This window comes from Manacus vitellinus, unplaced genomic scaffold (assembly GCF_001715985.3).
Source record: "Manacus vitellinus isolate BGI_N305 unplaced genomic scaffold, ASM171598v3 scaffold_48_pilon, whole genome shotgun sequence".
Lineage (NCBI taxonomy): Eukaryota > Metazoa > Chordata > Aves > Passeriformes > Pipridae > Manacus > Manacus vitellinus.
In genome coordinates, this window is record NW_021940593.1 from 112,764 (window position 1) to 184,852 (window position 72,089).

At 43.7% G+C, this 72,089-nt stretch overlaps 1 long non-coding RNA gene across 1 annotated transcript; it reads right to left on the reverse strand.

Moving 5' to 3' along the window:
- Window positions 1-10,584: 10,584 nt before the first annotated feature.
- LOC108640942 lies at window positions 10,585-51,797 on the reverse strand. The gene is made up of 5 exons (XR_003916079.1): window positions 51,630-51,797; window positions 51,458-51,544; window positions 50,661-50,731; window positions 14,214-14,362; window positions 10,585-11,761 (listed from the first exon to the last, which is right to left on the reverse strand). It is a non-coding gene; the product is annotated as an uncharacterized LOC108640942 (long non-coding RNA).
- Window positions 51,798-72,089: the final 20,292 nt, after the last annotated feature.

The window sequence follows — 72,089 nt, forward strand, 5'->3', positions numbered from 1 at the left end:
GCGGTGCATCACCATAACACCTAACATGGCTGGACCTCAAAATGTTCCTGTCAGAGATCACTGGCCAAAAAAAGAGAAAAATCTATTCCCTTTTTGTCTGGGCTTACAGGTACTGATAAACCTGATGACATAATGATGATTTCCAGAAGGGGAGCAATATTTGTCTCAGTTTCCACACCAAAAGCAGCCATGGAAAATGGCAAAGAATATAATGACTCAGTATCACAGGGCGGAGACTAATTAGCAGCAGATCAGGAGTAGGCAGTAGCCTCTGGAAGAAGGTGCTTTCATGAGCAGAGCACGATCTTACTCATCACCTGTCTTGATCAGGTTTCCATGACACAAATGCTAAGGCTGCCTTACTGACACAGACTGAACAGAAAACTCCTGTAGTTGTTTGTTTGTTTGTTTGTTTTAAAAGTAGGGCCTCTGTTTGGGACCTTCCCTATTCTCTTCTTCCAGCATCCAGTTTATCCTGGAAGGGAGGAAACCCGCCCAAACTAACCAAAATCTCACTGTACAGCAGGAGCGCTTATCAGTCAGTGCCTGTCCATCAGCATTCTCAGTCCACTGAGGACAGATAACAAAAATATTAAGAACATGAAGACAGCCTCATCCTTTCACTCAATCAATGCAAATGTGCTACAGGGTCGTTTCAGCAATAGCTTCTTTTAAGACATACTATTATCCTCCGTGATTTCACAGCAGCTACCTTTTCACTGGGTCAAAACCACTACAAAAGCATTTTATTTAGTTAGTTATCACATTACCCCACCAGCAAGGTGAATTTTATTCCTGTTTTAACAAACCTGTCATTATTCTGGGTTTATCAGAAAAGTACATTGTGAATACACTGAAAGATAATTCTTGTCTTACAAGATTTAGCTGTTTTTTCTAGGAATGTATTCTGAAATGCTGGTAAAACTAAGATTTAAAACTAGGTCTCCCAGTGCTGCTGCTATTTCTATTGAGACTCACTGAATTACCTCCTAGTAAATTTTTTTTCTTCTGAAAAATTTATTGCTTACTTAAAGAAGCTTAAAAACTCAGAAGTTCAAGAATTTATTTGTTTCTTTTTAACTAAATCAGCAAGTGCATTTTTCAGGAGTAGATGTATGCCCATTCACATTGAGAAAGCCTAGAAGAGCTGATGGAAGGAACTGACTTTATGAATTTTAAAGTTTCCATTCCTCAGGATAAAACCAAAGGTGGGGAAGTAGAGTGGGACTCCTCTTGCCATTCTCAGTTTGGCTGGGAGAGCGGGAAAGTCAGTCAGGATGTCCTGTGAACCAAGAGTTAGGGCTGTCTGTCGAGCACTGACCTCCCTGCTGGTGCAGGTGCATCCAAGCAGCTCCCTGATCTCACATGGGCTGGGAGGAACAGAGATTGCCTGAGCACTCCTGCTTTAAACAATTACAATGAACGTGGGCAAATGCATGCCCTGTAGAATATTTTGAAGGGTTTTAACAATCACTTTGTTGTTTGGTGACCAGGAGTTTGACAAGCAAAGGCAATAGACACCACCCACTCACCCCAGCTGAGGTCTGAACCAAGCCATCAGTGACACAGTGACAAGGCCCTCTGGCTCTCATTTGCTTTGCAGGCCTGTCATTGCATTTCCTTAATGCAGAAGGAACTCTGGCATCCCCCAAATCCTCCTCTCCTAGGCAACAAGCTGATTGACTGTCTCTTACATTTCTTTGTTTCTTTTTCATTCATTCTTTACTCCATAACAGGTAGATGCACCCACTAGGTTCTCTATTTCTGCAGTTTATGATTTTTTGAAGCAGACAAAGGGATTTAGGAACTTAAACCTCTCTGCAGCAGTGGATGGGCAGGATTTTGCCAAAATCACGCAGGCTAGGAAAGGCACAGTAAGCACTCGTTCTGACACAGCACAGTCAGGATAATCCCTGTGAGTGCTCACACAAACTGAGAAGGTGTGCAGCAATCTGTGTTAGGATGAGAATAGAGATGGGTGGGGACAGACCCCTTAATTTGTTTTGAAAACACCACCCATGGTCAGTTAAACTCGTGACCTGGACAGCCTGGCCATGCAAGGGAACAGGGCTGCAGTTTTGCACCCTTCTGCAGCCTGGAAGTGTGTGCAGCAGTAGCACCTGTGAGCAGTAGCACAAGTGGGAAGCAGGAGACCCATACCTAGGACATGCCACACTCAGGTAGCCCTTGTCCCTCTTCTGAGAAGACATGACTGGTGAGAAGTACCCAAGATGAGATGCCTGTGCTGCATTGCCAGACCCATGTCCTTCAGACTGGCCTGATAGAATTTCACACCATGTCCAGTGCCGTGTGATGACTGCACAAATGTCCCCACTGGTGGCCTCAGTCTCTTGTTTGGGGCATGAAATCGTCCAGCTAACTCCTGAACATCACCTCAGATAGAGGAGGACACATCCCCACAGTCTCAATGCTCATTCCACTCTTGTGACAGCTGCAGAAGCTACTATGGAGAAAACCAGTTCAGTGCTGAGAAAGTACTGCAATAAATGGGAGAGACATTTTCTCTCTCTACAATTTGTCATCACAAACAAGGAGGGACATAAGGGGTCAAACTGCTTTCTTGGGTCTCGCAGCAACCTCCCACAGCCCCCCACTGCTGGCCAAGCTGCAGCCCACACAACTCCGAACTGCTCACTGATCTGCAGGAGAGCTCCAGGAGCCTCCAACCAATGGATACAATTGACTTACATGTATACATTTCTGTTATGTATAAAGAGCCAAATTCATTACACACTAAAGCATGGTAGTTTTAACTTAACACTTTCAGGCTCTTCCTTACTTCTGCTGGCAAGACCACTGTATTTTCTCATGCATGTGAGGAAGCTTTCCCAAATAGTATCACAAGGGAAAAAAAAACTATGTACATCTTTCTCTGCAGGATGCCCAAATCGCCAAGTTTGCAGTGAGTGACGCAGTAGCTGGGGAGTAGCTGAGAGGACTGAGCCTGTGCCTGCTCCGTGGGAGGCGTGAGGATCTCCTCACAAGGTGTCAGCAGATGGCTGGGTGCTGAAGGTATCTCCCTGGTGACACCCACGGGAAACAGCTGGCAAAAAGCTAGGATGAGGGACAGTTGCCTGCACAATTTGTCCAACACAGTTTAGCCGCCTCGAGTGCCTTTGTTGGGCTGAAACCATGGCACAGAATGCTTGGGAGGCTGCTGCTTCTCTGCAGCAATAGATGGAGCTGAGGCACCACACGCATGAGCACCTCAAATGGCACGAGTCCTCTACATTTACACACCTGAATCATTCCTCTGCAAAGCAAACTAAAAGCAACTGAAAGAGCTGGTCGTCACAGGAATTCAAGCTACAGCTCTCCTATCTGCACTGTTACAATTAGTGTGTAGGGTTAGACCTGTGAGTATCACGATCTGATAACAATTACCAGCAAAATACCAAGGTAAAGGCCAGTGACACACCCTCCCTCTTCTGTTTACAAATGTCATGGTCATATGAGACAGTAGTCAAAGACATCAGTAGACTAAAAATAAACCACAATAGGATATGTTGATAAATATTTATTTCAAAATACAGCTTTTTACATGACTAATGTTAATGTGATTTCAGAGTGAGAAGAAAACAACCAATGTTGATTGCATGCTAACTGCATGCAGAGGAGTGACACAGGTAACTACCATCAACCCTAGCATTTTATTCTCCTAATAGAAAACATTAGTAGGCACATCAGTCAATGCCATTTTTGCTTTTAACCTGTGACTACTAGCACAGGTTGCAATTTTAAGGCCACAGAAGGGGAAGGGGAACAGTCATATGCACACAAAAGGGTTCATCCTTTCATAACTGTTTGGGCTGGTTTCATGCACCAGCTAACAGAGTCCGGATCACAGAGAGGTTAGAAAATGTCTGCCTAGACCTTTAAGATGATTTTATTCCCAGTTAAATCACCATCAAACCCTTTTCATAATAGCATCTGCCACTGAACCATTGCTAATTAGTCAGTCCCCCTTCAGCGAGGGAGGAAGACGTGACAGTAAAGATGGAATTATTTTTAAAAATGGCCCAAAAAGCCCCGATAAGGATTGCAGCACTTTATGACCTACACCATGCTTGTCACAGGGCAGGGAGGGGGAATTTGCACATCACAGCATGTTGCAATCATTGTGGAAACATCTTTCTCTTCTTGCTTCCTTCTCCACCCTTGTTAAGAGAGTTAAAGTAAGATGGGAAAGCAGCTGCAGATTCTAGGACATCCCATCTGGGGAGCCAGGACAGCAGTGGAATGCTCCTTCAGTGTGTTCTATAGCCTCAGTGGCTCTTTGGTTGCTTTAATGTTTTCTCAGTAAGCATCACTTCTCTAACTGTTATGAGAAGCATAAACAAAATTCATGGAAGATCTTGAACAGTTTGGATGTTGGTGCAACAAGGGCCACACCCTTGTGGTCAAGGGATTTACTGAAGCAAATAGTTCTACTGTGCTGGGGGAGAGAGAGAATTGAGAGAAGCCCCTTGACTTGGAGATAGATATGAAAGTCTACGGAATGACAAGTCTAACACTTAAATAAAATTTTACATTCTGCACACCACAGTCTCCAAGGGGAAAAGCAGGGCTCTTCCAGAGGTGAGTTTAATAGGCTGAAAGGTCCACAGGGAGGAATGCAGGAGCCCCAGGAGTGCTGAAGCCTTCACTTGGCTTGTTAGTCTCACAGATATGTCTGAACAGATAGAGCTTGAATCCTAAGCACAAGAGCGGCTTTAATGGAATTGATTGTCCATCATTTTCCCTAGAATATGGAGAGGGAAAGGCGATTGTATAGTTGGGTATCTGCAGTTCCTTGGTGAGGACAGAAACATATGGTCCCTGAGGCTTGGAGAGTGTTCTTTGAAAAGAGAAAGTGGTGTGTTTCAAATGAGACACCCACCTTCTCTAGGGCAATGCACTGGCAATGCCAGAGAGCAATGGGCTGCTCTGCTGGTTTCCTAAAGACAGGAAAACCTGGTGTCAGGGGCAGATTCTCCATCTTGTCTTTTCTACCTCTTTCCAAACAAAGCGGAACCCACAGCACTGGAGGAGCTGCTGCTCACGGCAATAACCCCCCCGCTATGGTAGTCTCATCCATGTGAGCATCCACAGAACATGATTTAGGCTACACGCCCAAAACAGCATCTGCCCACTCCTGATTCTACAAGGACCTCCCTAGAAACACCGAAATACTGGTGCAAAAGCTATTTTCATTCTATCACAGGCTGCAATGACACCAGCACAGGGTCCACCCTCCCAAATGCACTCAGCTCAGCAGTTTACCAAGCACACTCAGAAGGGCCAACAACAAAACGGGGTACCAACACTGACAGCCTGAATTTTAGCAAAGATAAAAAAGAGGGGGGTATAGAGAGAAAGTGAAACACTCCAAAGCACGTTTTTATTTTACTGTTCTGTTAAGCATCTGCCCAAGCTGCATTAGCAGTCAATAAGTTTTCTCCACAATTCTCCACTTTCATGAAATAGAACTTACTTCTGGTGAAAAATAATCTAAACAGACCAAGAACATGTGCATCATCCATGCAGAATGGGAAAGCATTCAGGGCAGTGGGAAAGGGTCATCTTGCAAATGCTGCAAAACCCATCAACAGACAAAAGTTACATTCAGTTCCTAGGAACTAATACACATAAAAGGAGACCTTCTACCAAGATAGCAGAAAGCTCAAAGTAAAGGAAGAAGAAAAGGTTGGGGATTCTCAGGCCCATACTGATTGAGACCTCTTCCAAGAAAGACATAATTCCAAACATACCTTCCTTAACAGGGATTTTTCCTAGGTCCACAAATAAATTTCTCTCTCTTGGACAGTGCCATTCACTTTGGAGAGACTGTCTGGTGGGCAGCTGTGTCCTGCTAGTTTTTTACTATTAGGGAGTATTCTCCTTGCATAGAGTATGTGATAAGAACATACCTGCACGGTAAGGTAGATTCAACCAAAACCAGCAGCAGAAAACTTCCTGGAAAAGATATTCTTTCCAAGTGCTTTTTACTGTCTTAGTAATTATACTAGTTGAGGAATTAACATAACATTGGTGAAGTGTTATCTCAAGAAACACATGTACTTTGGCACTTGTGCTGTGTTTGTCGAGGGCATTGCTGAAAGCCCTCAAAACCTGCCATAGTGTCAATCTCTGCTTCAGTCATGCTCCACTTCTCTGGAGTGGAAACTCCATCAAAGGCTTAAATCAAAGAGCTGAGTATATGATAATCACCAGGTGAAAACTAATCATGTTTGGGAGTCTAAAACATCTCCTTTCTTTTCCAAGACATCTTTTGCTTAATTCTGACCAGCCATCAGAGAACAGAAAAATATATATGGTCTGACTTGTCAACCAGTCAATCCTCCATGAAAAAAGTCTCTTCTATAATCTTTTCCTTTCCATACACCCCAAATACTAGAAAACACAGGCTTCCCCATGATATTTGATTGGTTGGGTTCCGTAACAGCTGGTGGTGTGGAAATAATGTTTCATAATATTCTAACACAAATTAATAGTTTTAGCCAATCCCCTTTATTAAATATGCTTGTTTTCTTCATGTCAATGACATTAATTTATATAGAAAATGTAATAAGACAGGAAAAGGTATTTCCTAGTAAGATGTTAAAAAGCTGATAGAAAAGTAGAATAATGTAGTATGTTCATTTTTAATTACATTCTGTATGTGGTCATTTCAGGCATTCTGGAAATAGAGGAATTATTCAATATATAACTTTGGCAAATATACTTACAAATATACTCCAGAGACACTATCAGAAATTTATACTACAGAATAAAAGCCATCAGTTAAAAGGAAGGCACTAGATATTAATCCTTGTGGTGAAAGAGCTATTTCAAAAAGTGAATTCAGCCCCATCCTCTTCAGTATGTACCTACTAAAATTCAATATAGTCATCTTGAACCTGTACAATGTCTGAAACAACAGTTCAGAAAAGGGTAAAAATATACATTTCGTATTGAAAGAAAGGTTCACTCTGAAAATCAGGTATAATAATTAGACATTAATACTCAACAACTATGTCCATGTTCAACCCTGGAACAAGTCTGTGCTCTCTCAGAGAAGTCAGACTCATTGCAGAGGCTGCAGGAGGTGATAGGTCTTCATCGCCAGCACAGCAGGACATAATAAAGCTCCACAATTAAGCATTTTCCTGCTTTTCTTTATTTTAGTAGTTTCTTTATGGTGGCATAAGCACTGAAATTGGTGTTCTCAACATTTTTTATACATAGGTTGTTTTAAGCTTAGGATTTCCCTGTGCTAAAAGCAACAAGCTCTGTTCACCAAGGCTCCTGCTTAGCTGCCACAGGCTGCAGAAGTGAGAGACCACGGTTTTGCAAAGCCCAGCACCTCACTCTGAGGTTGGAGTTTGCTTCTCAGGAATCCCTCCAGAGACTTCTATGGTGTTTCCAGGGGAGAATTACCCCCTATTTTACTTATATGCAAGTTTGAAGGCCCTTTTACCACCCTTCTGCAAGTGAACTTGTATCCAAAAACCTAGTTTGTGCTATCTTATCTCTGTTGAACCCCACAGCTCCTCAGAGAGGCCCCTGTAAACAGAAGCATCAGGAAGGGGGACTGCAAGCTCAGCCTCATCTCATAGCCTGGCTGAGGCAACTGCAGGGGCCAGTGCCTCCCCAGGGCCTGGGGGCAGAAAGAGTCAAAAGCATGTTAAGGAAATTGAACTTAGGTCTTGTTGAGACTTTGAAGGAAACACTTCCAGAAAGGAGGGCAAGGGAGAAGTCACAAATCTACGTACACTGGCTGGCCTGTGCAGCCATGCCCACAAGGTAAAAGCTGCCTGATTTCATCCATGCCATGATGGCAGCCGAGAGACACCCACAGCCCTCCCACCATTGCATCAGCCCAGTGACACCCACAGCCCTCCTGCCATCCCCCCAGCCCAATGACACCCACAGACTGCCAGCCTCTCAGTCCAGTGACACCCACAGCCTGCCAGCCTCTCAGTCCAGTGACACCCTCAGCCCACCCGCCATCACCTCAGTCCAGTGACACTCACAGCCCACCCTCCATCCCCTCAGCCCAATGACATTGACAGCCCACCCGCCATCCCCTCAGCCCAATGACACCCTCAGCCCACCTTCCATCGCCTCAGCCCAGTGACACCCTCAGCCCACCCTCCATCCCCTCAGACAAGAGGCACCCACAGCCTGCCCGCCATCACCTCCATTGCCTCAGCCCAGTGACACCCACAGCCTGCCTGCCATCTCCGCAGCCCCTCAGGAATGCCCTCCCCATAGCCCTTCATACCAACAGCCTCGCCTGCTGGGGGCATCCAGACCGTCGTGTCAGAGAGCGGGAAAGTGCAGCCCTATGGCTGCGGGGCAGGAGCCCCAGAGCCTGCCCCCTTGCCCAGGCCACTGGAACCTGCAAAGCCAGAGAATTCCCGCCACTCTTCGAGTGCCCGAGGGTACAAACAGCCCGTGAGGTTACTGTAAAAGAGGTGCTCTGCTCAAATACACAGGAGATCCTGTTAGAAACATCTCAACTTCAAATGAACACAAATGGAGGGGGAAAAAAGAGTGTGTAAAAATGGGAACCGAAAAAGTGAGGAGTGCTTCTCTCCAGCCAGTGGGCTCCTTCTGTCTGTGGAAGCAGTAAGGAGACATCAGGAGGAAAATAGCTCTATCTAAGATGAACAGCTGCACTTACACTGTGGTGTTGTTGCTGGTAAAGCCTGTGTGGTGCTGCAGGAAACAGTGGCAAGAAAGGGGAATTGAAAGCCTTGGAGGAGCTCTGGGAAGCTTTCTCCACAGGCTGGCAGCCGGCCAGCTGTTGGCTCAGCCTTGCACAACCACTTCCTGTGGTCAAAAACACCCAGAAAGGGAAACAGGTGGTGGACAGAGGTTGTGTGGACATGGAGGTGTGAGGGCATTGGATGAGGCAGGGACCTGGGACACCTCCCCTTCTCCATGGACCCGTGGGATGCCTCAGTCCATGCCTACACTCAGTCTTCCCTGCTGGCACTGAGCCATCCCTCAGAGCATCCTCCCTTGTGGGCTATCAGAGCCCAAGGCAATGGCCAGTCTTTCTTACTGACATTCCCATCTCCCTAAATATGTTTTTGCCACAGAGACCGTCTCCTTCATTCATCTCTTATCCCAGGAGACACAACTTTGTGGGGCTCCAGCTCCTGCTTGTTAACTCAAGCCAAAAGGAATAACTATAAACTAAGAATAAATACTAATTAACCTGAATCTTTCATCGTATCGTGATCTGAACCAGATGCTATATCTATCTTTAACTTTAGGCTGCATTGAGATGCAACCTCTATCCACAGCAGACAAAAATAAGATTCCTTCTTTTGATAAAGTTAATTGTGGGCCTCAACAAGACACATTTCTTGGCAATACCGTGATCTTATCTTTAAATGCTGTGAACTCACAAGGGTTTGAAAGGTCTTACATTTTGAGCACCTCCCATACAAGTTTTCTGATAGAGGAGAATTTAATCCAGGAACTTTCCCACGTTGTGCTGGAAAAAGAGGTGCAACGAGGACAGCTTTCACAGTGCATGCAAAGGTTGAAGAGAGGCTTTCCCATAAAACCCAGCCAAAGTTGTACGAGTTCACAGCTGAGATTTAGTCCCCCAACCCAGGGAACAGTGGGGTGGAAGCTATACAGTATCCCCTGTTGAGCTGATTGAAATCAGTAGTGCTTTATATTGGTTTTAGTATCAGAGAGAGAATAACAGAGCAGGGCTAAACCCAAAGATTTATTTCCCTAAGTGTATCAACATTTTCAAAGCTGCTTCGATTTTTTTTCATTTGTTGGAAGTAGCTCCAATATTTTCTAAATTACTAAAAACCACTGTTGAAAGCTCCTGTAACAAAACTGTGTTTTTCATTATGACTGTTGGTAATTCTGCAGACAACATACATATAGAGAGGAAACTATACAAACCAGACTTACTGTAAAAGCCAAGACCTTTCATAGATGCAGCTGTGTTCTCTTGCAGAAAAAAATAGGTTATTATTTGGGGGAAAATATTTTTGGACTTCAAAAAACAGTGACAGGGATACCAAGCAACTCTTTGGCAACAGCTATGCAAAGCTAAACTCTGCCCAGTTCCACCTCTCAGGCACCTTCTGTGCAACAGTCTCACATCAGCTAGGTTGGTAGCCAGGATTAGCAATTTAATCTTTTCACACCATTTCAGTGTGGACACGTAAGTTTTAATAAGCCTGCGGATGAAGTAAAAAATTAAGCCTCTACCATTTTAAAGTTGCATAAACATGTTTAAGTGGTTTAACAGTGTGGTTTGTTTATACAGCATGAATGTCATAGTATATAGCAGCACAGCAAGCTCAAAGATGTGTCCAGCAGAGCCAGCTATCCAGGTGCTGGCACGCCTTTCCATCCCCAGATGATGCTCCCTCAGTCTGTAGGACAGGCACCTCACTTGTGAGGCCAGGACATTACCCACCCCCTCGTTACATAGGCATGTGAAGAACTGCTTATGTGTCAGTGCAACCGGTTAGCAACTGGGTCCTCTGAAACAGAGACACCTTGCTTTCCTAGAAGACAGACAAGAAGACAGCCCTCAAATTTATGCTGGAGGAACGAATGGCATCTCCATCCTCCAGGAGGGCTGAAATAGTCAAAAACATTGAGGATGAAATACTGTTCTACCTTCTTGGTGAGCCCAACCACCACCGACCTCCTCTCTGTGTCTTGCAAGTGGCTGTGTTTCCTAAGGTAGTAAGGCACTAGTGAGCAGTGAGAACAATACAAGATAATCAGAAGTTACCTCTTTCTTACCAAAATTGATGGGAATTACATAACCAATGTGTTTTTGAGAACCTTGGTAAATTTAATGCCCAAATTGCTCTTCAGTCCTTCCATTTAGGGTAGAGGCTGGCTGTAAATCAGCAAAGGTACCTAGTCGAGTTGAAACACTGGCCAGAGTTTAAGCTACCTGAAAAGAGTCCCAGGTGCTCGTGTGTATTTAGGCACGTAAAACAACCTTTAAAAGTCCAGTCAAAATTTCTGTCCTTGAACTGAACGTTCATATTCTTAGATGAGTCCCATAACCAAAACTGCCATCATAACAAATGCACAGGCATCTCCTTTCCTGGACGTGGGTGGTTTTGATGCCTGCACTGGTTATAAGAAGCAATGGACTAAGGGAGTACAAAAAGATGAAATTTAGGAAGATGAGTAATGTATGCAGTGTGGAGGCAGTGAGAGATGATCCACTTATTATGTGCTTTTATTTAATAATTTATAAATAAGTATCAGCCTTCCCCAAACTGCCCCTCAACCCAGCAATTACATGCTGGCTGTTTTCTTGTTAGTACTATTCTTTTATAATAACAAACTGTTCCCAAAGCCTCACATACAGAGAGTTAGACAATCAAAGTACTGTGTGCAATTTTCCACTTAATTCATTCAGTTAGCTGCAATTAAAACAATACAGTTCAAAGCCTTGTGTGTTTCTCTTAAAAAATACAAAACTTTACTTGTTTCTATTAATATATACAACCTACAAGAAAGAGTTAACAAAGCCCCTTTGTCTCCACTGTTGTAGTAATTTTCTTGTCCTTTTCTGTAGATGCTCTGGCAGTCATCAATATTTCTTCAAAAGACACACACTTTTCATTCAACTGCAGAGAAAGGAAAGGAATCCAGTGGGTCAAATTCCCTTGGTGTTCAGATCCACTGCAGCTGCCCAGGAAGGAATCTAGGTGAAGGTGTGGGGCTTGCATTAAGGAGAGGATCAAAACTATTTAGAAGGGAAGAAGCACCATTTTATCAGGCAGTAATCAAATTTCCATCCAGATTTTACCTAGATATTTTACCTAAATATTTCATATTTCCAGAAAAGCAGTGTCTTCATGGCTACTGATCCCTGCTTACTCACTTCATATAAATGACACACCAAGTTTCAGCATCACTATAGAGCCTTTCCTTTTTCGTTTTATGAGGCTTCACTAGTGCAACCTGATGAGAGTCTAATTAATATTATACCAGTTTTGCAGGTTCAAAAGAGAACAGCTCTACCTTGCTCCACAAGAAAGCAATAAGCCATCCTATTAGAGCATCTGTGACTGTCTCCCATACCACCAAGTTCCCTCAAAACAGGGCATATTTCCATCAGCCATGAACACAGAGCATAGAGTGCTCAGGGAGCAGCAACATCCCTGCTGTCTGAGGATGCCCTGTGTTTGTCCGAGCCTCACAAGGTTTCCAGAGCTTCTGTGAGCAGTAGCTCAACACTATTCCAAGTAGAAGACTATGTTCCTGGTGTGCTACTGTTTGGTATGTTAATTCAGTATTTCAGCCCTAGTTGTTGACAGAGGCTTTGATTCAGCCTACTCCTGCAACAGAAAAACAAATCACTGATTTGGATCTGTAGTCTTAACTATTATCTCACCAACATAAATGAGCATTTTATTTAAGCTCTATTTCTCAAGAAAGAACTATTGTCTGCTTTGATAAGATGGTATGAAATTTATCCAAACATTTATCAAACTATGTGAAATCTCATTCAAAGAATATATTCTGAGATCTTGAGAATAAAGCCCCTCAGGAAAAAGTAACACCAAAACATGTGTAAGAGCAGAGACTCCCAAAGTCTAGTCCAAAGGGAATTCACAGCTCATCTGGTGCTTACCTTTACTGTTTTCTTCCAGTACACAACAGCACAAAAAGGACAGGGCAAAGTAAGGAACAAAAACCGGCTTTTATTTTTTTTACATAAAGGCCAAACCCAGCTCCAAGAAACACTTTCCAGTATTTTCCTTCCTTATAGTTACTGCAGTTCTACAGAGATGTTACACAGTGATGAATGACAAGGGAAGCACTTCACCAAATAAGGTACCTATTCCAAAATTATTTTTATTAAAAGAAATGCTAATACCATACTTCTGGCATATGACTTATGCTTGAAGAATCCTGCAATTTGCATATAATCTAGGTGAAAGAAATTTAGTTGAAACACCAACTCCAACTATTCATGAATGTTTAAAAAAAAAAGACAAAAAAAATTCCACCACCACTGCTTGGCACGTTTTTTCCAAATGTGTTTTCTTAGCTTAGGTTGTTATAATTGAGATAGTACTTGGCAGACAGCAACTCTGTGTTCTGTAATAAACATACTTTGGATATGGCATTTCAGGGCAATTGGATTACTAAAAAACTTTTTATAAAGGTAAATGTATCATCAATTTATATCAAGGATCATGTTATTACAATAAAGTAAGGCACTGTCCAGGAAATCTAAGACATATTTCATATCACTTTAGTATGTCAGCATTATCAACCTATCCACAAAGACCAGTAACATTTTCATTATCATCTACATTTAAACTTCTTTAAGGTTTCAAGTGCCCTTATGTTCAGTACCTGAAAACATGCAATTTAGTCCCACAGAGTAACTCCAAAAATCACATCAAGGAAGTTCTTCAATGGTTTATCTCAATGACTTCCAGATTAAATCTGCTCTTCTATAAACACAGAAAAGGCCTTTCTGTAAGTGCCTATTTAGATCTTTTCAATGCAGGAACACAGGACCATGCAACTTTTAAAACAGTTATTAACTCTGCTGATGACACATATACTGAAATCCATGCTGAGACCCTTAATATCAGAAGAATAAACCATATTTAAGAACTAAAATAAGATTATGGAGCACACAAAAGGAATAGTTTTGTTTCTGAAAGTATCTACCTTTTACCCCCTCACCTTTCATTTGGGCTTCATTAAATTCCCAATTACCAGTGCAAGAACGTGCAGTATCAGTGCAATAAGTGCACAAATGCCAGAATGCCAAGGTAAGGAAGAGGCAGACATTATAAATCTGTTCACTGTAGTGTTCCAGACTGGTGCTAAAATAAGAGTTATGAGCTACATTCATTTCCAGTAAATATAAGATTATCTATAGTCAGCTCAGGCCTTCTTTAGTCATCATCTACTTGGGAAGAAATTATAGGTTCTGTAGAACAGCATTCACTTTTCTCAATGTTAGAAAGCAAAAGTGAACAAACTCTGGCCCTTCTCCAGTTCAGGTCAAGGAGAGTTACGTGTGTGAATTCCTGAGGGTGACATCTATCCAGCCCAATACAGCTGCACTTACCCACCCTGTAAGCTCCCAGATCAAAGGCTCAAGCCTTTGGATAAAGAAAGGTTCCACAATAAAATATTCTTCCAAAAAGAAGTTGAGTGCACAAACTTACCATCTCTCCTTGTAACAAAAGCTGTTGTCCATAAAGTTTGCTAGAAGACAGGATCCACATCAGAGAGCAACAGAAACTTAAGGTGACATTTCAGGCCTGTGCATCTTGAATAGTTTCAGTTATGACTGGACAAGTGTTCTCCACGCCTTCTAGTACAGGGAAACAAAGAAGAGCAAAAGAAACCCTGAAGTCCTCCAGAACCTCTGCATTTCCACTTAGCTTTCCATTCAAGTATTTCTACCCTTGGTTATTGGTACTAAACAAACCCACAGACGCACTGCCTATTAACAAAACAGCAGCAGTCAAGAAAATTAAACTGATCTAGACATCATTGCTATATTGAACAAATGGATTCTTCCCTCAAACGACAAGAGCAGACAGAAGAGCAACAGCTGTGTGATGACACAGACCTTCAGCTGGGAAGGCAAATGGGCAGGCCTTGGTAGTTGTGTAAATTCTGTGGTTTGGTCTTGGAGGTTGTGGCTTTAGCCCCAAGTCCCAATTCCTTACCACAAACCACCAGAGACCTCTCTGAGTAAATGCAAGGTCAGCTCTTTCTCAGCGAGGCTCCGTCAGATTTAAGTATCACCCATGCAGAAGGCCTGCAGCTGGAGCATCCTGACATGGCATGGCTGTTCAGCACAGCAGTACATGGGCATGAATCAGCTGGAGTGGGGGATAGCTGAGACCTGTTCAGCTTGACAACAGGAGACAATCCTTGAGCACCTTCCATCCCTTCAGGCTGCCTGCTTTGTTGGACAGCTCTCAGGAACACAACTCTGCTGCCTCCTCTGAATCAGACACAGAAGACTGCAGATTACTTAATGCTGCCTGTATCCCAGGAGCATCCTGGGGAACTTAATCACAGTCCTTAACCATGCTCCACTAGGCACTTTGCAGGCACTAGGTAAAAAACAGCCTCTGCATGTCAGGGCTCCTCCAGGGAAGGTCTGTCCACCTGCAGCAGTACCTGCAGAGCAGCAGCTTTTGAACCACTCCACGGTCTAGGATGTCATTCCCAACATCCAAACCTAGCTAACTCAGCCTGTTACAGCCACTCTGTTTCTGAACTCCAGGAATGAGGCAAACCTGCAGGAGCATCAGTGGTCAGAGCCACCCAGGCTCTCCAGCTGACACTGCATATAGATGAAAGCCACGCATGGGGCAGCCCCTGCTTTTTTGGTGCAGATGTACACAGAGAAAGGAGTGAGGGCAGAGCTGAGACAGTGGGAAGCTTGAAGAGAAGGAGGGCGTCTGTTACTTGAAATCATTCTAAAGCACATTACAAATCTGTTAAATCATTGTGGCTTACCCTGTATTTCAGAGTAAATTAGTAACTTTTCAGAGGGAGTGAAGAAACTACCACTCCACTTTTAAATAATGAAAATGCTAAAAAACCTACACTTAACAGCTCTAAAACTGCAGCAAGTCACCCACCAACACCCACTCCTCTTGTCAGCAGGCTTTTTTCAGCTTTGCCTATTATTTGTGTCAAGTCAGAGATGTCTAATGCTTGCTGTGCTTATCTCCTCAACTTTTAGAAGCCCCACATGTACCTGTGCCACTGACCTCTTTCTCCACAGTATTTTGATCTAAATAAGTAACAAACACAGAGTTTCCAAAATCATTTGGATTCACTGGCTCTGAGTGCATAGCTGTAAAAAATCTGCTTTAAGATTAACATCCAATTTTATTCATGCCTGAGGCTTCACCACAGCATCTATTTTTGTAAGATTAACAGCAAGATCCCAGTTCTCCAGAAATGTAGAGTAACAGACAATTGTAAAAGGAAGATGATGTTTCCTAACCTGCCCTGCTCACATCCAAGAAAGTACATTTCTCCAGCCCTTTCCATGGTGGGTGCAATTTCTATTTGCATTTTTGCACCCACAACATGCAGCATGTGCATTAGTCTTTCTGCCTCCCATTAGCTGAAATGCAAACTGTGGGTGCCAAAAAATACTAGCACAAATCTCACATGTGCAAAGTGTCCCCTGAAAGACAGCTTTTACTCTGGAGGAGTTAAGAAGCAGACGTCTTCCTGTACCTTGCACAACAGCATTTTGAATCATCTAACTTGAAAATACAAGTGTAGAAAATGAGCACTTGGTATTTTGGTTAATCCATTAGACATGAATATACACGAAAACACTTCTTTTTGAACATGGCAACTTGAGGACAAATTGAGGGTCATTTCTAACCTAAACACCAGAAGAAATGTCGCTTTAAGTAGTGCCTTTGGTATCTGTCAATTAGAGCTATTGCATTGCTGTCAACTTGCACTCCTGCTTTAGTTCCAGCTTTGCTCCATCCTACACAGATCCGTACAAATCGTCTCTTGCAAACATGCACTAACCACTGGAAGGGGAAATTAATAAAGTGCGAGAAAAGCTGATTCATAAAGCTGACACTCCTGTGCCCAACAACTCTGGTTTCTCCCCTCCAGCAAGCAGTTCGAGATAGGCAGGCAAAGTGGTAAAAGATTATCAAATTGCAACTGTCATTCCTGACAAAATGCATCTCAATGCTGGAAGGAATTTTAGGTTTTAAGCTAAACCACCACCTCAAAGGGTTCCTCAGAGCCTGTCAATATCTGTACCTTGGATGGAAAGCTACCACCGAGCACAGTGTGTCCAACATATCGGACCTGCCACAAAATGAAGTTCTTCATAAGAAAGCTCATCTCAGTCTTGGTTGGTAACAATAACAAGGAGACAAGATGAGACCATCAGTCTCAATTGTGAAGACAATGTTTTCCTCCCATATTATTCTGTCTGTCATGTTCCCTTCAGGTTCCAAAGGAATCCCTGTCTCATACATCATTATTTCCCACAAAGCTTGAAAGCCTTCAGGGGGGGTTTCTTCCTGCCCACTGTACCAGCCTTGATGTCTGAGTACCTTCAGAATAGTGACAGAGGCCTCTGCTAGCAATAAAGGGGAACATCTGCATACCAATTAAACTGCTGAGCGCTGAAGAGTAAAAAAAAAAAAAAAAAAAAGAGGGGGGAAAGCCTTGAAAGTAAATCTGAGCCAAGTTCTAATTAATGCCCTAGGCCCCGATTCACCACAGCACTTAGGCATGTAGTTAACTTTAAGCATGTATTTAGTTCCATTGAAGTCAAAAGACAGCATCGAAGAGGCAAACTACATTAGCACAATTTAATACTCTTTGGGCTAATTAATCAGCCATAAAAATTAACTATGAGAACTGTATTCCTTATTTCCCTCACTGTGACATTTCCAGATAAAAATACTTAGATGTGGCTGGAATAAGCAAAACAGCACTACCTCGCTTGGCTGTCATGGGCTGCTCGGTCCTACAGCAGGGAAGGCCAGTCCCTAGGAGCAGCTAAAGGAACTGAGCTCTCTGCATACCACAACCTAGTGTCTGTACCTTCTATGTGGTGGCAGCAAATAGGTGAATTGTCCCAGACACATCAAACCCTCTTCTCCACTTGGTAAGCCCAGCATGGTGAATGGCTGTCAACACTGCACCAAAAACATGCAGGCTAGATTTGGCCTGAACACAGTCTCCAAGGCCCAAATAGGACCAGTTTTTGAGCTCCTGTTGACTTCAAAAAGGCATATGTCCAACCAACCATTCTGTAAATCAGAATGCAAGGAGACAAGCTGGCTGATAAGGGTGTTCTTGCTAGGATTGCTGCAAAAACAAAGCTGTGGAAAGTTTGGCGAGTATCATTAATGCTGTACAGGGACCTATAAAAGCTAGAAAAATGAAAGCAGGGGATATAAACTCCTCTCTGAAAATACTCCTTTATCTCATCTGTCATGAAAACAAAAAAGAACAAAAACAATCCCCCCAAAAATTAGAACACCATGAGCATAAAAGAAAGTACCAGCACAGCTTTTCAGATTAACTTTGAATTTCCTTGCTTTCATTGATTTGAGAGCTCTGTTGTTACTCCCTTGTTTTTTTAATTGCAGATATTAAAATTCTTTTATCTTTCAAAGACTTTAAAGTATGTTATATAAATACGTAATTAAAGCCTCTTCCAACTGGGTATAATTTACTCTATAGTTTACAACAGCTGCACTACAGCTATTACAGTTTATCATTTAAAAGCCTAATTAGGGACTTCTTAATTAGTGGATCCTTCAGTCACTAGACTGTGACTGTGTAAAATACACAGCCATCGCATGTTACAAATCCGCATGGAATATTTGCGTGAAAACAGGGTGTGTACAAGTCCAAAAAGACACTGCTGGTCCCTGCAGGTCAGCCCACGTGAGCGTGCAAAGCTCCACACTGCACCTACACTCCCCTCTCCCAGCTGCTCTGCACACAGCCTTTACCTCCTGCACGTGTTGCTGGGAACCACCAGCACCTCCTAAACCAAGCCCCCAGCCTGGCTGAGCTGACCTGCTATGATGGAGCACTCTGAGGTGACCATTCCCAGATTCTGACACAACCCAAGGAGAGGATGGGGCCGTGCCCACCACCTGCTCAGGCTGGCTCTCCTGCGGCTCACCAAACGTTTTCTCCAGCAAACATAGCTCCTCGCTGCTGCCCTCTCTCTCTCAGGAGCTCTGCTCCATGCTGGATTCTGCGGGCACTTCCTCTGTGCTGCCCAAAGTACTTGTATCACTAGAAGGAAGAGGAGGGGAGCCAGTTACTGCCTCTCATTTATAGACACCAGCACACATTTCTTGTCAATCACCACCAAATTAGCAGTCAGTCACAGAGACTTTAAGTGCAGTATTTCCCTGAGTAAGGACTGTAACTCCTCCATCCTTCCTCTGGGTGGCACGGTGCCGGAGGAGCTGGTGGAGCCATAGGGAGTCTGAACAGGAATCACTCCCCAGAACGAGCCTCATAACAACTGGGGGCTCAGAGGACCCACTGCTCAGCAAGCAAAGAGCTTGTCCAGACCATACTCTGGAGGACTGGTGGGGGGTTGTTAAGTTTTCACCCCCTCGTAACACAGCAGCAGTGTTACAGAGGGTCAGATTTGGGGCCTGCCAGCATTTGGGAGTGTTGCTTTAAACAGTACAGTGACAAAATCATGAGTTCTTGTTGACTGCAGGATAATATAAATCAGCTATTGAAAACCTGTATCATTAGTGCTATTGCTTTCCAGTGGTAGATGGCTGCAGTAATGGATTGGCCTCTCCATCTCATCCTCCCACTGGAAAGCAACATATATAGGACCGATCAATAACCTGATCTAAGTTACTTGTAGACATGTCAGGTGAGAATATCTCCCTTTCTCAAAGGTTGTAAAGACCAAGTATTTTTGCAAAACTTAGGCCAGACAACAACTTCGGATAAATTGTCATTATGGCACAGAACAGCATAACCAGATCCACCCACATTGTTACACAAAAGCTTTTAATAGACAGGAAGTAATTGTATTATATGCATGTTGTGCTGGTTTAAAAGTTAACCAGCAGGGGGAATCAACTCAACTCAAAGGAGAGATTATAAGTCAGAATAACAATTTATTAAAATAATACAGTAAGTACAATAATACAAACAAACAATTGGTCTCAACCCACAAAAACCCAAATGTATAACCCAGTGCCCTGGGGCATGAACAAAGTGGTATTCCTTGGGCCCTGTTTGAGTCCAAAGTAAAGGGAGAGGGGAAGAACCTGCTGGTGGGAGAGCTGCTGCAGTCTGGCCAAAGCGGTGATCGCAGTCCAGTGGTGGTCTAAGTCTGGTTGAGAGCGATGAGATGCAGCCGTCCTTTGGATCCCAGGAGTGGGTTGAAAAATGTTCCAAAACTCCAAGATTATATATCCTCCAGTTCAGGCAGGAATGTTCAGTGCTCCCCTCAGGGCAGGGAGTTCCACAAAGGGTGTGAGGACAGAAACATCCTCCTATCTCACAGGCCTCTTAACACCTAGTTTATAGCCTGAGGAGTCAGGCTCTATGGGCAGAGGGTGCGAATAGTCTATTGACAACAATAGTCTAGTTTCTGGGAAATGACATGGAAGGCTATAGAATACAGTTTTGGGTTACACCCACCATGATGAACTGATCTCAGCTGTCCTAACTAGTACACATGTATTACTTTGTGGGGTCATTAGCTCAAGATATTCATTTGCAACAGGATAAATTTCCATCTAAAAAGCATTTTCTGGAATAGCCACGTGTCTGAAGAGCCTGTTTGATAGGAAATAACTAGATTATTTCATAGTGGGGTTTGCCACTAATTTCTGCAGCTGAAATCCTAAAATACTTCCAAAATCAATACCAAAATCCACTGCCATTACTAGGGCCTGGATTTCATCCTATTGTATCACAACATATTACCCACCTAATTTAGTGCTGTCAAATTCAAAGTCAATGGTAACCCTACAGGTCACAGCCTTGTTTCCCCATGGATCAATGGAGAGGCTAGAGAGGTGTTAAGAGACCTTCCCTACAAAAAGATGGCATCACTTTCATGCCATCACTATGACTAAAGCACGTGCACGTTTCTACCCCTTACCTCACCTCTGTCACTGGTACACACACAGAGGGGATTGCAATCAAGTAGATTCTAAAGCAGGTCAGAGGTACAGTTATTTCACAGTTATCATGTTACAGCCCCCAAGGATGCCCATGCACACACAAGGAAGCAGAGGTATGCTGAGTTCTGGCTGTACACGGAGTCCTGGCTGTACACTAAGTCCTGCTGTGGCACTGACAGCAAGGCAGTCTTTGCAGGGGAGAACAGACAAACACAAGCCAGGGCTTTCCAAAAGGTGAGCTGTCACCTTCTGAAAACCCCTGTGGCAAGCCTCCTATGGACTCTGCCAAGGACTTCACAGGGACATCATACTTCTTTGACCTGACGTTCCTAGAAAACTTTGCACTCCAAATTCCTGGAAATCCTTGCACCTTAAATCAAACATCCTTTTAAACAGGTCCTTGTTGTACAACACTTACATTGCATGGCCTGCATGCTACTAATGCCGACTTTCTTCATTAAGTTAACTGGCATCCAAAGCAATGCCATGGAAGTGATTTTATCTGATTTTGTTTTGCCTTGACTAATGTGACAGAAGAGCAGGAAAGGCCTTTCAGAAGAGGAAGAGTAAGGGAGTGGCTGGGTTCAGGTATCCATAACCATAAAGCGGAGGAGTAGGTTAAAGACACATGAGGAAATAACATCTTGCCAATATGCTTTATACTCAATTTGCCTGGTGGTCCCAAGCAAATACCATGAACCTCCTTGTCTTCTCAACAGGGCAGACATGCTGTACCCCACTGTGGACAATGCTGGGAGAGCAGAGCAGCAGAGCAGCCAGTGGCTTGGGAAGGCCAAGGACCCTCTGGAGCATGGTGCCTGCAGCCACCACAGCTCCCACCAGGACAGCTCACCATCCCAGCCCCCTCAGCTCCAGGGTACTAAGGTGCGGAATCCAAACACCTGCACTCAGCCCACAGTCCCAGCTGCACGGACAGGGCTGCTGCCTGAACCCTTGGGTTCAGAAGAAAGAAAGGGATCTCTGGCAACCAAGAGATCCCTTTTTATGGGGGCAGGATTATGGATTATCATTTTGTGTAGATCTCTGCTCTTCTCCATGTCCATGCCTTTTTTATTTTGGAATAAATGAAAACACTCCAGAAATACTCAGTCTTCTTTTAAGATTTCTCTATTTCAATAACTTGTTCCAACCTCCATCACAGCTCTTTCCTTGTCAGCAACTGTACCACTGTGCTATACCTCTGCCCACGCACAAATGCACTGGTTGAAGGTATGAACTGGAATCTCTCCGTTAAAGGAACAAGCAGGCATCCCAGAGACTGACACAGCCGCTATTTGCATGTAAAAGAGGAAAAGAAGGTGCATGACTGAGCCCAAATTAGCATGAGCAAAGCCTACCACGGCATTCACAAACTACAGCTTGCATGGCAGTGCTAATAGAGCTGCACACTTTCCTCACAAAGAAGAATTTCTACCTCAGCTAAAAGGAAACTTGGGTAACAATGGTCCACAAAATTTCGTATGAACTTTTAAATCCTTATTTTTCAAGAATTTACAGAGTGCTAGAAAAAGAGAAAAACAGCAGATGCAGGTTGAGATGGATATGCCCAGGTTTAATTTCATCTCCACTTCCAGCTTGATTCCTGAAGATGGCTACCTCAGCAAGAGACGTGTTTTGTAAGGCCTTCATCACTTCTGTACCCCTAGATTTCTGAATGTCCAGAAACATTCACAGTGCTCAGTGCATCTAAAAATGAAAACCAAAATAAGCAGGGTGAATGCAGATCTAACACTCCATTTCCATCTTTTGAGAAATGAGGACCATTTTTTTCACCATGAGCTCTTTCAAAGCAAGGCTCTGGGGATTTGTTTATGTCTGCAAAGACTTGCTGAAGACACACACTTCATAAACTATAAGATTTCCAGATTCTAACACTATCTTTGTCTCTCTGGTTACGTACAGAGATACCTAAGCATCCATGTCTGTGTATATACCCACTGAGTCAGAAAAAGAGGATTAGATGTCTCAGGAGACTGTTTAAGTAGTTCAATTTTATCGGTCCCCCAAATCAAACTGCACTTTGGGGTCCTGTTGCAGAGAAGTTATAGACTCTCTTTACTTTATCATCATACTTCCATGGAAGCTGTTGGAACAATTCAGTGCCTCCACTGTTTCTGCAGTAGGTTTAACTCATCTGACAAACCAGAAAGAACACTAAATGCAGACATTAATGGTAATAAAAATCAAAGCTAAGCCCTACATGAAGAGAAACAAATTCCAAAATGAAAAATTCGATTACACAGTACCTGTCTCCTGTCTTGACTTCTTCATTATACGTAGAAATTAACCCTGTCATTAAGTACTTTGATCAGGCTGTACATAAACAGCTTATAATGGCATGAAATCTACCACAGCAAGCATGCAAACGAACGAGCAGAGAAATACTGACATTTGGGGCTGCTGTCAGACATCAAGTGCTGCTACTCCCTCAGGGCCAAACTGCTGGAGTAAATGGGGTTACTCTGAGGATTAATTGTTCCCTCCTGGTGTGCACTACTTCCAGAAAGTTTCAGTAATAACATCTAAGAGGCTATCGTTTGGAGATCAGTAGCACTGTTTTAAGATCTTCAAGAGATTCAAGAGATTTATAAGTCAGGCTGTTGTAACTGCTCTTAAACTAAAACTCAGTACAGAAATTCTTAGCCCATGATCGACCTGAAGCAGCAATCCCACCTTTTTAAAGTGTCAAAAGGGTCAAAAGAGCAAAAGCAGTATATAAGTAGGAACAGTCACTATCATCTATCTACTCAGAATTAAGGCATGAGAGGAGAGGTGCTTGTGGTCAAATTGGTCCAGCTTTGAATTGCTCAGAAATGAGGTATGGCACCATTTCACGTACTTCAGCTCCAAATATTTGTCATTTACATTTGGAGAATTTCCATGCACTAATGCACTTTATAAGCAAGACTTCTGGGCAATTGTGAGTTTTTTTCTGGTTGGTTTGTTTGTTTGTCAGGATTTTGGAGCAGAAATTGCTTTCTTCTGGGCTGCATTTAACGCGATGTAGCTTCACTCACTTGTGATACTCTCTAAATTCCTTCTACATACAGACTGCTACACAATCAAAGGTGGTCAGGCCAACAGTCTCATTCCAGCTCTGCCCCTGTCTTGCCATCAGTCCCTTGCCATCTCTGAGCCCTGTTTTCAAGCTCTGTTTCCTGTTGGCTCTTCCCACCTCTTTGCTCAGAAGACCCTCAGCATGGAGACAGGCCATGAGGGTGACCAGGTACAACATCTGCCCCTGAGCACTGCCTAGGACACTCCATTTTATCTAGGAAGTACAGCTCAGATGCTCTCTACTTTCCTAAATTAGCTGGGATAGGGTTCTGAGGATTTGCCAAGTATACAGCAAACACAGACATAAGGGAGGAATCCTGACCCAAAAGAGGCAGTTTTCCTCTGTCTTCAAGATGGCCAAGATTTTACCTTTAACATCCTAATGAAAGCTTGGACAAACACTAAGCAATCCCACAGATTATTTGTTTCTGTATGTATTGCTAAACATATTGTAGAGCAGACATTTTATTACTCCTAAAAGTGCTAAAGTCCAGTATTTCCTCCACTTATCCCAATCCACTCTTTTATCCTATTGCTACAATCAGCTCCAGGATGTTATTGCAATACATTGTTCAAAACAGCTATCAGCATAATTCAGACAAACTCAGCCACAGACCAAAACAGCTGAGACAAAATATCACAGGCACCATTGGGCTTCCCAGCCTTTGCCCTCACTCCATAAAACTGCATAACCCCTCTTACTCATGCCCCACATACCAGTTGTGTGGTCACAAAAACGGTTCTTTCCAGATCCACAAATACTCAGACACTCCTTTCTGTACAGTCAAGCAAAGAGTGCAACCATGTCACACCAACATAGGCATACACCAGGCAACTAACACTGTACACTTGGATAAGAGTTGGAAGAACTGACCTCTGCTACAGAGGGGGTGGGCACTTTGAGGTAAAAGTCTGTGAAGGTGAGAGGGTGAGCAGTCACTCACCAGCCAGGCAGAGAGCAGAGGGATTGCAGGAGATGGGCAGCATGGAGGAAGGGTGCTCACAGAAAGCTTGCAGGGGATGGAATTATCCAGAGGCAGCATTTTTACATTTGGCTCTAACAAACCAGGCCAACTTCAGCACATGTGTAGTCTTTAGAAATAAAGTAAATCAGACATTTCTTTTGACTTTGCAATTCCTTTCCAACTAATTTACTTAAATATTGCTGGGTATTTTTCCCTCATTAAAAGTTGCAGTAAGGGAGTACCTGAAATTTCTAGCAAGTCTAGAAGCACCAAACAATCCTGTCTGCAAATGCACATTACATACACCAACTACCACATCATTATCATTTGACATTTTTACAATATGCCAGCTTCCCTTCTAAAAACAATTCACTATTAATAGCAATTTTATATAACTAGCAGCATGCCAGGGATTTCTCACAGATCCCATCCCTGAAGAATCCCCAGATTCAGCAAGGCAATCAAATCTCATATGCAAAGTCTCCCAGTGATTACTCTCTTCCATTCACCTCTTCAGGGCTCTGGAGTTTGCTTGTGCTCTGTGGAGCCATCCAGCCCTCCTGGTGAACTGCAGGATGCAGAGCACACTAAGGATTCCACTCCAGACCAAGCAAGACATTTTTAAGCCTGTCTTACCTGTAAGTGCATGTGTTGCTTCAGTAATCAATGGCATCACCCAAAATACAGTCAATCAAGTTGTTAAACACCTCTCTGAACAGCTGATGACATAAACTGGGAAAATGCTCTGGCACAGCTTAGGAGCTGCTCTAGAAAAACTCAGAAGTAATGTACTTTGGCACTGAAAACGTATCAGTCAGGAACAGTGTAAACAAGAGGAGCAGAAGCAGCTACAGTGGCACCGCTTTTCAAAACACACTTAATGGCTGTTGGGAGCCAAGGTTGAGCCTTTTTTTAGGTTTAAAAGTGAACTTGGGAAGGAAGGTAGCTGCCCAGGGACCCAGATGTGTCACAGAGGTTATGTGAGAAGATGGCCCATCTAAAATCTTTCAGGGGATGGTGAAAATTGTGGTCAAGATAAAGTTTTTTTAAAGGTTTATTTTTCCTAAATCTTTGTTCCTGGATTTACACTGGGCTTAAATCAGTGTGTTAACTTCATTCCATCAGTAACAAACCCCAGCCAAGGAGAACAGCATGTATCTAAAGGCAATTGGATCCACCAGATAGGAACCAATGGCTGCAGTGTTGCAGTATGACCCCCTTGAAGGAGGTGAGGCCTGGGGCCAGTCCCACAGATACAACCAGGACACTGAGCACCTGCAGTGGCCTTTGAAGCCAATGGGAATTGCTGGTACTCAGCACCATTGAGGCTTGGTCTCCAGAGAGGAATTTGTGATTTATCATGAGCTCACTGATTACGGCTGGAGTCTGTCACAAAGAAAGACCCTGGAAAGGAACTGAAGTTTTCAGCCCTCATGTACATGTGCATCCGTAGGCTTCCCTCTATAAGATAATGGATGATCCCCAGCCACACATCTGAGAAGTTGGTATCTCAGTACACTCACAGTGTGACCACCAGGGAAAACCTCTTCTGACAGCTGCAATTAAACTCAGGTCACACAGGAGGAGAGCATTGCTTTGGCAGGTCCAAGCCTTCCTGACAGCAGGCTGGGGGCTTGTGGCTGGAAGAACACAGGCCTGTTGAAAGGGATGCTAAATGTAATTGCCTTCAGAAGGTGATAAATGTCAGGAAAGCAGTACACAAAGCATTTCCAGACTTGAGTCAGAGAACCAAAGTGTGGAGCTCCTTAGTACAAGGTCTAACTCCCTTTCATATCCACAGGCCTCAGAGGTGCTGTCAGGTAAAGAGCATGAGTCGTGGGTACCTACAATATCCCTTCTCAGTAGTCATTATCCATCACTCTGCCCTTGCTCCTCTGCTAAACAGCCCTAGGTTCATGGAGAACTATTTCTTCCCCATTTTATCTGCACACACTTTCCAGAGATTGAATTCTAAAAAAGCAGAAAGGAAAACATAACCACTTTCAGCAGCCTGTCCCTGTGCCAGAAGTCCTCACTTCTTCACAAAAAGCATCATTGTGCACCTGCCATTACTGCTTCCATCTCTGCTGAGTTGACTATTCCAGAGGCAGGAGGAATCCTTTGGAAACAGGCCCTGGTTGCCCTTCTATTTTCCCTGCAGTCTGTATTTGCGTTCAGACTCCTTCACTTCTGATTACTGGGTAGGAAGGGCTGATAACGACATACCATAGGTTTCCTAAAAAAATTAAGACAGTCTTGCCTTTTGGAAGTCTCTCCTACTAATAGCATGGGGTAGATCTTCAGTGCTCTGTTGAATTTCTTGGATTGTCAGTTATTTACACCACTCAAAGATCCTCCATACCATTCAAACCACTGCTCTGCACATTATGCACGCTCTTCCCCAACAAGGTTAGGTATCGTGACTGAGGGAACAAAATCAACAGGAGCTGATATGGTTTTAAACTTGGGCAACTTGGCTTCCAAGTTGTAAAAAATATTGGTGTAAAAAGTGTGTGATTGGTGTAAAAAGTGTTTGGGCACTTGGTTCTCAAGTAAATAGCCAAAAAAACCCTAAGGACTTTGCTGATCTGAAATCGTTAGTGCTTGGCATTCAACAAGCTCTTCAGAAGGCACCTGACAAACAAATTACTTCATCAAGATTTGGGGAGAGTCATGGGAATGTTTTTCAAGTAGTTGTTGAAACAGAGGTGCTCCCAATTTTCCTAGGAAATATGTCAAAATTAATCAAATAACTCCAGGAGCAGCAGAACACTGCATCCAGGTTCCTTATTCATCTGTGTCCAAAGACTGGATTCTTCCTTGGTACAAAGAAGGCACAAGCCATGGCTGACATTTCTTTGTACCCAAGACTGTCATGACATCTCTTTCCCCACTGCTGCTCTCCACAGCCTCTCCTCTCCTGGGCCTATCTGCATTTTCTTCCCCACCTCCATGTATATAATTCAACTGAATTTGGTCAAAAAGACATTTCCAACCACTTGTCAAATTTGGATTACACTAGTCAGGACTTCCAAAGTTACACTGGAGGAAGGGCACACCAGAGGCCAGATTTTATTGGCATGCTGAAACTCCCCAAAATGTTCAGCACCTGCACTGATGGAAGCCTGAAGAAGAGCTTCATGACACCTCCACAGTACCAGGTGCTCTGGAGTGGGACTCCACAGAAAGGAGCAGAGTCCTGGAAAATCTGTGCCCTAGAGACTGCCTGAGCCCCAAGCCAGTACTCCAGAGCAGCTGGATACTCCAGAGGCAGCTACTCCAAGGAATAAACACCCTCTTCAAATGGAGGCCCACCTCTCACTGCAGCAATGGGCTAAAAGCAAGGCACAGGGAACTTTCATATGGACAAAAGCAGGAATGGCATTCCCACCCTTTCTTTTAATGCCAGTATGCAAACCAGCTACCTATGAGAAGACTAGATCTTATCCAACAGGCCACTTATTTCCTCCTGACAGCCAAGCTTCCCCCATACGGCCAGCACAGTCAATGAGATTTCAATGTGGGCAAGTAGGAAGCCAGACACAAGTCTAGAAGTAAGGTGGTTTATTTCTTACTGAGCAGCTTGATAGCAGAAGTGCCATGGTCATTCTTTCTAATTTCAGGGACCTTTTAAATAAAGTTCCACTCCAGAAGTCAAGCATGAAAGGAGAGGAATGAAAACTCTTTGATAGATAAGATATTACTAGAGACTGTCAGAAGCTTGCTAGAAGAATGAAGTAACACTCTGGATACTGTCATTGAAAACAATAATGAAAGAGTACACCATTTTCTTAACTGAAGTACTATCAAATCTATGTTACTGCCACACAACATATTTTTCGTCCAAAAGTGCCAATTTCAAGCTATGACTATTGATCTCTATCTAACACTCAAAATTAACTGCACTACTAAGGAAAAGTGGCACCAAATCGTTTGAGAACATCAAACAGTAAAAAGCCAATGGGGTCAAATCAAGGTCAGAATTTGATGAGTAGGGTGTCAGAAATTTAATCCATTTTGTCTAAGATAATGTATAGAGCCAGTATTGGGGATTTTTTTTTTTGCCTGTCTTTTCTGTAATTTTTTTTAAGCTAGCTTCTCTCAAAAATATCACAAAAGCAGACCTCAACTTTTTTTATGAACTTTTTTCCATAACTGGAGAGAGAAAAGATTAAATGGACTGCAACACAGATGGCAATTATGCCTCTGTTTATTTCCTAATGAGTCACAAGATTATTTTTTGCCTTCTGCCACATCATTTCAGAATACAAGAAAACCTTATCTTGAAGGAGACTTGAGGAGACAAAATAACACTTTTAAAAGTCCCAGTCCAGCAAGAGACTTAAAAAAACCCACCCCCAAACTTTAACCACATTTAAGTCTCATTCACCTAAATTCAGAAATGATGGGTAAATCTCTTGCACCAAATGGTGAATGTGGTGGCTATCAAATTCATTAGTGGTCTTAGGACAAAATATTCAACAACTCTCATAGTGACATGCTGCATTTACAAATCAGCTTCTGGAGAAAATTAAGCCCTTAACTGCGGACATAAAAGGCTTCCCCTCTGCCCTCCCCAGAGCTGGGCATGCCCCTGCCCTTTGACTGCCTCCCATATTCCCAAGATATTCCCCAGGCTCAGAGGTTTGACGGAAATCCCCTCCAGACTGAAGCCCAGCCCAGAAAGGCCACACTCAAGGCAGCACAGCACACTGACCCAGCGCTGCCTGGCCTCTCAAACCTGGCTGGGGCCACTTGCTTTTAAAACCCAGGCTGAGTAACCAATTCTGTAGTGGTAACACTGTCTGCTTCTCATATCACACTCTTGTAATTAGCATGCTCTTGAAAGGAAGCATAAGATATGTATTCATCAGTCCAAACCTTTGTCTCTCACCGCCTCAAAAAATGCCTTAACCACAGTGTTTTGGATAGGGGACTCCCCTGCTGAAATCATGCAACAAAAATTCAGGCTTTGATGCTAAGAGGGCTGAATCTTCAGCCCAGTGATTAGGACGCATGGCTGAAAGAGAATCCCTTATCTGAGCACTTTTCACATGTTTTAGGCAGTAAGTGGGGGTGGATAATATGGATTTGGATCTTGTCAGGAAGAGTCTGAGTGTGACCTCCCACCTCCTACCAGCATACCCAATATGCAAAGGAGGATCCATTTTAAAGGGAGAGCAAGACGTACGCTCCTTTCTGGAACAGCACTACCTCCGTGCTGGAACACACTAGCTTTCTGCAGTAGTAGGTGAAGATATCTCTCCTCAGGAGGGGGCTTGGTACTTCAGAAACACCCATGTCCTCAGGACATTTCTGTTTCCTGGCTCTAGGGGTTCCCCCTCAGTCTTGAAATTCCTGCCAGCTTTGGGGAGCCTCGGGATTATCTATCCCAAGGAAGTTCAAAGACACACACAACTGGTGTGGCAAAGATAGGGTACAGTTAGGTTGAATAATTTGTTACCTAAAACTGCTTCTGACAGATGGCAAAGCTGTTCTGGAACACTGTTAACATAACAGATTTTGGGACAGGGTGCAGAAGAGAACTGATTTTAGTGAAAAGTTGGATTTTTATCAAAATGACCTTTTCCACTCCAAGTGCCTGCTTTGCATAGAAAATTGCAAAGAAAATTCCAAAATTTGATAAGTAATAGAATATCTCAGTGACTTAACTGGAGTTATGGTTTGGATGTCATTATCCTTCATGGACCAATAGCTGCAACTGGACTCCATGTCCAACATGCATCATTGCCAAATATTCCCACGATGTATCACAACAGCACATGACAACAGAAAACCATCATTCACATTAAAAAAGTCCAGAGTTTAAGGAAGAGAATGGACCATTTGCCCGGAAGACTTGCAATTCCTTAATCTGACATGGAAACCAGTTGCTTCTACCTCGCTTTCCCCCACCTCTCCTCAAAAAAACTGTAGTTTTCCTCAAGAAATAAAATATTCATCGTCCATTCTAATCAGCAAGGCATTTTCAGGCTGTATTCCTAAAGAAATGGGGCTCAGTTGTTGGCACTGTTGTCCATTTATCTGTCCAACGGTCAGTTCTATGTCCCTTCCCTTCCCATCTCCTCAACGCCTTCAGAAACTACCCGACAGACAGGGAAGGGGGAAGGAGCTGTGAGTGCTGGGTGGGAAGAGTAGATATAAAAATCCTTAGTTCTGTTTTGATATTTTGCAACCACAGTACAGATCTATGCGACAGATCAGCAAGTCTCTGAGGTTTGAGAGGAAACCCTGCCAAAAGATGGTATTTCTTTCCCTTTAAAAAAAAAAAAAAAAGGCGAAACAGTTTATTGCTAGGTGTTGTATCGCATCTGAAACTTTCAGTTTCGGTGCTTGTGTGACGTCTATAGCAAGTGGAGAAGGATCTTACTAAAACCTTCCAGGATGAAAACCCTCACGCTAGCCGGTCTAGACATTCTCTAGCAAATACAGAAGTGGGATTAGAGGGTGCTGCTATTTTGACTCAAATAAATAGAAAGATTAATTAAAAGAAAAAACAACCTCTTGAACAAAGTCAGGTGAACATCAGCAAAAAAAACAAGTTTAGTTTGAGATGGTGAAATGCTACAACATAGCTTATTGAGATAAATCCATTAAAAACCCAAGCACTTCTCAAGGCAAGTATTAAAGTATATATTTGTCTTATGATTATGGAGAAACTTTTTTTAAAGTAAGAACCTAATTTTCTAATTCAGAGTGAAAACCACTCACTGGTTTCTATTTGATACTTAGCTTTCTGCATATCCAGCTTTTAAATTAAGATCTTACTGAATTTTTTTAGTGTCTACTTAATCTCTTGGTTTACTTTAGACTGCTCTTCTAAAAAGTTTCACCTAAGTGAGATGAAAATCATTGACTTCTGATACTTTACTGCATAGCTAGGAAAAAGAATCATGGGTCATGAGGAGACACTTGAATTAAATTATACATGTCTGTCTGTCTAAGAGAAGGCTTTCCATTTGTTTTGGAATTGACTTTGAATAGATATTTCTTTTTTTCCCAGTTCCTGGTAATTGTCCTGTTTTCTGTATACATATTCCACAGAAGAGGCAAAGGTTACCAGTGTAGTAATATTGCCTCTGTACAATGTTGTATGTTTTTAATTAGACTCACTCCCACAATGATTTCCATATCTAGCCACTTGCTCTTCTTACTTCTTGATAAGTGATGGCCTTATCAGGAAGTCGGGGGCGAGTCTGTTACTGCTCTGAGTAAACAGCCTAAAAGGTCATTTTAGATGTTGGCTTTGACACTTGGTTCAGTAGCCACCCACCAAAGCTGTCACCAGTAAGTTACCCTCATGGAAAAATAGCCTTTCAGTGGGTCCTGTTGTCTCTTCAACAGAAGAACCCACCAGTGGGCACTTAATGACGAAATGAGGAAAATTCAATTAAATTCCCCTCAGAGATACCTGACAGAGGCATTTGGTCTGAGGTCAGGATCCAAGTGCTGGACGTCTGCCCTGAGGTCTGCTAAGGTTAGGGGAAGTCCTTGAGTTAATGGAGTCTCTTGAGTCTCAGCATGTCCCTGTGGGTGCCACAGTTCTCCTGGCCAGTGCTCAAGGACCTTTTAAATGAGGCTTTCCCCAGCAGAAATGACAGCAGCAGGAGACATCCCAGTTAAATGCACACAACTGGCTGTGTGCACTGGAATGTGAAGGTTAAAACCCATGGCTAGCATTGCACCCCGTTTCAGCTGTTACACACACACCACTGCCCTCCAACCCAGACTTCTGCAAATATTGTTTCTCTCCTGCTCCCACTAGATTCAGGAGTAGATGGTACAGTTTTGCTGAAATAGCTGCATCCACTGCTGGGTGTGTTGCCAGCACACACCAGCATTGCGCCTCCATCAGTAGAAGGTTGTTACAACACTATATGCCTGGCCACCTTCTCCCACACACCTCTTCAGCGCGAAAGCAGGAAGAACCCAGCAGACAGGGCTAGAGATACCATCATCCTGCAAGAGGAGAAGAATTGCGTGACTAGATTTAAGATCCAGAGCAAAGACCAGAGCACCTACAGGGCTGACAGAGCAATATGCCTTGTACTGACAGCTCTGCAGGCTGATCTGTGCATATCCCATGAGGGACACCACCACCCAAGGCAGAATCCAAAGTTCATTACACAATGACCATTAAAGTCCCTTAAGGAAACTTCCCACAAAAAAGTCATTTTCTTTCCAAAATTAGGTACTTCAGGCTCCTAGGCTCTCATCCTAGGCACCTGAAGATAAAGTATTTAAAAGATACGGAACAGACGACTCTCACTGAAGTCGCATGTAAAAAGTTACTGTGGATTCAGGCCCTCAGGATGCTACTCTGGTACTCCCTGGTGCTTCAGCTCTCTCCCCTTGCACCAGCATCCAACAACTTAGTGGCAAGGCATCTCAGAAACTCCCTTCTCCCCAGGCTGAACACAAGACCTCCAGTAACTGAGGTACAGTGTCAAATCCTTCACCCTTCTGGAACACGTGGTCTGTGTCCACTTTACAAAAGTGGAGAAGGCACAGCTCAGCCTCCTTGTCCAGCTAGAGATAGGTCTGAGTCTCTCCTAAAAAAAAAGGGATTTACCCAAGAAAGGGGACAGGCTGTGTTGATACATTATCTCCACTTTTCTTTTAAGACAGGTTCATGCCAGCACATGTGTTGTTAAATTTCTACACAAAAAAAGCAGAACCCTGAAGAACAGCTAAGAGAAGACAGCAAATATATGTGTATTCTTCAAAGATGTTGCTGTCTTTTCAGAGCCAGACACACTCAGGCAAGTGCATCCACCAGCCCCTTGCTTCAAGGGACACAGAGTAGCTACCAGAACACCTTGTTCTTCTGTCCTTCTTTTCCACATGCTTTGTGGAATCCACCTGTAACCATTGTGACCTCTGGCACTGCCCTCACAACCAGCACAGGTTGTTCTGCTGCCCTTACAGATGGAATTTCTAGTTTTTAGAAGTGGTTCCTGGCACAATTCATTTCAAGTGGCATTATCATGCAGGTGCTAATAGATAAAAGCTACTGAGGGCACATCCCATTGGTCTTTTTCCCTCCCTTCACTCCACAATAAACAGAGCTCAAGACTTCAGAGACCTCCTCAAAGCAGCCAAGCCCAGCTTCCACAGAGCCCTGTATGGGATTGTATAGGTACAGTCAGAGCTGTTTTCTCCAGACATGGGGCTCCATTTTCCAGTACATAATTTTCACTTTGCGCTAAACAGACAACAGTGTGTGAAAACTCCCTTTTTTTGAGTTTGACATTATCGTACAGACAAGAAAACCATCTGCAGTTTTCAGCTTCAGCTTTTGCTCAAAGTTGGGATCTTTCTGCTACTTTTCCCAATACATTTTCCAGCTCAGACACTAATTCAGTCTACACCCTGCTCCAGCTGCTCTCCCGCTCTGTGAGCAATGTCTGCTTTCTAGCATGATGCAGGAGTCACTAAGAAGCTCCTGAGCAGAGTGCTTATAATCCCAGGATGCCATATCACAAAGCAGGATCCTCGAATCCAGTACTGACCTGAAAAGGGCAGGAGCATGCCTGCTGCACTGCCCAGCACTGCTCACTCATGAAGGGTAGAACAGCACAGGTGAAGCTTCACTGCAGTCCGATATCACACCCTGTCATATCTTCCCAGTTTAAGAAATCTGGGTAAAGAAAACACAAGCTGTATTTAAGCAATAATACCTTCTGGGAATGTCTAGCAACAACAAGTGCTCTGAGGAAGGAGCTGTGCCTCTGGCCCTTACCTTCACCAGTCAACAGCTCTCAGGTTGAGTTAGAAGTCATAAGTGCTATTCTCAACAGTAAAATAGAAAATTTTTTTAATGTACCTTTTAACATGCTTCAAAGTTAAACAAGTCTTGCATGTTACCATGGATATAATTTCATGTTTATAAGACTGGTGCTTCCTGGCAGCTAAACGCTGGCATGAGAACAAATAGCAGAGCAGGATTTTGTTTGGCATTTTGCTCTGTTTAGGATAACAGCTAACTACTTTTTCTATTAACAAGCCTTTGATTTTACTGGAGTTTCTCTAGGAACAGAGTTCATCTCATTGGCATTAAACACATTACAATCAATCCTCTGGTGTGTGTGAGCAGAGCCCTGAACTCTGTGGCACCACTCATGAGAATCAGGTTCATAGGGTCAAGCCCAAGTATGTTTACATATCTGCCATGGCTGATATCAGACAGGATACAGTGCATGAAAACACCCTTCACCTCTGCCCGAGGAAGAGTCCGCTCCAAACCCAGAGTGCAGGAGTCGAGCTAGAACTAACTTTTATTCAGAATAAAAACATGACCGATTCTGGCTAAAATAAGGCACTGAAGTTAGGTTTTTATTTGAGGAGAGGAGCAGTTTTGTTCCACAGGATCCCAGAAGGAATCTCTAAAACGAAATTGCTAAATTCATATCAACTTGAAATCAGCTGCATTCATGCAGAAAGGGTAATGGAGAAAGGATAAAATCCAGACTGGCAGAAAGGTGTTACCAGCTCAGAACACCAAGTCTAAATGCCTCCTTCACGTCCACACCTAATTACTTGCACCCACATCTATTTCAAAGCCTGTGCATGTATCTCTAGCCCTACTGAATGACTTACGCAGCAAAAGTCACCTGCTCTTCAGTGGGACATTTCATCCCTCAGTGAGTAAGTCCAGGAATAACTTTTCCCTGCTGGTTGGTAACATGTAGGATTGTATCAACTCAGCTGCCATTGCTAGGAGATCTGAAAATAAGATGTAACTGCACAGACAAATCTGGGGATTACACCACACCGTATCCCACCCAGTCACGCAGCCAGAGTGTTTACCTGTGTCTTTGTGTTGCTGCCATGAAAAATTCTGTACCTATTTCAGTGTCAGAGATACGTATCAATCAAACCCGACTTCAGCTTTTGAAGTGGGTGGAGAGCAACACCCCCCCCACTCCTGTGCTGAAGTCTGCAACAAAACTGCATTTTACTCACAAACATATCTGTAGTTCTGCTGTGTTCTGACTTTTAAAAAAAAATAATCTCATTGGACAGATACCACCAGCAAGTTTCTCCACTCTGTGGAGTGTCTTCACAGCCCTCCCACATAGTGAAAATGACTCAGACAAAACTACTAAATTTAGGGCATTGGTATTCTATGTGTTACGCTGGTGTTCACACAAGTAATGCCTTAAACAGTAAATTTCTGAATTAAGCATTCAGGCATCTTTTCTGTACTGCATCTGCCACTGAAGCAGAACAGCAATGAAGGTGGGCTGAGGAGGAGGTTATTTGGATCATGATTTGGGTTGTGTTTTGGCTAGAGCTGCATGGGAATTTGAACGGAGGTTTGCGTGCACTTTTAGAACTGTCTATTGACCCCATATCGTGATGTTTGATCTCAAGTGATGAGATCATGCAAGATAAATTGCCCTTGGGAGATTCCCTTCATCTCAGGCAAGAGACGGCAGGCTTTGACTCACAAATGGAGATGATTTCTCTTGGGATGACTAGATCAATTCCCACTTCTCAGCATCCAACTCACCCATCCCTCTGACGTTCCCCTCCTGCAAGGATGGCTCATGAAGCAGCTGCTGAACTGCTGGTTGCAAATCCATGGAATCAATTAAATCAGTACTTCTGTAATTCTGTATAAAAGTACAAAGAATTACTGTAAGATTTTAATTTGCAAATCAGCCCCTGCTTCACGAGCAACAACCATCCCTGTAGCAAGGGCAAGGTACTCTGGAAGAAAGTAGTGATGGCCAAGCAAAGGCAAGAAGTTCTGTGGCTATCACCCACAAGTCAGGGCTTTGCAGAGAGATCGGCCACGTGGTCACCACCCTGAAAAAGGGCCAGCAAGACCCTGGGCATAAGAGGAGCAGAAGATGCAATGAGCAGGATGAGAAGAGGAAGAGGAGAAAGAAGAGTGCTGAAGGACCTTGGTTGAGGTAATCTTTCCTCTCTGATTGATTTGTTGGTGATTTTAGGCAATGTGAGACTCAAATCAGGCCAGAGCCTGGCCAAGAGGCCATGCTCTCCTTCAGGCTGACCATATTACCTGCTGAAGCCAGTAAGAGTTTTGTGTGGGTATCTCAGGCAAGGACACAGAAGCAATGACTCACCCATTAATGAACTTTGGTTCAAACATCTGTTTGCCAGATGCCTCCAGAAAGGCACGGTTTTCTTAAATATTTTTGGTTCTTGAAACTGCTGAATAATCTTTACAAATACAGTTCATGATCTGTTACCCAATTAGAACCATGCAATTGCTAGGAGCAATCTGAGCTGTTTACATGGCACATTTCTACCACATACCCTTCCTTTGTTCCTCATCATTGGAGCACAACTCTTTAATAAAATCAGGCTTATGCAAAAACATTTTAACATTTTCAGATAAACTGCTGTAGCCTCTAGGAATGCTTCTGCTGGTCTGATATGCAGTATTTCAACCTGGGAAGTTGGGCATTCTTGTCTTAGGTTCTGCAGAGCAGGTAAAGAATAATTCTTTTCAGGAAAACACAAAAACTGTACTTGTATGAACACCTGCCCTGAGGAAAATTTCCATAGTACCTTGTCTTTCCCTGTCCTGACCCCACCTGAGAATCGGTGATCTTAAAAGACCCTAAAGTGCCCACTTAATAGAACATTAAAAATCCACACCTAGAGGTGATTTGGAGGGATTATTTAATCTCCTCCCTTGCTGTAAAGCAGAATAAATAATTTAGACCATCTCTGAAAAACATTTGCCACACTCGTTCTTGCAAAAATTCAGTCAAGAATATTCCACTTTCTCCCTAAGTTATCTGTGCCATGGTTTTACTACTCGTGTAATTAGAACATTTGAGCTGTGTCTCCTCACCTTATCACCTCATCAACATATTTGTCCAACCAGACAACTCTGACTGGGTCAAATTACCCAGTTTTATCACTCAGATTTTGACTGGTAACCCAGTCAGAGAACATAACGAAGGATGATGCTGAAAGCCAAGATCAAGATTAAATTAATATCTGTCTGATATCTACTGCATATTAGTTGCCCTATAAACTGAGAAATTACATTAGTTAAACATTAACTACTCTTGGCAATTTTAATGTTTTAAAATAATTTTACAATCCAGGTCTGTACAAACTGACAGTCTGTCCAGGAATCCAAACCTCTTTCTTACGTGGATTCATATTTCCAACTTCATTAACCATTCTTTCTTTAGAATACTTAAAGGGGGCTTGTAAAAACCAACCAACCAACCAACCAAACAAACAAAAACAGAGACAAATTTTTTAGCAGGGTCCGTAGGATAGGACGGGGTGATGTTTTTAAACTAAAAGAAGTCAGAATTAGAGTAGATGTAAGGAAGCCGTTTTTTACAATGAAGGCAGTGAAACACTGGCATGGGCTCCCCAAGGTGGTGGATGCCCCATCCCTGGACACAGTCAAGGTAAGGATGGAAAGGGCCCTGAGCAGCCTTTTCTAGTTGAAGATGTCCCTGCTCACTGCAGGGGTGGTTGGACTAGGTGGCCTTTACAGGTCCCTTCCAACCCAAACCAGCTTGCGATTCTGTGCACAGGTAAGTCCTCCTCGCTAAAGCTCAGCTAAAATAGCTCCCCAGTAACTTTCACCCCGTGAAACAGAATTGCCTCAACATATTCCAAGATGGTGATACATTGATTTTTTTTTTGCCATGTTGCCTTTCGTGCAATATCCACTTGAAGTGTCCATTGCCACTGACATTTGGCTAAAAAGTGCTTCCAAGAGTCAATCAAAAGCATCTTTCCACTCGTCCCAGGCAGGTGGCTTAAATTTAACCCACCTGTCAAATAGGCTCTGCTCTTTCTCTCTTTCTAACTCCACCCAGCCAAGTCTGTCCTTCATCAGTCCACAGCTTCAGGAGAAGCATGGATAATGCTGCTCCATCTCTCCTGTCCTTACAGAATGAGCTGTATGAATGCTTCAATCCTGTCACTGATCCCAGCAAATTTCTAACATGCCTATTAAGTATTTAATTTGAGTCTATGCTACAACATCAGGTTCTCTTCTCATGTTTGTATTGACATTGCCCTCTTAACCTTCCAAAGGTGCTACTGTAATATTCGCTCCTTTGAACTGGTAACTTCTGCCTTTCAAACTGAGCATAAAAGCCCTTTTCTCCCTAGGCTGGTGTGTGGTGCACTATGGTGGAGCCCTGTTTCTTCATCATCTAAGAGAAATTCACACCCCTGCCTTCATAAATCTGACATTAGCAAGTACCAAACACATTATTTCCTTTTGATTAAAAAATGAAGTGGTTTGGTATTCCTGAATTGAAACACTTCCTTTCAATGAGTTGAACTAAAGCAAAATATTTTGGTTTGACCCAGTTTGACATCAGTTTGTCTCATCTGTCCAGAGTGAGACTCTCTGTCCCTTTTTACCCGTGATCCAGCACTACAGTAGGTAAGAAGGGAGACTGCAACACACCCTTGGTTAGATAATGCAGAGGTTGCTGTAAGAAATAATCAAGATACAATGCTACCTGTCCCAAAAATACCAGAGCAGTTCACACACATGGCTCAGACTCAACATTAAGTAACCCACAGCAACACAACAAACTGTTTTGAAATGGATCAAACTGACTCAAAGCAAAATATTTCAGTTATACCTTCCTGGTGAGTCTTAAATTTCAACTTCACAGAATTTTTGCATAAAAGTCACTTCAACACCAAGTATTTCTTAACATAATATAATTAGCCACTGTAGAAATAGATCAGTCATCATGACTTGCTGCACAAGAAGATCAGAATACTGATTCATACATACTTTATATACATTGAATTGCTTCATAAACCCAGTACTTTTACATCTTCTTCATAATATGACAGTTCAAAAGGAGGTCTTTGCACTCCAATGGTTGGCACATGATGGGAAGTGATGCTAATCATGAGAACAACCAGAAAATTCTTTTGAACCAATTAGATGGCACCAGTCACAATGACATTAGTCATCCACTCCTCGATCTGAGGACAAGGAACCAAAATTGTCATTCATCTACTCCTGAACTGTAAAAAGACATGAAGGAAGTGTACTATTTCCCATTCTTATTTTAATGATCGTTACACAGAGTGACACAAGCTGCTTTTTTCTGTTCCTGTTCTAGGAGAATGGTGGGTACCCTCTGTGCAGATTTCAAGAGAGACTTTGATCTCATTTAAGTGCTTTATGCTCCCTCTGTCCTTGCTTGGTCAACACAACCAAGAAAAAACAGGACCATAAAATTCTACACAGGAAGAGGACACACAACCTGATGCCATTAGTCTCTGCAGTTTATAAGGGCAAGATGAGTGAGATGTGACTGCTGCTTAGCAATGACAGTGACAGAGGAAAGAATTGTCATATATGGTGCCATGGCTCTGCACACCAGTGAAAATAATAAGAAAAGCGTGAGAAGTGGTAACCATGTGGAAAAGTGCACACACAAGGAAAATCTCCCAAAAAGTTCATGGTGGAGCATCAGGAGGGTTCAAAGTGGAGGACTGGAAGAACACACCCAGGAATACCACCACAACAGAGAGGCAGACTGCCCTGGAGTAGCCAGGTTAACAAACCACACACCAAAGACTTCACACTGCTGAGATCAATGAGATCTCAGATCCCCACTGAGATCAGATCCCCACTGATCTCAGTGAGCTGAGAGGTGGGGGAAGTCCAGGAGGAACTGGTAGGCAGGAGAGGCTGACCAGACCCTATGTCCCCACACCACAGAGATGCTGGTGTAGCAACCTATCACTTTGACCTCAGAGCAGAGCAGACAACCAAACCCCCTGGTGAGCACAGAGACCTCTGTGTGTGATGTTCCAATGTGAGAGACACGCTTGAAACACTCAACACACATCTCCGAGGCACAGGCTGGCCATTCTATATTTCAGCTCTTGAAATCCCTCCAACACCTTGTCTTTGAAAGACAGGGGTAGTGAAAAAGAGGATGCAAAATCAGAAATAGCAACCCTTCTGACAGAGGAGTAAACAGACAAAGTTAATAGTAAAGTAATATTCTAGAAAAGCCAAAGATCGATCTCTGGTTTGGGAAGTCCAGATGCATCTAGCACATCTGGGGAAATTCTGCCAAGGTTTGCATGGCAATTGGTCCTCTGGAATGACATTTTGCTTCACTGCCTGATTAGAATTTGCCCTTTAAAGACTTTATGGGGTAGATCTTCAGCTACAGCAAACAGTGCTGCTGCTTTCTGGAAGCAAGACGGTTTTGAGCGGGAGACAATTATGCCCCAGATCTCAGACTAGTAGGGTGATTTTCTCAGGAGAGCTACAGCTGACAGCTTCACAATGATGGGAAATGTTATCCATGAGATGAAACTCCAATTCAACAAACAAACTAGAAACTGACTTTAGGAGAAGCCATGTTAACAGATGGTACCAAATCCAAGTGGCAAAGACCACAAGTACTTCTTTACATTTTGCATTTTGTCTTTTGTGTGTGTGTGTGTGTGTGTGTGTGTGTGCGCTTCAGCCCCAGAGAAGCAGATTATGACTCAAGATGTGGAGCTAATTAAACTATAACACACTAAAACTAGATTTGGCTGTGTTGACACATCTAGACTGTGGTACAGCAAGATGCTCCTCTGTAAACACTGAGAAGCCTCCCCAGGATTTCTCATAATTATGAAGTAATTCAGATTATCTCCATAAGTAGTCTTGGATTTGAATGCCAACACCATAAGTAAAGCATGCCTGAGCTAGAAAAATCAGATAATCTAAGACCATATTTATATATGTATAAAAAGAAGATGAAGAGGGACAACAGGAATAGCAACTGTGCCCTGCAGTTGTTGCTAGGCCTCACCTTTCTACAGCCAGATGCATTGAATCCAGATTCATTCTCTTCAAGAGATGGTATCCAAAACTCCCTGATTTGTCTTTCACACTGTCCGGGAGGAATAACTTGATCACAGTGAAATAAGACTCACAGCAGCCCTCCTTCTCCCAGAGAGAGATCTTCCAGAAACTGTAAAGATACCATTTTAATTATGTTCCAGCGCTCATTTAAAACAAATGCCTGTTGGCACCATGCTTAACATCATAAAAGGTCTCTAACTCTGAGGTAGCCCTTGCTTTGCCTGGTATGAGTGAAGCAACACTAACCTAAGAGGTGCTGATGTGTCCCACAGGAAGGGGTACAAACCTTCAGTCCAGTACACTTTTATCTTCTCCAGCCACTAACTGACCTGGATATGCTGCTGGCATGAGGAAACCAGGAGTGAGGTTTCTGATAGATGAACTCTACTAGCAGCTTCTATTAGCCCTTAAGATACAGTGGCAGAGCACTGGAACAGGCTGCCCAGGGAGGAGGTGCAGTCTCCCTCTGGAGATCTTCCAAAGCCACCTGGATGTGTTCCTGTGTCACCTGTGCTGGGTGCCCCTGCCTTGGATGATCTCCAGAGGCCCCTTCCAACCCTAATGATTCTGTGATTCCGTGTTATGTCCAACCTAGCTGTCTATGTACATCCTGCCAGAAGTCACAGCTGCCCCTGCAGATTCAGCAAAAGAGAGCCTCTCTGTGTCTCATCATGCAGGAGATGCTCACTGAAGACATGGCAAAGAGGAGCTCTGGGCATATGCAGAATGCTCAAGCATCTGCAGCACATTGATCTCTCTGTGGGCAACAGATGCCTTTGTGGACATGCAGCACTCCAGACTCTTTTTATGCTCGTTTGCACCTAAATACTGCAAGTTGGAAATTAAACTCACACTTCCTTGGCTCTGAGCAAGAAAAGCATGCCCCTTTAGCCTAGAGTTAATGCCTAGGCTTGGCTCTCTCCACCACCAGCAGAGACAGACAGTGCTGCTGGATGATTCACTCTCATACATCCCTAATGAATCACAGGCAGCCAGGACCACTGGAGCACAAGGTCTGTGTGTGCAAATCTTGTCCCTCCGTGTGATGTAGTGGATCCCTTGGGTCATTTTTGCTTCCTGGCAATGCAGCTATTGCTGAGAGAAGCCTGGCAGCCTGCCCTGCCTGGTGTGCCCCCGCAAAAGCTTTGAAACCAGCTCCTCTTTGCCATGTCTTCAGTGAACATCTCCTGCATGATGAGACACAGAGAGGCTCCCTTTTGCTGAATCTGCAGGGGCAGCTGTGACTTCTGGCAGGATGTACATAGACAGCTAGGTTGGACATAACACGGAATCACAGAATCATTAGGGTTGGAAGGGGCCTCTGGAGATCATCCAAGGCAGGGGCACCCAGCACAGGTGACACAGGAACACATCCAGGTGGCTTTGGAAGATCTCCAGAGGGAGACTGCACCTCCTCCCTGGGCAGCCTGTTCCAGTGCTCTGCCACTGTATCTTAAGGGCTAATAGAAGCTGCTAGTAGAGTTCATCTATCAGAAACCTCACTCCTGGTTTCCTCATGCCAGCAGCATATCCAGGTCAGTTAGTGGCTGGAGAAGATAAAAGTGTACTGGACTGAAGGTTTGTACCCCTTCCTGTGGGACACATCAGCACCTCTTAGGTTAGTGTTGCTTCACTCATACCAGGCAAAGCAAGGGCTACCTCAGAGTTAGAGACCTTTTATGATGTTAAGCATGGTGCCAACAGGCATTTGTTTTAAATGAGCGCTGGAACATAATTAAAATGGTATCTTTACAGCTCAAGATCCATTGGAGCAGGCCCAGGTACTGGATCAAGGTCCATTGGCTCTGAAACACTCAGCTGTTTGGTGTCACACAGCCCTTTATCTCCTGAGGGGAATGGGATTTTGTGCATTTACATTCTGAACACATTCAGCAGGTATCTCGATGAAATACGACACAGTCAGGCTCTGAAAAGATTCCTTGTAGGTGTGAAGAGTGGCACACATCATTCTTCATTTAACACTTCGTTGATCACTGACTTGTGGATTGTTATCCCTCTGAAATATCCTACCCATTCTTTTCACATGGGAATGTTGACCAGAGTAACTGAGATGTCTTTACACATAGATTTGGCACAGAGTCTGTCTGCAATGGCAGTGAGATACTGATCTGGCTGGGCTTGTACCTACCCTGTGGCTGAGGCAGGAGAGCAAATGTCTACAGTGACTATGTCACCTACATCTGGAAAGAAAAAGGGTTTCTGTTTGAGTCAGCACGCAGTGTCAGGCAGCCAGGCACTGACTGCTCCACTGGGCTCCCCAAGCTTAGGACAACATCCCTCACCAACCAGCTTTTAAAAGATCAGTCATATCCAAGCACATGCCACCAGCTGAAACATGCCTATCAAGCAACATGAACTGAATCCTCTGAAAGCACTACTTACAGCAGTTTGTCCTGTACTGCTCCTCAGAAGATTCTGTTTCCAACGCTTATAAATTAACCAGGCTGTCTAGAGCAAGTGCTGCATTTGCTGCAGGCAAACCACAAACCAAGAGCAGCAGGAGAAGAGAGTCCCTTCTCTGCAAGTATTTCATAAATAATAAAAATCAGTCTATGAAAGATGGGAGAAGACTATCAAGTGTACTCAACATTTGTGACTTACACCCACCACAAATGTGTGCCAACACATCCATTGACTTCCTTTTCACTTGGTCTACATCTGACCTTGCCATGTTCATTCCAATAATAGAACAGCTTCAAGCTCAAAGTCATCTTTCAAATAACGTTTTTCAACTGATAATATGCTCCCACACTTAAATGAACCAAACTTTTAACTACTCTTTAACCTATTTTCCTCATACAGGTAAAATGCCAGGATAGTATGGAAAATAAACCAGTATATATTTAACAAAAACATGTATTTTAGTAACTGGCAGCACGTGTCAGCATCAGCAAATCACAGAGTTCAGGCAATGCAATGTAATGTATGTTTTCATTCCATGTTATTGGTTTCTTAATTTTGCAAATAGGGGATTTTTGACTGCATTTAAAGGGGAAATCAGCAAATCAAATTTTCTGTAGAAGGGAGAGGCATAAAATAACTCAAGTTATCACAGAAACAAATTTAAGCAAACTGGCGCCACAAATCAAGCAATTAGGCAGAAAGAAGAATTAAATCTCTTCAAAAATTATCGATTTATGATACTATGTCGTGTTTGGGACATAAATATTTATTATCTTGCAGCTCCTGTTCCTTCAACACTTGGATTAATTTTATTCATGCCTTTCTAATAAAGGGCAACTCAGCTAAGTCCAAGTAGTGAACAGTAAGACAATACTCTGTTAAGTTTGCTCTCTCCTGAGAAGTAGAGAGCACATTTTATGTCAAATTATTCCATTTACAGGGAACACTGTAATACTGGGTACGCAGAGCCCCACCATGGATTACAGGATTAGACTCCTGTGTATACCCTGGAGCTGTCTAATAAATTTAAATTAAACTGCCATAAAGTAGACAGGGGCAGTCCTTTTAGTCTTGCCCTAGAGTACAGCAAGAAATGTATTGTGCTATGTATTTGCCTTATTAGTGAGTTCTTCCTGCCAAGAAGCAAGTGTCCCTAAATACCAGAAGCAGAGAACTTCGAAGGTTTAAATCCTTATGCTCTTTCAGATGGACATCAGCAATGACCATTTCTTCAACAATTCACAGTGCAAAGGGTTGTTGTTTTCCCTGCAGGACTCTAATCTGATAAGGAGCCAAGAGTCAAGCCAAATCTCAGCAAAAAGAGAAAGAAAAAATATTACGTCTTCCTCTTTTTTTTCCCCCCTTGCTCACAGAACATGACCAAACTGGCCTTTAGTAGAAGTTCAGCTCACAGAAGTCATTCTTGAAAGCCCATTGGTGGAGAGTGCATTTCCTTCTCCTTTAAGGTTGAAAAGGAAACTTTCTGTGAGTTTACTGTAATGGAGCGTTTGTCTGTATCAGAAACAGCCTGACCTCTCCAGCCACAAGATGAAATACCAGCAGCCCACTCTGTCACTAGTTCACTATTAGGAAATTACATGGGAGGAAAGACACAACACAAAATTCACAGGGAGAAAAAAAAGAAAGAGAAAAAAAGGCATCAGTAGTGGTGGGAGTGAATGAACAAGCTTAATAATGAAGCCAGCAAAAAGGAAAATACCCTCTGGCCGATTGATAATAAAAGGTTACTTGAGGCAAAGGGTCAGATCCTGAGCAGTGTGAAGTGGCCCAGCTTCTCCAGCCTCAGCAAAGAGACAGTGATTTACAGCAGCTGCAAAAAGCCCCAGGGGACAGAAAAACCCAGCTATAAAAATGGAACTGCAGGCCCATCTTTTGCAAAGCTTCCACTCACTTTTAGCACCAGGCTGAGGTACAGAGGTGACTCTGAGGGTTTGTTTCTGCGGGGGAGTTCCTGTGAAGTAAGCTGAAGTGTGAATTTACACTGCATCTACTGCTGGGTCTTTAAGTAGGCTGTAAATTCATACCCTAGCCTATTTTACAGGGATTTCCCCAAGTAGATAAGCCCTAAATTTGCCTCCTAATCATGGAGGCAGACAAAATAAATAGACGTTTTCAACACTGCAGACCCACACATGAATATCTCTATTGCCTGTAGGGGCAAGTGGGTACTGGACAGTATATTATATATCGTATTACAGTCCTGCAAGTGCATAGTGCTCTTCTTTCCACCACTGACCCCCAGAGCCCCCTCCACTCATCTCTCTCAACATCCCTCTACTTCAAGAAACACCTTTGAAAACCCTGGCCCTCATGTCAGTCTTCCATGCCCTGGCCTCTGGCTTTTCCCTTCCCCATTCCAATTCCACATCTGGAGGTCCGTGTTCTCCCCTGACCCTCAGGGGGAGCAGTAAAGCTGTCCTGGTGCAGAGGTGTCTCCTCCTACCAGTTCCTTACCTCTGAACCAACCTAACCATGTCTTGTCCATGCCTCACCCATTCCCAGAAGCACTGGATCCCTGGGTTAATTGGTGTCCCTTGAAACCTACATCAGAGTCATAAGGTTAACTCTATGCCAACAAATGCCAAGAAGCTGGGCAAGATTACTCACACTTTCTTGGCAGAAAGATGCTTTTACAGGCAGCCGAACAGGAAGCCAGAGGCCTTCAGCAGAGCCAGAGGAAGCAGCTGGCATGGTCACAGCTTCACCAGGGTCCTCAGGCTGGGGGTTTGGGCTTCAGCAGACTAAGGTGAGCAGCTTGAACCACACCAGGTCCAGGTTCTTTCCCTGGGAGCCGCAGTGAGGCTGTAATGGAGCAGAGCACTTACGCCTTGGCTAATCTGGGACCTTGCACCGCTTAAACAGCTCCTGTGCTGGCCCAGGCACTCGCTGCCCCAGAGCCAACCAGTCCTACCTGAGGCCATCCCACTCGAACACAGTGACAGCACTGGGTCCTCAAGGATCCTTTTCAAGAAGTCAGTTTAGTAATATCCTCTGTCACCTGACGCAAACATCAGGGTTCTCAAAAGCAGCTTGGAATGCTCTCCTTCAGTGAACTCCCTGATTTTGCAAAGCTTGAAAGACAAAGTCAGTTAACACTTAGAGCCCTAAGATCAATGAGGGAAGCAAAAAAGGCATAAAACATCTTTTGATTTCAGCAGAAGGAACCAGCCACAGTGAACAGTCATCACATACACTACAACATTCCACACCATCCTTATCTGCAGGAGCAGATAACAGCAGCCTGGGGAACAGGAACCACATTCTAACAGATACGAGACTGAAAAAGCTCTCTGAGAGACAGGTCACAGAGCAGTGATCCTTCCAGCACTTGCCTAAGTTTAATCTTTGATGCATATGAAGATTCTGCACCATAAGCATCTCTGAGCACAGAAAGAGCTCAGCACCCTTTAACAGCTAAAATCTGTGCTGCAGACCATTTCTTCCATTCTGTTATCTCAAGCTCTCTTTGTGACCCTTTTCTTTGTACTGTCTGCAAACATTTGTGCAATTGAGTTGTACCAGCAGTTGCATTTAAAGAAAGTCAGTGTCTGAGCTTCACAGAACAGTCTTTAGAGAAACTGAAGTTTATATTAGTTCAGGAGCATTTATCTTGGAAGTGTCTGGTCTTTCATCCAAACAGAAAGCACCAACAACACAGTAAGAGCACCCAAATCCCACCAAGCCAACACCATGACTCATGATAGCTCACAGAACACTGTTTCACAACAATCCACAGAGCTAAAAAAGTAACAGAAATATTGAAAGGTACATAAATACCAGGGAACAGCAATTGCATCATCATGATGCAAGCAGAAGAGAAGGTTGGATACTCTGGGAAAATTCTTCTGTGTGAATTATTTACTTGGCTGAAAAACTTCCTCCTTCCTTTTCATCTTGCCCTGTTCAGCGAGAATACCATATATTTGAATATGGAATACCATATGGTATCTTCCATATACTGTCCAGCAATTGCTTCCAGCTCCAGAACAAGACACTCAGACTGGGCCAGTCATGTTAGAAAACTGAGTGCAGAAAGGGGGGTTGTGTTTTACATCCTGAAATGTGAAAATCTGAGGTTTTGGAGATAATTCTGGATGTTAACTTGATCTTATATCACTGACTTCAGTGACATGGCCCTATCATCAGTGATTCCAAAGCCACAGCAGAAGGATGCTGACCTGCTTCCCCACAGGTTCCACGTGCAGTGTGTCCACCACGACCAGACTCCATCTCATGCACAGCCAAGGTGACACAGTGTTAGTGCCATGTGGAGGTGGACAGAGAGCCACTCTTAAGTCCCAGTGCACACTGCAGTGGCTGTTCCAGCTGCCTCCTAATTGCTCTACTCAAAGGCTGTGTGAGAAAGTGAAAAAAACCTCTGTGTGATCATGTCATGAAACCTTGCCTCACTGCACACAAGCAAAACAAGGTTGAGCTTCCACTGCAAGGACACCCTTGGTGCAGACACTTTGCTGTTTTTGAACACCTGGTGATCTGAATATTTGTTATCCACTGTTAATGTTATTAGTATCTCCATACATCTCTGTATGGAGATATGTATCCCTGCATTTTGGATGTTCTATACCACTTAAGAAGTGCGGGTATTTGAAAAAAAGGAAGGCCCCACACACCTATACGTCAGCCCACAGCCTTGGGCAACCCATGCAGAATCTGAGACAGGCAAGAAGTTTCCAGAGTATGGGGAGAAAATGGTGGAGATAACAGCAGAGTAGTGTGAAAAAGAAGTCAGACAACAGGGGTCACTGCATGAAGGGGGCTCTGAAATAAACCTGTACCTACCGATATTTCTGTCTGCTGAACAAGAAGATGACACAGGGTGTGAAGGGAGGAATGCTGTGTTTTCACGGGGCTAAGCTGAAATAGGTCCCTGTCTTAGGTCTCAAACCTATTTACAGCAATATTTTGTCCCCTCATATGATATATCACTGGAGATAAAGCATCTATATAAATCTATAAACTTTTTAAATAACATTTTATGGTTTTAATTTGCAGAGTATGATTTCTTTCATTCGTAGCTTTCCCAGGCTATAGATTTCTTGTCTGTCATCTCCCTCTTGGTGTTACAACTCCAGAGCCAAGCCACTCTAAGTCGTTACTGAGCCCACCACTTACAGGGTAACAGGGATAACCACCAGCGTATTCCCTAAGCAGGGCATCCCAGAGAATTCACTCAACAAAACACATCCAGCAAAGCAAAGGAACAAGGCCCTTCATGTTAATTTAACAACCTACTATCCCCTGAAATCACTGGCAATACTAATCTATTTATCCTGCCAGTAAACAAATGTACATGAGTTTCCCATGCAGTAACACACTGATTAAAACTTAGAACATGTGCCCAGGCAGGGCATATTTCTCAAATAAAAATAAGACCTTAATAACCCTTAAAGGAAATTCCACATAAACACACAGCATCCAAAAGCCAGGAGCAAGGAAGAATTCAGTCGGACTTTCAGTCAAAATCCAGTGATTCCTTTTATATTGCTTCAGTTGCAATGGTTTCAGAAGAACAGAGAACTGTCCTTTGAGACCTAACCAGTAAAAGGAGCATGGCTCTCCTTCTTCCACTGTCACGTAGTAGGGAGGCCTTTATGCCCTGCTAAATGTAAAATATTTTAGAAAAACAAAACCAGGAAACAAACTGGGATTTGGTCAAGAGTTCATGCTGGCTGAATCACTGTGGTGTGGAAACCACCAGCTCTAAAGATGGAAAGTCCAGAGCCATTCATTACCTCAAGGAAAGAAAAACAAAAAAAAGGGGGAAAAGAGGCATTAAAGACCCATTTGGCTTGCTGGTAAGCTCTTCCAACGTTGGAAACACAGGAGAGGCTACCTATAGGTAGGTGCCTTGACCTTTTTCCTCCTCATCTCTCTCTGAGCACAGCCAGCAATTTGATCTGCATCACAGTTTTTTATATTGGGTACAGTTTAAATGTCACTCCCTGACTCAACATACAGAAATGCTTTAGGTCAGGGCACTGCTTCTTCCCTCCACATCCTGCACCTATTGCCCTTTGAGGCCTTTCCCCGGGAAAAAAGCCCAAAATCTACATACTTTACAGATTGAACATGGTCAGTTTCTAAGTAAAGACTCGTTCAGACTTCTCTGGTTTGCCTTTTATTATCTGAGAGGTTCCAAGGAAATATTGCTCAGAAGCATATAAGGCCAAATGTTCTTAGACAAGGACATACAATAATGAGTGCATTTAGTGAGGCAACACAGCCATTTCGAAAGAGGCCCGGGAAATCCTAAAATTGTTAAAATGTATCTTCACAATTACTGACAAGATCTAGTAAAGATGTTTCTGTTATGCTGGCGCATTTCATAAGCCAAAAGTCTTATCAAAGAATCATTTTAGCAAACTTCAAAAGGCAAACTGTTGTGCCCATTGCTTGTAGGAAGGAGAACAGCTCCTGACAATAACCTCCCCATTCATTTTTTGCTTTCCTTGTTTCCAAAGTACTGGCATACAGAAATATGCTACACTCAGGCACTAAAACACACTTGTCTCAGCTGACCATCATGTTATTTGACATAATGCTGCCACTAAAGTTAAGAATCCTATCAGCTTTCAGACTCACCTGAACGCTGTGCAGCCTTTTTGTCCATGCTGGATGGAACGACCCAGAGCTGCAGCAGGAAAGGAATATACCTGTATACACACCACAGAACAAGAGGAGAGCTAGTCCAGCAGCTAAACATTGCAAGCTGAGGAAACCTGTTACCAGCTCTGCAACATATTTCCTTACACAGACTTATCTACATCATTTGTTCTCTCTGTGCCTCCGCTCTGTAAAATGGTACTTTTATATAACAGGCTGTGTGAGAATAAATATGGTATGAAGTGGCACTGACAGGGAACATGGAAATACCTCTATCTATGATAACTCCACACTACCAACCAGCCATTTTTAACACTCAAAATTGAATGATTCCAGAGAATGTTACAGTGGAAGTGACTCACAGAAGACTGAAGAATCAACACCCTTTCCTGAACTGAATGCAGTTTTGTGAGTGTAGGTTTTAAAGGGTTCATTTACCATAGTGATTCCATTTGGAGAGCAGTCTTTCATAGCACTGGTGTCAATGACCAGGGAAGCCTTTCAACTTGGCAAAGCATATTCCAGGATGTCTTAAGAAAAAAGATCTATAAAAACTGCACATCAAAAGCCTGGCATTCTTGTGCATTAGTTTTGCACACTTCTAAATGAAGCTAGTGTTACAAAGTGCTTCTAGGCCTATCAAAATTTCACAGGTAGTATGTCAGGAGGGAATCCATCCTGAAATACTAAATCACAGTAAACTTCAGATAGGCACCAACTTTTCCTACAGAGGCTTGCATCAATCATTCTCCCTTTCTCTTTCCTGAAGGGCTTACCCTGCACAACCGCTCCTGGTGACCTCTTCAGTGTGTGCAGTACTCCTTTGGGCTTTCACTGCTCTCGGCTCCACATGCTGCTAGCACCTGTAACATAGAACAGTACATTCTGAGCATTCCCTCTGCCCTGTGCCACGCCACCACTGCCACCCCACCGTTCTACAGGGCACACCTCCATCAGTGTCCAGGTTTGGAGTAGCAGTGAGTTTCTGGAGCCAGCTCCTCAAATGCCCCACTCCTTGTGCAGTCCCTGAGCACAGTCTGGATTCCCTTCAGATGGGACTAAGCTGGAAGAGGTACCCCAGCAGCACAGGTAAAGCACCCCAGCTGCACACAATGTGCAGGCCAGGGGACATCACCAGAGCTGCAGCTCTCCAGGTCACTCCTCGTGGCTGCTACAGTTACTTGTGAAGAAATTGTCTGGGAGTATCAGACATTCATTCTCCTCCAGGGAAACTTAACAAACCCTCTCTACTCTGTGGTACAATCACCCAAAACTCGCATTGCTCTCCCTCCCCACTCCCTCCAAAAAGCAGATTAATGCCTGTCTTTTCAGTTATTTACCCAGTCAGCACCTCCGGTGGATCATAACCTTTGAACATTTGATCTTTTTGGACTCGTTGTTAAAACTGTCTGTCACCATTTAGGTCCTTGCCCACCTGCCAGTATCCTGTCACTCACCTCTTCTCTGTCACCCATTTCTACTCTTCCTTTCTTTCTTTTGGACTCACTTGTCTTGTTCTATGTTTTTAGATATGAATAAAGCTCAAACTCATCACTAATACCAAATTCACCTGAAATAACTTCATTTTCTGTGATTTCTTTTATTTTATGTGACTGCATTTCTATGTAACCTATACCAGCACCATTTGGAACTTCACACTATCTATAGAGAAATCACCTCCTTTTATCTCTCAGTTAACTGGTCTTTTCTTTGTGGGCCAACCCAGCACCCGTGGAACTGAATGGAAGGACCTCAGCTGACTGCAACAGGCAGTCCCCTAAATGCACTTAATGAAGCCATTCAAACAACTGATGCTATTTATATTGAATTTCATGACTATATGACATTCAGAGATAACCATGTATGTTCTATGTCTTTTGGAATACATTTTTCCTATTATACAATCTGAAAAAAAATACTGGTTTTGTTCTAATGTAATTTTAAGAATCAAATTTATATACAAGACCTTTAGAAAACAGAGACCCACCTCTAAATGCAAAGAACAAACATTTGCATTACCTATTTATATTAAAATATGCAGAAATTTCTAAACTATTCAGCCAACTTATAAATTTTTATAACTTCTTCAAATTGTTAACATTTTTTTAACACACAGCATTATTTCAGCTTTGTGGAAGGCTCAATAACAATCTTTCTGGTCTGGAAAAAAAAGGAAAGAACATTATAATAAAGAATGCAGAATAAATAAAAACAAAACAGTACAAGCCGTACATCCACGCATACAAAGACAACTTTCATGGTGAGCTATAAGCAAGTATAATAACACAATGTGCTGCATGTTGATTTCACCAGTGAAAAGAATTTCTCCAGTTATTGAAGACTTTCCTGGCAGAATTTCAGAAAAAAATTCTGACATTCTCCCAATCTGACTTCTGTGCAATGCAAGTCATGCACATTTTAAACACCAGTGAATAATACTGCCTTTCTTCTGAGAACTGTTAACAGCTGTAGAAACTATTATAGCCTGCTTAAAATCATGTCTCTGTAGTCAATACTCTCCAGACACTTAGCAATACTAAAGCTATTCCTGGGGCTAAAGTAGAATTGCTATGTGAGTACAAAGTTTGATTTATGTTGAAATGAAACAACAAACATCTGATCTTTCCTTTTTTTTAACAGCCATTCATATAAACACAAGTATCAGCTGCATGACTAGAAAGCGATGCACCAAATTTACAGAAATTGGACAAGGGAAGACCACCCACAGTCACCTTCAAGAAGAAAAGATTTGTCAGAGGGTGACAGATCGCTGGTGAAGATACTTAGTACAGCTGTGGCTGCCCTGATGTCCCCATGGTGAGGCTGTGGTTAGTGAGAGTGATGTTCCATGAACCCAGTTTTTCAAGTCATTGGAAAGACACAAAATTATCAGCAGCCCAGTGCAATATCTTGGCGATGCTCATCATCAGCTGCTCTCAGACAGATCACAGGCACAGTGGACTGCCTAATAAAATCTTCCAGATGCATCCAAGAGGAAGTCAAGGTCTCTATGTACTAATGTTATTCTTTCACAACCCAAAGCACAGGTGGGAACAGAAGAAATGCTCAGTTGTGGCTCCTTTGACATTTTTGAAACTATGACTGGAAAAAGAGAGGAAAAAACACAAGTGAAATAAGAGCAAACCTTAAAATACATATAAAATTTCACATATGTTCTATAGATTCATGTACATCACTAAGATGTGCTGAAAATACAGTTTTGATTCCTCACTTCAACAAACGGCCACCTAAATTCCTTTATTTTTTTTATACATCTTCACCTCGCAAGAAATGAAGACACCTAAGAAAATATTATCAGTTTCGTGGAGGGTTTGTGATCTCTGACAAAGTCAGCAATTAATTTGACCAGTAACAACAATAAAGTGAGGGTTAAGCTAATTTTAGTAAGAGACTCTTCCCCCAGAAGAGTACCATAAATTGATCAGGAAGCCTTATGCAGCCTCGAATGAATGCTCCAGCTTCTTCTAGATTAGTTCTAAATCTCTTGCTGTTAAAGTCTCTAGAAAGATGAAAGGCAAGTTAATTGTTGAGATAATTGCTATTTTTCTTCTGTCAGTAAATTACCTTTTTTATAGCATGACATTTCATCTTCTAATTAGAGCTTTCATTGTGTACCACTATTTCCCCATGTGGCACAGGTACACCTCCACCTTCTCCAGTAGACATGCAAGCACCAGCATGCAAGCCTGTCTGCCCTGCTGCTGCCCCAGATATCATCAAACACAGCTCTGCACACATGGTCCCTGTGCTTGGCTGGAAAAAATGCTCCCAGGTTGTGACTGTGGCACACTCAGTGTTCCTTCCCAAAAAGCCACTGTTAGTTCCACCAGCTATTTTCATTCTGGAGATGGCTTTACTAAAGATGAACATGACTGGTGTTGCTGCCAAGGAACTCACTCTCACTGAAAATGGGACGGTGCAAGACTGAGGACTCCAGAGGCAAAACAAAGCTTGAAATTCCAAATGCAGACCTAACACACAGCAGAAATGCTGCCATTCTCTCTGCCTTCAGGTCAAATTCAAGTTCTCGTGCTGGGCTTGTAAATACTGTTATTTTTAGGGAAAACTCCCTTTGACTTTGCTCAAGACCTCAGTTTGCATTTACACAGTACTATCCCAGGCTGCTCCCAACCCCTCTGCTTTTCTTCCTCCCTACTCACTCACTCACTCACTCAACTTTTCTTACCCCTTTTGTCCTCTCATGTCTCCTTTTCTTCCCTGTGCTCTAAGCCTTATCCCACGCTACCCTCTGATCTAAGATCTCTCTCTCTGGGAAGGCTTTGGATGTCATATCTCCATAAATTTGGGATAACACTCAGATTCAATGGGAATGAAGTTGACCCATACCATTGGGTCTCTCTTTGCCAAGGATCCTCGGTCCTTCCTCTTGCCTCTTTGAACAATCTCATCCTGCCTTTAGAATCTGTAACTCCATTTCCTTCTCCTTACTGTTGGCCTGCACTTCATATTTGCTAATTTTCCCATATTTGGACTCAGAGCTTCTAAAGGCAGAGTACAAGTTGCTAGATTTTCTCTTCCTTTGTCTATAAAATGGTGCCTATGAAATGTTTTCCCATAACAATGGAAAGAGATGATCAACTTACAACAGCAAATCATATGGAAGGAGAAGGTGTGCACACATAAGGGGGAAGAGGACACACTATTTTCTTAAATTTTAATAGGTAACTAAGAAATAACTTTATTTTCAGAATGACTAACCCTAAACAATGCAATAAAGGTATTATTTAGAAAAAAAAGCATAAGAAAGGCATGACAGTTACTAGAAGCTATCGTATCCTTTGGTCTCGGAATTTCAGCTGGGCTCTCATTCAGCACAGTCACAAGGCAGTGCTGTAATTACAGTCCTCTGGGGACTTCAAATGAAAATAAAAGTCACGTTCAAACAACCAATTTCAAGGTCACATATTTGAAATCAGGGCAGTAGGGAATCAAAAAGCCTTACAAAATAAGTACAAATCAGGCAACCAGGAAATTCTCACAGGTATAACACCAACCTGACCTGCTACTACCAGTGGTCAGTAGTTCCACTGAATAGAGCGAGAAAAATTAGACTGTGGGTTACAAGGGCAGTAATTTATAATGGGAGGTTGAGAGTGGACCACATGGAAAATTAAGTGGCAAGGAATGCAGACAAGCTTAGAGAGAGAGTGAAGCAATGGCTATTTTGAGAATCCCTGTTGGGCACAAAACAGCATTTGGCTATGGAGTGCTAATGACACAGGTGAGATGCACCAATGGCTGCAGCATCGGCAGGAAGAGTCAAATAACCTTATATAATGATATAAAAATGGGATTTCATCCATCACAAAAGAGAAATGTTACAGAAAAATCTCCAGCGTGTAGGCATAGTCCGAGAACACAGCTTCCCAGTCATGGATCAGGAAGATCTGATCCTTGGCACTGATTCTGGAATGACAAAACTTTTAGGCAAGTTACCTCCTTAACCTTCCTGTGGGTAGGAAAGTCACTGATAACTGAAAAACTCTTAAGCAATGTTCTGTGCTGCTTTTCTGTTGCAATAATTGCACATCGACTGCTCAGAATTGAATGGTGCCTGGTATCATTATCCTAACACACATAACCATCCACCCAGGCATTTACACTGTGCTTCTCCTAGTGCAGAGGGACTACAAACAGGAACACACAGGGGCAAACAATGCTGTTAACACTTTCCATTTTGGCTGGTATCACTGCGTTAGTGCAGTCCACGGGCAGGTGATGTTGTTTTTGACAGGCCTGTTGGGTGACAGTGACAGCAATCTGTCAGAGGCAGCCCACACACGGGATGTGTCCTGCACAGCACACTGACCTCCCCCAAAAAAGTTTCATTTTTGAACTCTGTGGAACATGTTACAAATACCAGCTGGCCGGGTGCAATGTATCACAGAAAAAGGGCACTGTGTAATGGTCAGGACAAAGCAACATGGAAATACCCTCTGAGGGCAGCAGTGGGCTTGCTGGAGAGCACTCTGTGCTTCCTTGGAGGAACAGGTTGGATCTTTGTGAGGAGGGACACTTGGCCCATCAAACAAGGTAATGTGCTAAGGCACTTCTGTGCTTCTCCTGCAACTCCCCGACCCTGCAGTTGCCAGAAGATTAGTGCTGTCATAAAGACGACTTTCAAGCACCTACAGGCCTTGCCAAGAATAAACCACGCGTGTCTTTACCTTCACAGGATCATATTCACACCATGAGCAACTCCTTTTTCCCCAGGGAAAAGCCCTGTGCCAATGCATAACAAGATACATGTCAAAGACCTTTGCCATTGCCTCAGTACAACCACAACTCTTCTTCTGTTCAACAAGGAAATTCTGAGGGACCTACTTACTCCTGCTTTCTGCCTTCTTTACAGCACTGGAGGTGCAAAGCTGATGAACAACCAGTCACACTTCCTAGGCAGGTAATACAGTATCAGAGGCTCTCAATTAGCCTTTGCTCACCAGCCATGACAGCTCAGGGTGCTTCTGCTCCTGTGCAAGAGGTTGTCAGATTCACAGGAGAGCTTTAAACTTTAAGCTGTCAGACCACCCACCAGAGCCCATGAGACAAACATGTGCCCTCCCTCTCCCCACCCTTTTGCAAGCAAGCTCCCCACCATTGCAGAGGGATCGATTGGATAGGTGTCAGTACCTTTAGCTACACAAATATCTTTGGGAGAGCACTTCTGCAGCATGCTCAGTATGGTATGCAAGGAGATAATGATAGTATTGTCTCTTTAACAAAAAGTTAAAAGTCCCTGAAATTACAATTTTTGGTTTTGAATATTATATTAAGACCAGTGCAGAAACTGGTAGCAAAAGACTGATTCATGACACCATCAAAATGATTCACCAGTCCCTCACTAGGAAGTGATATCATTGCATTTCATCTCCATGAGAATGGCAGAAGAGACACATTGTTTCACAGGACAGGAAAGTGCTTCAAAATAAAAGTATTAAATCTGCAGGTGTGTATGACAAAGGAGAGGGGGCAGATTGTCAGCGCTCTGAACAGTGAGCCAGTTGCCCAGCCCAGTGACCATCAGATACTTGTAAGCACTGTTGAAGAATGCCAGAACATTTCCAAAAAGGTCTGCGATAAATTGCAAGCTGAGGGTATATTGTAAAAATTACACCACAGCCTGACCAGATTCTTTTCCACCTGATCCATCACTTGTTGCTCCATCCCTCAAGCCACAAACAGTAAAATCCTTTCTTGCTCCCTCTTTAGCAGCCATATAGTGAGTGTGTTCTCACATTCTCTTACCTGACTCAGTCCCACACTCTCTGACCCACAATATTGTCTCCACATGTCAAAACTCAGTCCTGCCAGGGATCCATACATCTTAGCCCCATACCCACTCCTCCCCTCTGCTCAGCACCATTACAGGTGCTCCAGTGCTCCTCAGGTCAGGACTGCTGCACATCCAGCTGGCCTAGGGAACCCCAAAGCTCTTGCAATCCCTGTGTTACTCAGGGATTCTTACTTCATGGTCACACTAAGGAGAAGGTAGACATATGCATGAAGCTGCTGGGGAGGCAGAAGGCAATGAAGTTTTAGGGTGTATGCCACACGTTGTCTTCAAGGGTAACACACTGGATGACAGGTTTTTTAGTTCTTAGAACCATACCTCATGTTGGACATGCTCTCTGCAGTTACTCTGGGTGATGTCAGCCTGTCAGCACCTCAAAGCCCTAAGTATGTTGCACTCTGCTGTGCCTTTTAATTAATGATCTGCTCCTTCCACAGCAGGCAGAAGTAGGCTTGCAGCTACAGAACCACCAAACTGGCAATGACAAGCTGACATCACCCAGATGGAAGAGGGTTTTCTTTCTTTTAATCTTATTCCTTCTCCTCAGCTTGCTCTGTTTTCCAAGAGGTCAAGGTACTACCCCTCCAGTTCACTTGATGCTTCTCCCTCACCTCTCAAAAACCTACATTTAGAGCACCTAACATCAACAGCCCCAAGCATTGGAATGACAGTAAAACCAGTGCTGCTTTCCTCTCCAGCCTGCTGCCCACCTGTGCCAGAGACGAGGGACACTTTGAATCCAGGGAACTGCCAGAGAAGAGAGTGGTAAATTTTTGAATCACTCATTTTCTCCAAAACTCCTTTAACTCTCTGCAGGAAGACTGCCAGGCCTGTTGCTACACAGATCTGCTGGCCCACAGCATGCCAGAGGCTGCTGTCAAATCAAGGCTTTAGGAGCAATCACAGCCACATCCAAACAGCACTGGAGAAGTCACCTGCAAGGAAGAGCAAGTCCCATGCCATGTAACATGAAAGCAAGTTGTATTTATTCTATCACTCCTAACCTCCCAGGGACTGGCCTTTTAATGCAACTCATATCCTCCAATCTAATAACCTCAGTTCCCTGGAGACTGGTGCTGTAGACACAGACAGGGCTTAGAGTTGAGCACTCTGGAATTTCTGATGTATCCAGCCACACCTGGAGCCAGCCAGAGCCATGCAGGACTCCTCATGCAATCAATCCATCTACAGCACTGGGTTCACCTAGAAAAGCAAGTCAGGCATCCACCAGCCCTCCAGCTCAGCCCAGTCACACCGGAAGAGCAGATGGAAAGAAAGCTGCTCCCTCCATCCCAGCAGGGCCCACAGGCTCTGGTGTACTGACCAACAGCTCCTGTCCGAGAGAGCTGCTTCCGAAAAGACACACAGCCAAAGAGAGGAGACACACTCCAGCGAGGGACTTGATTGAGTGGTTTTTCTGTGTGGTTGGATACAAGAGAGACCATATTCTTGATACAGGTTCAGCATTTCTGTGATTCTATGATTTCAATATATTAGACAAGACCATGGGGGAACTCAAACAGAAAATGCAAATGCCACTTTTTAAGCCAAACACTAAAAAAGCACTGGGCCTGATTTTCAACTGGTGACTCTCACTCAACATTTTTGTAACCCAAACAACTTTTACAGTTACTCCTCGTATAATTAAATAACAAGAAAATATAATTTTCTATTTTGTTTAGAGAAAAATCTACTGCTTTAGGCCTACAGAAGCATAAGTAACCTGTTAGCAAGCATTTTAGAGAACACTTTGCTTTGGTGAACATATTCTCTCAAGGTATATGATATAGGTGAGCAGCAAGTGTTGTACTCATCTCTCCTAAAATTATCAAGTTAACAAGTCCTGCATTAGTTTCCATCCAAAAAGCCTCCTTGCTGTGCATGCACAGCACTCCTTTAAAGTCATGGAGACATACCCAGGCTAGAGAAGACCAAAATAGATCACAGATACCCATTTTGCAACCATTACCCAGAAAAGTGAATGGTTCCATTCTTCTGTATACTATAAAACCTCACGTACCACAGGAAGAGAAGTTAAAGGCCACACTTTCACTTCGTGTGTGCATCTTCCAGTGATGTCAACCGGGTGTGAGCTTCTGATCCTCAGCCAGTACAACTTTTCCCAGGAAGTATTATCAAACATACCCCATCAGCTCTGGGCTCACACTTTTATCCCAACAAAATTTCATGTCTCCCAACACTATCCACACTTGCACCGTTACTTTTAAGTGACAGTATTAAGCCCATAAGCAAAATTTACTTCATCAGATACTGAGGGCTCTTTGAAAGGTGAAAGTATTCTTAAATCTTGACCTCAGGAAGAACATTCTCTGCTTTCCAGAGTTTAAAATGGGATGGCCACATTTCTAGGCATAAGGACAGCTGAGAACTTGTGGTGAGATTACCACAGTTTAAGAATTTAACAACATGAAGATGACTTAAGCCAACGTAATTCACCACGTGATTTCTGCAGGAGAGCAGAGTTCCTGAAGTTCAGCTGGTTCCTGAAGCACAGCTGAGGAGTGACAGTGTTAAGCTACAGCATCGTGATTGCTTGTAATTGTCTCTTTCATATTCTAAGAGCTAAACTATCCTTGTTCCAAGGCAGGGGTCAAAATACTGCAAGAAATGCAGGTCATGGAGCAGAAGAAAGGTTATTTTCAACTTGTTAGGCTTCCCACAAAGTTTTCGGATTCTGCACATAGGCTTAACCAATTTCAAAGCAGCCAACATGCTGACTCTGCCTTGAGTTACACTACACACTGGCCCCTCAGATCCCAGGACTTAAAATCACCTTTGCTCTCTCTGTCACAGGTCATGTATAGCTCAGCCAAACCAGGAGATTTGTGCCAAACAGTTTGTATTTCCAACAATTAAATACTGAATTCTCCTTTCAGGAGTCACTCAGGAGTCACTCTTGCACAATTATTTGCATACACAGCCACTTCATTTCAGCCCCAAATACAAAAAGCTATTAACAGTTTGCCAGATTCTGCTCTCATTTGCCCCAGTGCAAAACCACATCATTTCCACTCAGATCAGTGGAGCCAAAGTTTCATACCACACATGGGAGAGTAGAACTCCTTTCCTACTGAGATAACTGCCATCTCCAGTGAGTTGCTGTGCCCGTGGCACACACGTCTGGATATTTCTGTTCTGTAGCACACGCTACCCCCTCCGCCCACTGTCCTTCCAGCTCCTCTGCAGCCCCACCATATCCCTCATGGCCCTTAATTAGAAATGGACCTTGTTTCCCAGACAGACCAGAGCAGGTTACTCATTCCCCTTAATTCACTGGATTTACAAGAAGCACACCAGCTGAGTATCACTGAACAAAAGATAAAATTGTTTCTACAGTGTATTTACACTCAATAAAATAAACCAATCAAGTAAACAAATTGTACACAACGTGCCCTTTTATTAACTGAAACCAGAAGAAACCCTCTTCATTACTTCCAGTACTTAAAAATGCACACTTATGTCCTACATAACTTAGAGCTTACAGCAATTACTTGGTCCTCAAAGCCTTGAGCCAAGTTTTCTCCACGGTATTTACTCCCTGGGACCCAAAAGAGTCAACAGATAACTGGTCTCCAACCCTGTTTCTTCAGTGCCCTCCACACTGAAGGCAGACTTTGCTCATTCTCCCTGACTGACAGATCATCTTGGTTTAACTTCTCCTGGACTCCCTTCATTTGCTATACATGTCACAGCCACTGTCACACTCCCTGGCCAGTGAGGGACAGGTAGTTGGTGCCAGGGGACACCAGGAACTGTGGACTGAGAAACAAGCACAGTGCTGCCAGCCAGTCAACTACAACAAGTGCAAGAGCATGGGCAGCCAGCCTGAGAGAACAGAAATCTTAATCCCACTGTCCCTGCATGCCCACAACCACTGAGTTAGGAGTCACTGCTCTGCCTTTCTACAGACACAGCTTTTAGAAGTTCACAACCATTGCTTTGTGCTTTTATTTCTTTCTGGTAATGTAATAGAGCACTTCCTAGTTATCAAAAAATGTGCCCCTTTGTGACCCTGGTGAGGCTCAGAGGAACAGCCCTTGCTACACAACGCACACAGAGCATTGGCCGAACCAGCTCCCGTTCCTCCCATCAGGCAGTCTGACCTCAGACAGGATTTCCATGCCACTCCATGCAGCTCCATCCTGCAGACAGTTTTCTGCCACCTTGTGTGACCACACAGCTCAAGAGGCAAACCCAAAATGCTTCCCTTGCATAAAGGGAAAAGTAATTTATCACACAAATACAAGGCACAGTGAATCACCACAGCTTGACTACTGATCTCTGCCAAAAAAAGTGTTAGTTTCAAGGGCCCCCTTCTGCCACCCTTCCACTGAGTAATTTAATTGAGGGGGAAAACTTGACATCAATATTTCTGATGCTAATTCACATGTCTTTTTTTCCCTGATAGAACACCTGGAAGGAGAAGATTGCCTCAAATACCCATATGCAGACACAGCGTATATATGGGTTGAGTGTATGTTTTATTTAGCACAAAACAAGGAACAGCCTGCATTTAGCATTCAGATTTAATATTGCATATACACATAGATGCAGACAACCGTAAGAAATCAGGTGATTTCACACGTGAAAGGCAGCTTTTTCAATATTCTCACAGATAGTTGTCACTGAAGGAAGGGAGTAGCATCAGTACAAGTCCAAAAGGTTACATGAATGAGGCCCTTGCTCCCCCTGCACACCAGGCAGAATTCACCCCAATACTGTACAATTAAAGGATAAAGCTTTCAGCTGTAACTCAAAATTTTGTCACAAGGGCTACAGCCTACTGCAGGAAGACAGCAGAAAAGATTAAGGGCACGCCAGAGATGCTGCCAGGTGAAAATAAGTAAAGTGTGCAAAGTTTCTCAATTGTTTTGTGGAGTTACAGTTGTGCTGACATCCTCATACAGCATCCTAAATGTAAGCACCTACCTAAAAATACAAATACAGTTAGAACCCTGCCACAAGTTCCATGCAATCTCTGTGAGCAATGTCAACTCCTGTGTGCAGGGCCTTGCCTATACAGGGCTCTTTGCAGGATCAGGACTGTAACCTATGTACAGAAATGCAGGTAAAGTGTGTTTACATAATATGTAAATAGATAAAGAAAAGTACATTCACATCAACTACTGAGGAGAGAAAACAAATCATTCTTCTACTGCTAAAAGTACTGAATCACTTACCATCTGGTTTATGAGAAAAAAAAAGACTCAGTCCAATTCAGTTATGAAGAAAATCCTGTCTAAAAAAAGTAATCACATGCTAGATCCCCCTAAGTTCAATTTCGAATCATTTTAACACAGAGACATGGAGAATTTTGTTTTCCTAGAGATAAAAAACCCACCCCCAACAGTAAGAAGGATGTGTGGCTTGTTAGGCCTTGATCCTGCAAGCTTTAAATACTTAGCTATGGGGAATAGTGGAAGATAGCTTTAGGAAAAAGTAGAGTGTCTGCCTCAGTTTCTTCTGGAATTCATTCTAATTTTCCAAGAAAAATTTGCCACACTTCTGTTATCATGCTGTGAAATGCAAAAGTAAAATCTAGATATTTAGTATGTGAACTAATTTAACATCATACCTTCGTAATTCAGGGGTTTTTTCCTCAATGATCTGAAGTTATACCCATGCAGAAGTGATATGTTACTGACAAGAATACAATTCTAACCTAAAAAGAACATGTGGACAGGTAAATACTCTGAGCACTGGAGCACAACCAGCCAAGGTCACATCTAAGGCTCTGGCAAGGATTTGTCAGCGCTAAACTTGTGATTTGTCACTTTGTCCTCAAACACACCACTAAAATTACTTTCCTCACTTTTAAAGAAACTAAAATTTTTGTATCATCATTTCAATCCACACTTCAAAACCCAGCCTACACACAATACTGATTTTCCAAAGGCCTTTGTATGTCTCCTTTAATAGTTGTGCATCTGCAGTTGAATTAAACTTCCCTGTTTGCTCCTTGCCTTGTTTAATATGGATCTATGGGACAAAGTAGTATGGTATTGGATTTACCAATTAACCTAAATATTACAAACATCTGAAAACACTGAAAGAAATTTCCCCGTGTCACTAAATACCTTACCCACTAAATTTTACCATTCACCTGCTGAACACTAAGTCTTTCCTTAAAAAAAAATAAAAAATTATTTATTTAAACCAGAAAAATTTTCCCTGGCTATTCTTTCCTTCTTAAATTTGGCATTATTGATTAGCCCTGTATAGATCCCCACTGGGACAAATTTGATCCCAAATCATTAAGAAATTAAATAGTTCTCTCTTGCTGAAAAAGAGATTCCTTAAATACTGTGTTGTGTGCACAACCAAAGGCAACCAAGTTATTATGGCTTCACGTGTTACTGCTTATCACCTATGTGACAACCATACCCAGTCCTCACTCCTGACTGTGAAAAAGTAAGGCTTAGCTTGAGGATTGTCTGTGCTGAAGTGTTTTTGGCAGTGAGGGAAGGCTATGAGTGAGCAGCAAGCAGGTTATGGTGACTCAGTGGCACAGCAGTACCTCTTTAAGCCACTGAAATAGGATTGCTTTGTACCTCACTAGTAAGATTGTCCCAGAGCTGGTGTGTGATCAGTACTTGGCACAGCACAAGCAGTGGCAGAGCCACAGCTCACATCCTCTGGGAACCCAGAGTTCGTGGGTGATCTGTTACCTACAGCCAACCCTCAGGCTCCAAGGGAGCAGAATCACACCCTACCCTGGACAAATGTGCTTATATCCCACACCTATCACACAGCAGGCAAAGGTAAACATGGCACTGAGGTCAGTGATAATGGGAGAGCAGACAAGCACAGAAACACAGGGCTTTCCCTGCAGGGGAGCAGTTTTCCTGTCACTGCCCAGCACGAGGACTCTGTAGAGCCTTCGGACACTATACAGGCCTTTCCCCTGGGTTGTCTCAACAAAATCTTTCCTTGCCATTGGAAAGCCAGCTGCTGAGGGGAGGGTTGGAGGCCATGGGAGCTGCTTGCCAGCAGAGGTGACCTCACAAGCTGTCACCCACCCTCCACTCTCCCACTGAAAAGCCAAATGGGACCCTCGGGATTCTCTAAAAAAGTAACAAACCCAAGTGGAGTTCGGCACTGATGTAACAGAGGCTGGAGGGGCCTTATGGGTTCAGCAGTCAGTGAGCAAACTCAAAGGCACAGGGAACTGGTTTCAAAAATGGTGTAGGGCCATGCTCTGAGCCCAGAATCCTGTCCAGTGCCTGTGGCAGTGATCCCTGGTAGCAGTGGCTCCTCCTGGCACACGTGGAGCAGCAGAGGCGTGTGACACAGCACCTCACACTCACTGCCCACAATAGCCAGATGGACACTGGGCACTCCACCTCACCACAAGCCAGGAGCTGCCCAAGCAGACAAACCCCTCGTGCTAACAAAACAATCAGGACTACAGCCAAGTGTGACCTTCACCTTGTACCAACTATCCCAGCAAACAGATTTCAACTTTCCCAACAGGTAGTGTCAGCATTTAAATTAACAGTAGCGCCAATAAAATGATAAATTACTTCTATGTGTTTTGCTGCTTTTGAATGTAAAATATCAAATATGAAACTATTTTAATACAACCAGAGATAAAGATATGCAGGGAAGAAATCACAAGTAAACATACCACATCTTTAACTGTGTCCTTGCTGCCAGTTAAAAGACTCCAAGTGAAGGTCCAAATTACAGTGTTTCATATGTTGTAAGACTAACCAGCTTAATCAATGATTCCCACTTATTTCCAGTTACATTCTTCATAACATAGTATCCATATGCATGCCTGTTGATTTTTATTTTGAAAGTTATGCCAGTAATAAGTGTGCTGGTTTAAAGGTAAACCAGCAGGGGAAATGAACTCAACTCAAAAGAGAGATTATAAATCAGAATAACAATTTAATAAAATAATACAATAAGTACTATTATACAGACAAACAATTGGTTTTAACCCATAAAAGCCAAATATATAACCCAGCACCCTGAGGCATGAACAGATTGGTGTTCTTTGGGCCCCCTGAGCCCAAAGTAAAAGGAGAGGGGAAAATCTGTTGGTGAGAGTGCTGTTGCAGTGTGGTCAAGAGTGGTGGTTGCAGTCTGTTTGAAAAGTGGTGGTTGCAGTCCAGTCGAGAGTGGTGATCTGCAGTCTGGTTGAGAGCAGTGGTCTGCAGTCTGGTTGAGAGCGGTGGTCTGCAGTCTGGTTGAGAGCAGTGGTCTGCAGTCTGGTTGAGAGCGGTGATCTACAGTCTTCCTCTGGATCCCACGAGTTGTTCCAAAGGTCCCAAGACTCCAAGATTATGTATCTCCCAGTTCAGGCAGGAATCCTCACTACCTCCCTCAGGGCGAGGGGGTTCCTTAATGGGTGTGAGGACAAGAGCAACTCCTATCTCGAAGGCCTCTTAGCACCCAGTTTATAGCCTGAGGAGTCAGGCTCTATGGGCAGATGGTGTAAATGGTTTATTGATAACAGCTTCTGGGAAATGGCATGGAAGGCTATAGAATACACAGTTTTGGGTTACACCCATACAGTGATGAACTGGTCTCAGTTGTCCTAACTAGGACATTATCCACCCCTTATTCTATGCCATCCATGTCATGCCCAAATTAACCCCCTTTAAAAACTATATCCCTTTAAAACTATATACATCTATATATATATACACAATGAAACATTACAGACCATTCTCACTCAAAATTAGGTCCCCTTGTGGTACACAACGTGTCTCCCCATCTTTTTGCATTACCCACCAGGTGAAACTTGGCCCTTGGGCAAAAACAATCCCTCGGATGGGTTTACCTTTGCTTGAGGTGGGACTAATCCAAACAGTCTTCCCTAACATACCTCTCATATGCACCACGGGGACTTTATCTCCATCTACAGTATGCAAAGGTTCTGATTGAGCAGGGCCAGCTCGATTGATGGAGCCTTGGGTGTTGACCAACCAGGTGGCCTTTGCTAAATGCAGCTCCCAGTGTTTGAGAGTCTCCCCACACAGTGCCTTCAGAGTGGTTTTCAGCAGTCCGTTGCACCGCTCAACTTTTCCAGCAGCTGGTGCATGGTAGGGGATATGATACACCCACTCAATGCCGTGCTCTTTGGCCCAGGTGTCTACGAGGCCATTCTTGAAATGGGTCCCATTATCAGACTCAATTCTCTCCGGGGTGCCGTGTCGCCACAGGACTTGTTTTTCAAGGCCCAGGATGGTATTCCGGGCAGTGGCATGAGGCACGGGGTATGTCTCCAGCCATCCAGTAGTTCCTTCTACCATGGTCAGTACGTAGTGCTTGCCTGGGCGGGTTTTGGGAAGCGTGATGTAGTCAACTTGCCAGGCTTCCCCATACCTGTACTTCGACCACCGTCCACCATACCATAGAGGCTTCACCCGCTTGGCCTGCTTGATGGTAGCACATGTCTCACAGTCATGGATGACCTGTAAGACAATGTCCTTGGTTAAGTCCACCCCTCGGTCACGAGCCCATCTGTATGTTGCATCTCTCCCCTGGTGACCGGAGGCGTCATGGGCCCATCGAGCCAGAAATAATTCTCCTTTGTGCTGCCAATCCAGATCTACCTGAGAGACTTTAATCCTGGCAGCTCGGTCCGCCTGCTCGTTGTTACGATGCTCCTCATTAGCCCGTTTCTTGCCTACATGAGCGTCTACGTGACGGACCTTCACACTCAGCTTCTCTACCCGGCCAGCGATGTCCTGCCACATCTCCGCCGCCCAGATGGGTTTCCCTTGGTGCTGCCAGTTGGCCTTTTTCCATCGCTCCAGCCATCCCCACAGAGCATTGGCCACCATCCATGAGTCAGTGTAGAGATAGAGTCTTGGCCACTTCTCTCGTTCAGCTATATCCAAAGCCAACTGAACGGCTTTAAGCTCTGCAAACTGACTTGACCCACCTTGTCCTTCGGTCGCTTCTGCAACTCGCCGTGTGGGACTCCATACAGCTGCCTTCCATTTTCGGTTTGTCCCTACAATGCGGCAGGAGCCATCCGTGAAGAGCACATATCGCCTTTCATCTGCTGGTAGCTTGTCATATGGTGGGGCCTCCTCAGCCCGTGTCACCTTCTCCTCCTCTTCTTCAGAGGATAGTCCGAAACTCTCACCTTCGGGCCAATTGGTGATAATTTCCAGAATCCCAGGGCGATTAGGATTCCCTATCCGGGTTCGCTGCGTGATCAGAGCTATCCACTTACTCCACGTGGCATCGGTGGCATGATGTGTGGAAGGAACTCTTCCCTTGAACATCCAGCCCAGCACTGGTAGTCGGGGTGCCAGGAGCTGCGCTTCGGTGCCGATTACTTCTGAGGCAGCTCGAACTCCTTCATAGGCAGCCAGGATCTCTTTCTCAGTTGGTGTATAGCTGGCTTCAGATCCCTTGTATCCCCGACTCCAGAATCCCAGCGGTCGTCCTCAGGTCTCCCCAGGCACTTTCTGCCAGAGGCTCTAGGAAGGGCCATTCTCCCCGGCTGCGGTGTAGAGCACATTCTTCACGTCCTGTCCTGTCCTTACTGGCCCAAGGGCTACCGCATGGGCAATCTCCTGTTTAATTTGTTCAAAGGCTTGTTGTTGTTCAGGGCCCCACTGGAAATCATTTTTCTTCCGTGTCACAAGGTAGAGAGGGCTTACAATCTGACTGCACTCGGGGATATGCATCCTCCAAAAGCCCACAGCACCTAGGAAAGCCTGTGTTTCCTTCTTGCTGGTTGATGGGGACATGGCTGCTATTTTGTTAATCACCTCCATTGGAATTAGACGGCGTCCATCTTGCCACTTCACTCCTAGGAACTGAATTTCCTGAGCAGGTCCCTTGACCTTACTCCGTTTAATGGCAAAACCGGCTCTTAGGAGAATCTGGATTATCTTCTCTCCTTTCTCGAAGACTTCGCCCGCTGTGTTCCCCCATACAATGATGTCATCAATGTACTGTAGGTGCTCTGGAGCCTCACCCTTTTCCAGTGCAGTCTGGATCAGTCCATGGCAAATGCTGGGACTGTGTTTCCACCCCTGAGGCAGTCGATTCCAGGTGTACTGCACACCTCTCCAAGTGAAAGCAAATTGTGGCCTGCACTCCGCTGCCAAAGGAATGGAGAAAAAGGCATTGGCTATGTCAATGGTGGCATACCACTTGGCTTCCTTGGACTCCAGCTCATACTGGAGCTCCAGCATGTCCGGCACAGCAGCACTCAGGGGTGGTGTGACTTCATTGAGTCCACGGTAATCCACCGTCAGCCTCCACTCTCCGCTGGACTTACGCACTGGCCATATAGGGCTATTAAAGGGTGAGCGAGTCTTGCTGACCACCCCCTGGGTCTCCAGGTCACGGATCATCTTATGTATAGGGGTCACAGAGTCTCGGTCGGTGCGGTATTGCCGACGGTGCACTGTTGCTGTGGCTATCGGTACCAATTGTTCTTCAACCTTCAGCAGTCCCACAGCAGAGGGGTCCTCTGAGAGACCAGGCAAGGTGTTCAACTGTCTAATTTCCTCTGTCTCCACAGTAGCTATGCCAAAAGCCCAACAAAGTCTTTTTGGGTCTTTGAAATACCCACTCCTCAGTTAATCTATGCCAAGGATGCACGGGGCCTCTGGGCCAGTCACGATGGGGTGTCTGTGCCATTCCTTCCCAGTCAGGCTCACTTCAGCTTCCAGTACAGTCAGCTGTTGGGATCCCCCTGTCACCCCAGAAATGGAGATGGATTCTGCCCCTACGTATCTTGATGGCATTAAAGTACATTGTGCGCCGATGTCCACTAAGGCCTTATATCTTTGTGGCTCTGATGTGCCAGGCCACTGAATCCACTTGCAAATTGAGCTGTGGGTTTCTTTCATCTCAGTAATTATCAAACAAAACCCCTCTTTTTTTACCTTCCTGCCCATAGCTGAGCACTCAGAATTGTGGACGCTTCAACAACATTCTTGAATATATTTTTAAGTTTTAGACATAAAGGCTATATTTTTTTCCATATTATATAATCAGCTTATCTCTAGGAAACATTAAAGAGACATGAAAAACTTAGACAAGTCAAATAATAACTCTTTCCACAACCATAAGGGGATTTCTCCCTCTATTTTTTGTCACCACTGCATAGAACTGGTGACAGTGGTTCCTCAGCTGCTGGGGCTAAGAGTGACATTACAAAAGTGGTTCTGGCCAGAGATGCCTTCCTGCAAACTGCACACCAAGAAGGGAGGGCAAGAAGGGAGGGCAGTTTCCAACCATGCTGGTAAATGCCTCCTTCCTCTCATCCAGGATCAGCCCCAGACAGTCAGCGAGTTCAGAAGGAGTAAAGCTGGGGATAACTCACAGCACCCATCACTACAGTCTGACCTGGGTGGTGTCAGGGAGAGCAGCACAGATCTTATTTGCACCAGTGGACATCATGAAATCAGTGGAGCTGAACTCAGATGATCAGAATGAGGCTCATTATCTCTGCAAATTCACGTAGAGCGAGTTGCATGCTGCACAGCCTTTCCTACTCTGAGTCACTCCAACTCCTGCTCTAGGCTGTTCAGTAGCAAACTGTCAATAAAACTCATTAATGATGCGCTCTATTTAGAAATAGTGCATTTAACTGAGGAGCTACAACAAATGAAGAGTGCAGCAAGGGGTGAATTAAGTGGTTCATAGAATCACAGAATGACCTGGGCTGGAAGTGACTTCTTTAAAGTTCGTCTACATCTCATTCCAACCCCCCTGCATGTTTCACTAGACCAGGTTGTTGAAAGCCCCATCCAGCCTGGCCTTGAGCACTGCCAAGGACAAGGCAGCCACAGTTTCCTGGGGCAACCTGTGCCAGGACCTAACCACCCTCACAGTAAAGATTTTTTTGAATGTATCTACCCTAAATCTACTCTCTTGCAGTTTGAATCCATTCCTCCCTGTCCTGTCACTAAATGCTCTTGTAAAAAGTCCCTCTCCATCTCTATTGTAGCCTCCATTCAGGTACAGGAAGGCCACAATAAGGTCATCCCTAAACTATCCCTTTTCCAGGCTGAACAAACCCAATTCTCTCAGCCTTTCCCCACAGTAGAGGTGCTCCATCCCTCTGATAATCCTAGTGGCCTCCTCTGGACTTGCTCCAGCAGTTAATGGAATACAGGATGTGTGTCAGTAAAGAAGTGGTAAAGGTGGGTGGGAGTCTTAATGTTACATAGACTTGCTTGATGTTTGGTGCATATATGAACCCAATTCCCCTTCTGATTTCAGTACAGTTATATCTAGCACTCCCCTGTGTTTCTACTGATATATAAAGTCTCTGATGAATAACTGATAAACTTATCTTTTACGTAAGCCATTACTGGAGAGCCAGCAAATAGTATAGACATGTTGTTTGTCTTCTGTTTTCAGTCCTGTTCTCATCTGAGTCACGTTTGGCTAGCATTCATATCCAGTTCCTTGACTGGTGGTAGCTAAAAAAAAAATTAAAATATACACCCTTGTGGAGCAAGTGGCAGGAACAGTGCAAAAAAGATGTTCTTTGACAAAGATTCTTGGGTTTTGTCCTATGTAAACACACATCTGCAGCTGTTGGCAACATTATAACAGAGGATGGTTTCTGTACTGGCTGTCCAGGCTCTACACCTTATAAAATATTCTGGCATTGTGACACAAAATTTAACAGCAGCCAACAACTGACCTTCTACATGAGTGGCTGTCATTTCTGTCCACTACACACTGTTGTTTTATCTGATGGTTACAGGGAATTCTAATACCTCAAAATGAAATAAGAGGATATGAGAAGCAAACCCTGGAAGAGAGTGAAAATGAGCAAGGGATATTTCACAAACTTGGGGGGAGCTGTAATACCTAACAGCAATAAAGAAGCAAAATGCTATCCACAGTAGAAAGGGGAAAAGGCTGGAAATAGCGGGGTTGGGCAGGAGAAAATGGCTGTGGCACCTCTCACCACGTCCTCTTTCCCTGTGTGGAGGAAAAAAACAAACACAGCAGGAGACCAAAACCGTAACCTGAACCTGACCTCCCTCTCACACAAAACCTCTGGGCTGAACTTTGGTCATTGCGTCACTGACACAACGCAGCCTTGAAGCCCA